The sequence below is a fragment of the Salvelinus fontinalis genome, chromosome 8 (genome assembly GCF_029448725.1).
Source record: "Salvelinus fontinalis isolate EN_2023a chromosome 8, ASM2944872v1, whole genome shotgun sequence".
NCBI lineage: Eukaryota > Metazoa > Chordata > Actinopteri > Salmoniformes > Salmonidae > Salvelinus > Salvelinus fontinalis.
In genome coordinates, this window is record NC_074672.1 from 5,832,358 (window position 1) to 5,889,439 (window position 57,082).

Sequence of the window (57,082 nt, forward strand, 5' to 3'; positions counted from 1 at the left end):
GGGGGGGGGGGTTGTATCATTTGATTCACACAACATGCCTACCACTTTGAATATGCAGAATATTTTTTATTGTGAAACCAGCAAGAAATAAGACAAAAACACAGAAAACTTGGGCATGCATAACTATTCACCCCCCAAAGTCAATACTTTGTAGAGCCACCTTTTGCAGCAATTACAGCTGCAAGTCTCTTGGGGTATGTCTATATAAGCTTGGAACATCTAGCCACTGGGATTTTTGTCCATTCTTCAAGGTGAAACTGCTCCAGCTCCTTCAAGTTGGATGGGTTCCGTTGGTGTAGAGCAATCTTTAAGTCATACCACAGATTCTCAATTGGATTGAGGTCTGGGCTTTGACTTGGTCATTCCAAGACATTTAAATGTTTCCCCTTAAACCACTCGAGTGTTGCTTTAGCAGTATGCTTAAGGTCATTGTCCTGCTGGAAGGTGAACCTCCGTCCCAGTCTCAAATCTCTGGAAGACTGAAACGGGTTTCCCTCAAGAATTTCCCTGTGTTTAGCGCCATCATTCCTTCAAATCTGGCCAGTTTCCCAGTCCATGCCAATGAAAAATATCCCCACAGCATGATGCTGCCTCCACCATGCTTCACTGTGGGGATGGGGTTCTCGGGGTGATGAGAGGTGTTGGGTTTACGCAAAACAGCGTTTTCCTTTATGGTAAAAAAGCTCAATTTTAGTCTCATCTGACCAGAGTACCTCCTTCCATATGTTTGGGGAGTCTCCCACATGCCTTTTGGTGAACACCAATCATGTTGTCTTATGTTTTTCTTTAGGCAATGGCTTTTTTTCTGGCAACTCTTCCGTAAAGCCCAGCTCTGTGGACTGTACGACTTAAAGTGGCCCTGTGGACAAACACTCCAATCTCCGCTGTGGAGCTCCTTCAGGGTTATCTTTGGTCTCTTTGTTGCCTCTCTGATTAATGCCTGGTCCGTGAGTTTTGGTGGGCGGCCCTCTCTTGGTAGGTTTGTTGTGGTGCCATATTCATTCCATATTTTAATAATAGATTTAATTGTTCTCTGTTCAAGTTTCAGATATTTTTTTATAACCCAACCCTGATCTGTACTTTTCCACAACTTTGTCGCTGACCTGTTTGGAGAGCTCCTTGGTTTTCATGGTGCCGCTTACTTGGTGGTTCCCCTTGCTGAGTGGTGTTGCAGACTCTGGGGCCTTTCAGAACAGTTGTGTGTATATATACTGAGATCATGTTGCACTTAGATTGCACACAGATTAACTTTATTTAACTAATTATGTGACTTCTGAAGGTAATTGGTTGCACCAGATCTTCTTTATTGGCTTCATAGCAAAGGGGTGAATACACCACTTTTCAGTTTTTATTTTTGAAGTTATTTTTTTCATTTCACTTCACCGATTTGGACTATGTTGTGTATGTCCATTACATGAAATCCAAATAAAAAATCTATTTAAATGACAGGTTGTAATGCAACAAAATAGGAAAAATGCCAAGGGGAATGAATACTTTTACAAGGCACTGTACCTCCATCACTCGAGTATCCCTGCACATTGTATTGGAACTGACACTGTATATACTGTAGTATGCTTACTTTTTCTCATGTGTTTTTTCTACTATTACATTGTTATTGATTATTGTACTGTTGGGTTTTGAGTTTGCAAGAAAGGCATTTCACTGTACTTGTGCATGTGACATTAAAACTTGAAACTTGAAGCCTGAAACTAGCTAGTAACGTTATAGCTATGGCTACCTCTCCAAACGGTAATGTCCAAAGAGGAGGAATGCCTCTGCTGTCTGGAAAGTGCACAGGGGCAGGGACTGCTCGAAGAGATCTGGGAGGGTGCATGCCCCCACCCCAGTGTTGGCCCCCACACAAACTGAAGGATACTTACCACCTTCTTCCACATCCCGAAGAATAACTGTCATAAGCAGCCCAGATCAGAGAGAGCGGGAAGACAGATGTCCATCAGGATAGTTAGTTATTTCATTGAATTCATAACTTTTTTCACATGCTCCTTTGCTGCATGTAAGTTAGCTAACGTTAGCTAGAACCAGTCTCGCTAACTAGCAATCGCAAATAGTAGGCCATGTATGCTTGGTCACGTCTACCCATGACTTATTTCTCTCTCATTTCCCGAGATGATTTAAACACCTCTGGTAAAAAAAAAGTAGGTCTTATACATTGTAACATATTCAAGTGTCCAACCAAAAATTTCATGACTTATATTTAGTGATATAAATGTAATATTTTTGTATTATTATTTATATTTTTTGGTATTTTATTTATTTTTGTATTTATTTTCCTTTATTTAACTAGGCAAGCCAGCTAATAACAAATTCTTGTTTACAATGACCACCTACACGGGCCAAACCTGGACGACACTGTGCCAATTGTGCGCCGCCCTATGGGACTCCCAATCATGGCCGGATGTGACACAGCCTGGATTCGAACCAGGGTGTCTGTAGTGACACCTCTAGCACTGAGATGCAGTGCCTTAGACCGCTGCGACGGCCTCAATTCTACGTGACCAAATGTACAGTTTAAGCTCTTAAATTATTAACTTGTGATTTCCCGGCTGCTGCCAGCTCCTCACTCGTCACCTCAAAAAACTCTTTCCATTTAGCTCATCACCCCTGGAGGTTATCACTGAGAACTCAACGAGCTAATTTTTGTTCCACAGCATTTTATAGAAAAGTCCATCCTCCTGGATGTTCAAGACAAATCACAGATGACAGAATTTATACAAATGCACATTGTGCTCTCATGCAACAGACATCAAGATTTACATGGCAACAAATATCTGTCTCTAGTTCATTTACTGCATGCTTGTACAAAAATACTAATGTAACCTAGAATACTAAATCCTTCCTTTAAAGAAACGGGAGAGTGGTTCTCCCTGTTTCCGACAGACAGGGACACAGACACTAATCATGGATTGGAATGTTGTCTTTACCACAAATTCATCGTAAATCCACTGTCAGTATTAAGTGTCCCAGAGGCCCACTTTCAGTCCACACACAAAGATGAGTGTTCTAAAAAAATAAGCTATTCGACAAATCACAGTATTATAACATAATCTTGTAATTTCTCCACCATAAGGTACATTTAAAAAAAAAAAAAAAAAAATCCCCATTAGCTGCAGTCAAGGCCTCAGCTACTCTTCCTGGGGTCCAAACACATTAAGGTTTACACATTACATATAAAACTAAATCTAAAAAAGCACATCATATAACATTAATACAACACTACATATATAAAATACAAAATGTATAATACCAGCATACAACAATATTACAATGTGCGTGTGTGTAGACTGTGCTAGCTCTTGTGCGTATGTCTGTACCTGCGTATGTGTGTCTGTACCTGTGTGTGTGTCTGTACCTGCGTATGTGTGTGTGTCTGTACCTGCGTATGTGTGTCTGTACCTTTGTGTGTGTCTCTTCACAGTCCTCGCTGTTCCATTAGGTATATTTGTATCTGTTTTTAAAATCTGATTCTACTGCTTGCTCCCGTTACCTAATGTGGAATAGAGTTCCATGTAGTCATGGCTCTATGTAGTACTCTGCACCTCCCATAGTCTGTTCTGGAGTTGGAGACTGTGAAGAGACCTCTGGTGGCATGTCTTGTGGGGTATGCATGGGTGTCCGAGCTTTGTGCTAGTATTTTAAACAGACAGCTCATTCCATTCAGCTTGTCAACACTTCTTAAAAAAACATGTAGTGATGTCAATCTCTCCTCCACTTTGAGCCATTAGAGATTGACATTCATATCATTAACATTAGCTCACCGTGAAATTTTAAGGGCTAGCAGTGCTGCCACTCCCCAATTGTAATTTTGTGCGACCTGACCACACTACTGAACAGTAGTGCAGGTGCAACAAAACTAAGGCCTGTTGGAGGCCTGTTGTTAAGAAGGCAGAGCAGCGCTTTATTATGGGCTGACTTCTCCCCATTTTAGCTACTGTTGTATCAATATTTTTGACCATGACAGTTTACAATCCAGGGATACTCCAAACAGTTTAGTCACCTCAACCTGATACATTTCCACATTATTCATGAGAAGATTTATGTTGAGGTTTAGTGAGTGTTTTGTTCCAAATACAATGCTTTGAATCAAATCAAATGTTATTTGTCATTTACACATGGTTAGCAGATGTTAATGTGAGAGTAGCGAAATGCTTGTGGTTCTAATTCCGACAGTGCAGTAATATCTCAGAAGTAATCTAACAATTCCCTAACAACTACATAATACAAACAAATCTAAAGGGGTGACTGAGAATATGTACATGTATATTGATATACAGTGGGGAGAACAAGTATTTGATACACTGCCGATTCTTCAGGTTTTCCTACTTACAAAGCATGTAGAGGTCTGTAATTTTTATCATAGGTACACTTCAACTGTGAGAGACGGAATCTAAAACAAAAATCCAGAAAATCACATTGTATGATTTTTAAGTAATTCATTTGCATTTTATTGCATGACATAAGTATTTGATACATTAGAAAAGCACAACTTAATATTTGGTACAGAAACCTTTGTTTGCAATTACAGAGATCATACGTTTCCTGTAGTTCTTGACCAGGCGTTGACCATGCTAGCGTTCCACCACGACAACAGCCAGTGAAATTGCAGGGCGCCAAATTCAAAACAACAGAGATCCCAAAATTAAAATTCCTCAAACATACAAGTATTATCCACCATTTTAAAGATACACTTCTTGTAAATCCAACCACAGTGTACGATTTCAAAAAGGCTTTACTGCAAAAGCACACTATGCGATTATGTTAGGTCAGCACCTAGTCACAGAAAACCATACAACCATTTTTCCAGCCAAAGAGAGGAGTCACAAAAAGCAAAAATAGAGATTAAATGAATCACTAACCTTTGATGATCTTCATCCGATGGCACTCATAAGACTTCATGTTACACAATACATGTATGTTTTGTTCGATAAAGTTCATATCCAAAAATCTCAGTTTACATTGGCGCGTTATGGTCAGAAATGCATTGTCTCAAACAAATATCCGGTGAAAGTGCAGAGAGCCACATCAAATTACAGAAATACTGATCATAAACATTGATAAACGATACAAGTGTTAAACATACGGATAAAGATAAACTTCTCCTTAATGCAACCGCTGTGTCAGATTTCAGAAAGGCTTTACGGAGAAAGCACACTTTGCGGTTATGTTAGGTCAGCACCTAGCCACAGAAACCCATACAGACATTTTCCAGCTAAGGAGAGTGTCACAAAAGTCAGAAATAGCATAAAAATGTATCACTTACCTTTGATGATCTTCATCTGGTGGCACTCCCAGGTCTCCATGTTAGACAATAAATGTTTATTTTGTTCGATAGCTATTGTCCGGTTGAAATATTATTGATTATTTATTTATGACAAAAACAACCGGAGGATTGATTTGAAACATTGTTTGGCATGTTTCTATTAACTTTTATTGTACTTTTTTTGACTTTTCGTCTGGACTTAGTGCAGGCGCCTTAAACATCAATGTTCAGTACATCTGCACTTCATGAATGAATACATGAAAAGTAAGTAGACTGGCACTTGTATTATGTTTGGTTTATTGTTTTCCACTGTTTTTAAATAATGGTATATGGTGTTGTCGCCCATTTTGGGTGCAGTTTAACAAATATACAACCTTCATTGTGCATTGTACCTTAATAGTCGTATCTTAGTATTTTCTATGTTCAGTTGCAGACATGGCCACCTGCTTGGAGGAACAGTGTGCTCCTGACCAACAGCCTGTAACCAGTGACAATGATGGGTAAGGGGTAAGGGAATTGTACTTCTAAGCAGTTCACATTCAGCACTGACATTATATTTACAGTGACACATTTTCTGTAACTTCAGTTGTCTGTCCCCTAAGAATGGGATGAATTACTAGACTTTTACATTGCACAAAAAAAAAGTTTTATTTTAATTATCACCAACTGAATTATCACCAACTGACCTGGTTGCTGGAATGCTGGATGACCTCAACAGGCTGAGTATCGACGACAACTTTAGTGAGGCACTGGTGGCAATTGCGAAGCAGTTAAAGGCAATCCATCAAGGCTTGTCAGCCATTTCTTTGGGAAGTCTCACATTAGCCCAGCGGCCAACAGAGCAGCAGCACTCTGAAGAGCTGCCAGATGACCAGGCCATATGATTCCCTGTCAGCTGTTGCCCATCGTTCCACCAAGGATGGTACAAAACGGCGCCTCACGACTGGACGACCAAAAGGCCAGAACAGTGGCTCTGAGCACCCATACTGTTCACATACTAAAAGGAAAAGGCCATCAGAAATTAGATATCAAGTTGTTTGACTCAGTGTATGCAAATAGTAATCACCCAAAGTGAATAAAGCACATTAAGTAAAATGATGTTCCTCGAAGTTCCTACTATCTCAAAAAAATACAAAATGCTGAAGGGGAGTGGTTAGCCACTGGCATAGAAAAAATATGTATGTATTAAGGATTTAGCAAATATGATGTAAAACATAACTAATCCGTCGAATACGCTATGCTACAGCCATTGAATCTGTCTTTGAGTATGATATTCACTTCCAGACATGGAGAGCGCTCAATCGTTGTAGAACGACCCTCTGAATTACGGGCGTGGTTTTGGCTTAACTGCGTTGGGGAAAAGAAAAATGCCTGAAAAACAGCTCGGTGTGGGGCGGTGCTTCCTTTATTGGCCCCATCATGCATTGTGCAACGGCCATGAATGCTGGCTGGTCATTGTGGTTCACTAGGAGCAGACAATTACACAGGATTGATTTCCTGATTCTATCATTGAAAAGAAAATCCACTCGTTCTTGCTTGTGGTGAGGAGATTTTTTAGGTTTATGCCAAAACATAATGTTTTTAATATGGTATTGACTATGTACACTGGCAGAGCCAAGATTAAATTTCCCTTTAACTGTTTCCCCCCACAGTTAGCCAAATTATTAAGGTAGCCACTGCTCCAACAATCAATCTAGCTAGATACCATAATGCTGTTTGGTCAAAAGCTTGCATCCATAAATTACGAGGTGTCTCCAGTTATGTTTACATTTTATTTATTTAACCTTTATTTAACCAGGTAGGAAGGTTGAGACAAGTTCTTATTTGCAACTGCGACATGGCCAAGATAAAGAAAAGCAGTGTGACACAAACAACAACACAGAGTTACACATGGAATAAACCAACATACAGTCAATAACACAATAGAAAACGTCTATATACAGTGTGTGCAAATGAGGTAGGATAAGTGAGGTAAGGCAATAAATAGGCCATAGTGGAGAAATAATTACAATTTAGCAATTAAACACTGGAGTGATAGATGTGCAGAAGATGAATGTGCAAGTAGAGATACTGGGGAGCAAAGGAGCAAAAAAAAAATATAAATAAATAACAGTATAGGGATGAGGTAGTTGGATGGGCTATTTACAGCTGGACAATTTACAGGTGCAGTGATCGATGAGCTGCTCTGACAGCTGGTGCTTAAAGTTAGTGAGGGAGATATGAGTGTCCAGCTTCAGTGATTTTTGCAATTCGTTCCAGTCATTGGCAGCAGAGAACTGGAAGGAACGGTGGCCAAAGGACGAATTGGCTTTGGGGGTGACCAGTGCAATATACCTGCTGGAGCGCGTGCTAGGTTTGGGTGCTGCTATGGTGACTAGTGAGCTGAGATAAGGCTATTTTACCGATTGTGACACAATTTACTTTGAAGTGTATGGTTTAATCAAATGTTTGTGTTAAAATATATCATATTACACATTTAGTAATGACATAATGCATTAAACTTCACGCAATGTAACACTTTTGTATGACTTAATAAAGTCCGAAAAAAGGTGCATTGATAAGCACACCAAAGCACACCAAAAACTGTATTAACGATAAGTAATAAAATTATGTCGGAACTTCTAAAAGCCTATTTCACACCAAACCCTGCTGAATTTGCAATAACTTTTCTTTCATTTTGATTTCGGTACAAATTAAAATGTGGCACTGACTCGCCCATGGATTGATGAGTTCGGCATTCAACTAGCCATGTGCAACATGCACGCAGTTACAAGCCTGCGAGAGTTAGCACCAGGCGGATGAGCTGGAATGTGAAGCTAGTTAAGCTTTAGAAAACCCCGAGTAGATCTAGCTTGCTTCATAGGATTCCCCTCAGAGCCTACACATACCTGAGCACCATTTGTTCTATACTGGACAAATAGTTGTTTTTGACTCTTGATTTGATGTTGATGAGAGTATTGTGCATGACACTTTTTTATTCTGCCAATGATTATCGTTACAAAACATCTATTAGCATCTGTTGAAATGGCAGAATTTCAAACTTACAAGAAATGCAGACACTGGTTTGTCAGATGACAGGAAAAAATGCAGGAATGCATCCTTTGATCCATATCACTTACGATTTAACTTTCTGTCAGAAATTAGCCAGAATTTTGTTTACATAATTACATTGGCAATTTAGTTACAACATTTCTTTCACAATGCATTACAAAGATCATTATGGATACTAATCTAAAGCAGCATTAAAAAGCATTTCCCAGAAGTCATCCAACAGCCACAGCTACGAATACAGATCGGCCAACTCACACCATTTCTCCTGCAGCCATGAAAATAATAATAATGATCTATAATATTTACAATTATTATTTCTTATCTCGTGGATGGATCCGTTCCCTGCTTCTCAATGCAGTGAAGTTTTAATTAGACACACACACTGGGGCGTGGGAAGGGCTATCGTTAATAACGCGGCATAAAAGTAATGCCAGACAGCCTCTGACACTTTTAGTAGTTGGGGAAACACGATGTAATCTGCATTTGGTGCCAGGAACAAGCCTGTACTGTGAGGAGAGGGAGTGTGGCTCAGTAACTCAGAACAGAGTAGTGAAAGTACATCACTGATGAAGACATTATCTGTGAGTTATACACAGGCAAGACAGAGGTTGGGAGAGCATATAGACCATAGGAGAGAAAGAAAGAGATGGTCTGCTACGGCGGCCGCTAATCCCTGATACACGTTCTCTGATTTCTCTTCCCCATCCCTGGGAATTAAAGGGATAGTTCACCCAAATTACAAAGGGCCTGATATAGAGTTGAGATAAGCACAGTTTTATGGTAATTTTTAAGATTAATTAAGATCATATTCAGTTAAGAACATTTAACTAAATGTTTCAGCATGTTATATATTTTCCCTTTCTGTAATACACATTGCAGTGTTCTGTTTGTGACATGGGTTGAGGGTCACTAGACTTGATATTGAATGTTATGGATTCTTGCAATATCTGTTTATAGTGATTGACGCCAGACATGGGGTCCAAGTACATGGACTGAGGACACACTAATTATTCAATGTGTTTTATTGATGACATTCTATGAACACTGTGTGATTCTGCAGCAGATAACAGTCACTGCTTTTTGTTTTGAGTTTCTAGAAACCTTTTGACTGGTGTTGTCTGATTAGTATGCAATGGGACATTTTCTCCGCTTCTGCACCGTAAGTGTCTCCCTGTTGCAACTTGTAATAAACCGGATAGATTTTTTATTGACGTTATCTGCAACTGCTCACCTTTTAGTTCACCCCTAAATTCCTATTATACACAGTCAACTTAAAAAGATAATTGATGCCAGTGGGAGACTTCTGAGATGTGCAACAAGAACACAAGTTAAAATGCCAGACCAAATGAAGTCGTCAAAGAGTGATTGTGGCCCATTTAATCTAGGTGAACTATTTCTTTAAAACTCCCTTTAGCGGGATGATTTTCATCAACAACCGCTAAATTGCAGAGCGCCAAATGATTTTTTTTTTGCTAAAAACATTTATATTCATGAAATCACAAGTGCAATATAGCAAAACACATTTTAGCTTGTTGTTAATCCACCTGACGTGTCAGATTTTGAAAATCTGCTTTACAGCAAAAGCAATCCAAGCGTTTGTGTGAGTTTATCGATCACTAGACAAAACATTAAGAACACCTAGCAGCAGTGTAGATTGGTCACGAAAGCCAGAAAAGCAATAAAATGAATCGCTTACCTTTGATGATCTTCAGATGTTTGCACTCACGAGACTCCCAGTTACACAATAAATGTTCCTTTTGTTCAATAAAGATTATTTTTATATCAAACCTCCATTTGTTTGGCGCGTTATGTTCAGTATTCCACAGCCTTAGGCAGGTCATCAAGGCTTGACGAAAATTCCGAAGATTATCCGTAAAGTTCGTAGAACATGTCAAACGTTTTTAATAATCAATCTTTAGGTTGTTTTTAACATCAATAAATGATAATATTTCAACCGAACTGTAAACTATTCAATACTGGAGAGAAAGAAAATGTCGAGCAAACCATGCGCGTAAAAATGTTGACAGTTTTGGAAACTTTAGAGTTTTCTATCCTACTCTGTCAATTATATGCATATTCTAGCATCTGGACCTGAGAAATATGCAGCTTACAATGGGAACGTTATTTTTCCAAACATAAAAATTCTGCCCCCTAGCTTCAATTAAGGTGCCTTTTGGCAAACTACAAGCGGCCTGTCATGTGCCTTTTACTGAGGAGTGGCTTCCGTCTGGCCACTCAAACATAAAGGCCAGATTGGTGGAGTGCTGGAGAGATTCTGGGGGGTGGGGGTGGAGCCTCTCTGGGGGGCAGAAGTGGATTGGGTGGTACGTTCTATATGAGCAGGGAGCTCAGGTGTGTCATCCTGAATACACACATCCTCCTCAGGCGAGGTCCTGGAGTCAGAAAGAGGTAGTATTCATTAGGGCACACCATAGCAAAATGATTTGCAAGCATTTCTTATTGGACAAGGTCAGGTAGTCCCTCTCTTTCAGTCAACTTCCACTACCCTCGTCAAACTAGTCAATACGTGTCCCTCATTAAAAATGTGTTAACTTTTATGGCTGCAGAGGCAGTATTGAGTAGCTTGGATGAAAGGTGCACAGAGGTGCCCAGAGTAAACGGCCTCCTCCTCAGTCATAGTTGCTAATATATGCATATTATTATTAGTATTGGATAGAAAACACTTTGAAGTTTCTAAAACTGTTTGAATTATATCTGTGAGTATAACAGAACTCATATGGCAGGCAAAAACATGAGAAGAAATCCAACCAGGAAATGAGAAATCTGAGGTTGGTCGATTTTCAACTCATCGTCTATTGAAAACACAGTAGGATATGGATCTGTTTGCACTTCCTATGGCTTCCACTAGATGTCAACAGTGTGTAGAACGTTGCATGAAGCTTCTACTGTGATGTTGAGCCGGATGGGAGCTGTTTGAGTCAGTGGTCTGGCAGAGAGTGTTAGGATTTATGTTTATGCACTATAGCCTGCTACCATATTGTATGAAGATGAATATTGTTTTGTTACACACACACACAAACAATACAGATGTGGGTGTATAAAGACTGACCAACATTGAGTGACAGGCCATAAAAGCTGTGGTCAATCTGGAGAGGGGAGGGGTGCAAATCTCTCTAGGCCAACCAGGGAGGTTAGATTACTGGACAATACCATATTAGGAACTGTTTCAGTGTAGAATCGACAGACACAAGACGGATCTAATCTACGCAACGACCAGATGCGGACATCTGAAAGAAGGGGACCAGTCTGAATAACGGTGATAGGCTGGGCAAACTCAGCCTCTACTGTGATAGGCCAACAGACGCGTTGGAACTACGTCATCACGGTATAAGAACAGCTGTTTACGTACTTCCTGCCAGTTCCCTGCGTGGTGATACAGTGAACCCGTATATACGAAAATTGCATTTGCCATTCATTGCTTGCGGTAATTAAACATAATTAAAGAAAGTTAGCAGACCTTGCTTTTTATTTATCCTGATACCGGATGTGTTACACGCAGCGTTCACAAGAGCCAGGTCCTGGTCGCACGCATTCCACATGATATCGACTTGCGTTCCATTACTTCTATAGACACGGAGGAATTCTCCGGTTGGAACGTTATTGAAAATGTATGATAACATCATCCTAAAGATTGATTCTATACTTAGTTTGACAAGTGTATTCGACCTGTAATATAACTTTTTGAAGTTTTCGTCCTACGTTTTCCTGGACCTGCACGAGCGTTTGGATATGTGTACTAAACGTGCTACCAAAAGTAGCTACTTGGACATAAATGATGGACATTACCGAACAAAACAAACATTTCTTGTGGAAGTGGGAGTCCTGGGAGTGCATTCCGACGAAGATCAGCAAAGGTAAGTGAAGATTTATAATGCTTTTTATGAGTTTTGTTGACTGCACAATTTGGGCGGGTAACTCTATGGCTTACTTTTGTGGCTGAACACTGTTCTCAGATTATTGAATATTGTGTTTTGCCGTAAAGCGTTTTGAAATCTGACACAGCGGTTGCATTAAGAACAAGTGTATCTTTAATTCTATGTAAAACATGTATCTTTCATCAAAGTTTATGATGAGTATTTCTGTTATTTGACGTGGCTCTCTGCAATTTCTCCGGATATTTTGGAGGCATTTCTGAACATGGCGCCAATGTAAACAGAGGTTTTTGGATATAAATATGAACTTTATCGAACAAAACATATATGTATTGTGTAACATGAAGTCCTATGAGTGTCATCTGATGAAGATCAAAGGTTAGTGATTCATTTTATCTCTATTTCTGCTTTTTGTGACTCCTGTCTTTGGAAAAATAGCTGTGTTTTTCTGTGATTTTGTGGTGACCTAACATAATTGTTTGTGGTGCTTTCGCTGTAAAGCCTATTTGAAATCGGACACTTTGGTGGGATTAACAACAAGATTACCTTTAAAAAGGTATAAGATACATGTATGTTTAAGGAATTTTAATTATGAGATTTCTGTTGTTTGAATTTGGCGCCCTGCACTTTCACTGGCTGTTGTCATATCATCACGTTAACCGGATTGCAGCCATAAGAAGTTAAGGACTTTCAAACCATTAGAAACAAGATTCTCTGGTCTGATGAAACCAAGATTTAACTATTTGGCCTGAATGCCAAGCGTCACGTCTGGAGTAAACCTGGCACCATTCCTACGGTGAAGCATGGTAGGGGCAGTATCATGCTGTGGGGATGTTTTTCAGGGACTGGGAGATTTAGTCAGGATCGAGGGGGAAAATGAACGGAGCAAAGTACAGAGATCCTTCATGAAAACCTGCTCCAGAGCACTCAGGACCTCAGACTGGGGCAAAGGTTCACCTTGTAACAGGACAATGACCCTAAGCACACAGTCAAGACAATGCAGGAGTGGCTTCCGGACAACTCGCAATGTTATTGAGCGGCGCAGCCAGAGCCCGGACTTGAACCCGATCTAAAATCTCTGGAGAGACCTGCAAATAGTTAGGTCTGGAAGGCGAGCATCCTGGACTCGCCTCTTCACTGTTGCCGTTGAGACTGGTGTTTTGCGGGTACTATTTAATGAAGCTGCCAGTTGAGGACTTGATTCATAAAGCCTCTCAGGGTAGGGGTGGTGATCTAGGATCAGGCCTCCGGGTAGGATTGGTGATCTAGGATCAGGCCTCCGGGTAGGGGTGGTGATCTAGGATCAGGCCTCCGGGTAGGGGTGGTGATCTGGGATCAGGCCAGGGATCCAGGATCAGGCCTCCGGGTAGGGGTGGTGATCTAGGATCAGGTCTCTAAGTGACCCCAAACTTTTGAACGGTAGTGTATATTTGCAAAAAATAAAAACAACTGTTTTGGCTTCGTTATTAATGGGGTATTGTGTGTAGATTTGAGGGGGGGGAAAACAATTTATTCAATTTTAGAATAAGGCTGTAATGTAACAAAATGTGGAAAAGTGAAGGGGTCTGAATACTTTCCGAATGTTATGTTGGTTTTTAAATGGTGACTTGGGCTGTTTCCCAGACACAGATAAAGCCTAGTCCTGGACTAAAAAGCAAGTTAAATGGAGAATCAGGACTAGGCTTAATCTGTGTCTGGGAAACCTCTACATAATGTATACTATATGTTAACCCTAAGTGTTCTGTTGTGGCCCTCCTGTAGATGTGGACAGCAGAGGAGACGGGTGAAGGAGGGAGTGAAGAGCTATGGAGTGGGAAAATGGGTCCGAGTGAAGGCCTCTGAACTGTTGGAGAGTCTCCACATCCTCCCTTGTCTGCTTAAAATGATCCTTCACTATGGAGTTAAACTTCATAGAAGACTGTGAATATGTGGTGACAAATGGGATAATACACCCATTACTAGTCTTCCCATATATAGGTTCAGTTACAAACATAGTATTCACCTCTGCTCTTATAGTACGGAGGAAATGTTTCGAGTAACCTCTGGGTCTGAGAGCCTTAACATGAAGAAATTAGCAACAAAGGTTTATTTCAAACCTATGGACACTCATTCCCTCTTACACAAATCCAGTTTTCATCCAAAACACACATACAGAGGGTTGATAAAGTCGCAGGGTCCCACTCTCAAGCCAAGCAGGAGCAGTTTCTGTTACACTCTGACAACAGGCTGCCATCGTACACCAGGGGACAGAGAAAATGGCTGGTAATAATGATGTTTAAATAATTGTTGCTGAACTATCATTGACATAGGCACAGTGACAAAACAGTCAGGAATCCTGGCTCAGTAACAACCATACTGTATATTCCCACAAGAGGGAGCCCCGGCACAAGCCCATGTGTGTTTTGGTCTAACTCTCCCTCATATTCCACTGATCAAAACATTAGTTTTTATCAACCCACCAACCAACCATTCAGATGTCATATTTACCCGTTGTAGGACACGGTCAGACCAGCCACCTGAACGTTGTCACACTTAGTGCCAGACTGCAGAGGGAGGAGGAGGTAGGCCATGAAGGAGGTGACAAAAGACAGCTAGGCTCCAGACACAATGCCAAGCTTATACATCTTCATCAGTAGACCTCCCAGGAATGTCCCCACCGCACCCACAGGCAGGTTCAACTCACCAAGAAAAGTTATACTCACACATCTTTAGTGCTACCAGTGTGCTGGAGTTTCATTTCCACTCATGTTCAACAAACCTACAGAGGATGAAAGAGAACAAAAAAAGTACTGACAGGATGGAACATTTCAGGTGGAGCATGTCCAGGTTTCTATGGCTTCGTTGAGACAGGCTGCCCAATTCAGTCATTTGTTTAAGTAATTGGTCTTTTGACCAATCAAATATACTCAGAAAAAGAGCTGATGCGAAAACATGTAATGTGATTGGTCAAAAGACCAATTAGTGGAAAAAATATCATAATTGGGCTGCCTGTCTAAATGCATCCCGTGTCTCTCTCTTTGACCCAAACCTCAGTCCTTGCATCAATTACAGAGGGCTGAAAAGGATTAGGATCAAGAATCGTTACCCCCTACCCGATGTCCGCCGCCTTGGAGTTGGCCCTAGGAGCCCAATTCTTCACCAAACTGGACCTCCGCAACGCTTAAAATCTGGTGAGAATCAGGGGGGGAAATTAGTGGAAAACTGCCTTTAACACCCCTAATGGTCACTGAGTATTTAGTCATGACCTTTGGAATATCGAACTCACCGGCAGTCTTTCAGGCATTGATCAATGACACTCTAAGGGATTTGTTGAACCGGTTCGTCTTTGTTTCCCTCGACGACATCCTGATCTTCTCCAAAAACCCTTCCGGAACACATACAGCCCTGTCCCACCTCACTCAAGCAGGTTTATGCTGGAATCCCGAGGCTGACAGGGCATTTATAGAGCTCAAGGGACGTTTCACCTTCGGACCCATCCTCGTTCATCCTGATCCTACACGCCCCTTTGTGATAGAGGTGGGTGCCTCGGACACCGGAGCTGGGGTGGTCCTTTCACAGCGGAAGGAGGAGGACAAGAAACTGCACCCACACACCTTTCTCTCCAAGCGATTCTCGCCAGCAGAAGGCAACTACGATGTAGGCAACTGGGACCTCTTGGCAGTTAAGTGGGCCCTTGAGGGGTGGAGACACTGGTTGGAACCACTGCTTCATCTTCTGGTCTTTTCTCTGCGCCAGGGTCCAACTTTACCACATCACAGTTAAAGCATCTCTCAATCTCTTCTCTTCACATGTTTGGCCCCAAAACATTATCAAGCAGCTGACCAATTACGCAAGACTTTAGTTCTAAGTTAACTGAGATTAATCAACAACTGGATACATTTCTTTATTTCTAAAGTGAAACTATCCTCCGCATTGGCGTATCTCTAGAAGCACAAGTTTAACCAGTATTTCAGTTGTTTTACCGTCCCATGAAGAAGTGTGGCAGGCCTGTGAGGAAGGATCCTACAGCCATGAGGAAACAGCCCATAGCAATGAGCCTGGGCCAGTGCAGCTTCGCCCCAAAATGGCTGACCACAGCCAGGAACAGCAGGTTATCTGCAAGAAACCACAACACTACAGTAGCCAGGAATCGCAAATTATAAATGCTGTTTTTTTTAAACTAAAAAGGGTATATCAGTTTGGATAATAGGCTGCAACAACATTTCGTTTTTGCAGGGTGGTGTTGTAAGGGGCTTATTGTATTCCAGCCACTAGGGGGTACTCCGGTGAAGCCCATGGGAAATAAAGAAATATAGTTTAAGTGAATTGGGAAGAGTAAGAATGAAAAACTAAAGAAAGACTGCAAACGGCTGTTACCTGTGCTAACATGATTAAAAGGGATGTAAACCGTACTTTTCGCGTTGTAGTTTATATGATAAGCTCATTGGAAGGGTAACATATACAGGATGTACATAAAAATGGGCATAAACACGTGACATAGAAAATAAAAATATTGACATTTAGGAATTCAAAATGCATCTAAATATATTTTGTCCTGTCTGTGGAATACATCATAATTTTTTTTAAATATATGTATAAAATATACTTGTCTGCACAGTAAGTAAATGTAGGAAATCCAAAATAAACAAAATATGTTTTTGTAATGTCTAAAATAAAATATGTGTATAATATATACTTGTCTGTAACGTAAAGCAATGCAGAAGCAATAAACATTGTAAATGATGATAGAACACATGAGGACACAAAGGAGAGATTTAATTAAAAGATAATCTTTTAATACATTTTTAATGCGGAACTTTTTTAATGCTGAAAAAATCAATGTATGGCAAATCCACTCTGGGCAAATGGCCTGTTGGACAAAAATTCAAAATAGTTAAGATCCTTGCTACTTCAGCCATTTGCTATGTTAAAGTAAAATCTCAGTTAATGATGAATGGATACAATTTGGAAGGATTTTCCAGAGTCATACCTCAGTAGGGTAGAGTGTCAGGTGGCACAACCATTGGTGCCATGAGGTCAAAGTGTGAAGGAGGGAGCAAGCCAGAGAGCTGTCTAGGAAGCAGTCCAGGCCCATGGCTTGTAGGCTTTGAGTTGGTCCCATCATTGTAATGCATTGTAGGGTATCTGCTGCCCCATAGACCTGCTGGTAGTGGGTAAGGTGTTAGCAGGAGACCACCAGGGACATCTATGATCGGCTGACACAGTCTTGGTTAAACCACATGTATTCTAAAGCAATATTCACCTGCTTTCATAGAGTAATGATTCACTCCTTTGGGGGACACTGCCAGTGTTCCCCTGATATCCATATGTCCCCATCGGTGGAGGTGGTGGTACACACTTGTTCTGTAAAACACATCAACACATTTTCAAAATTGTTAGTAATATTATCACAGTTAAAATACAATGGGTTTTCACTGTTTTAAATTTTATTGAATTTAAGTGTATACCTAAGCCTTGGGCTCAGTTTTGTTAACCCATCTGTGCAGAGTTGGATCCCAGACAATCTGAGGAAGAAGATATTAGCAATGTGAAGCAAGCCACAATTTTTTTTATATCATAGCAGGATGCTCAACATTTCGAAGTCGGACATCTGTAATAAGTGGGAAAAGTCAGGCCACTCTGCTCATGTCACCACACAGAACAATTACTAGATGACAGGTAGCAATGTCTCGCTCTGATACTCTTCTACAACCCAATCTTAACCTACACGCAGTCACAGGGATTACTGGGAGGTTACTCCAGGACTCTGCCATCGCATTGTTTTGGTTGCAAAATCAACAATTCCCTGCATATTATATGAGGGCTTGCAAATTTGACCAATCACCAAACAATTTCTGCATAAAATAGTCACATCATCACAATATTATCGCATAGAACTGACCCATTACCACAGTACAAAAAGAGGGCTCGCAATTTCAACCAATCACCGCACATTTACTGCATAATATGGTTCAATCAAGCCACACGTCAACACAGTTTTTTCCTTTGTCAGTGCATTTTTGCAACTAATTGGACAAAACAATTGCATATTGCTATGCAAAATGTCATATGTCGCTGCAAAATCTAGCATATTTATCTGCAAATATCAAAAAGATCCATGTGAAATCCTGGAGAGATTCACTGGAGTATGAAAATGTATACACGGGCTACTGTAAGTCGCTCTGGATAAGAGTGTCTGATAAATGACTAAAATGTAAAAGTAAAATGGAGCTAAACCTGTTTTATGTAGAAAATGCATGAAAGTATTACAGCTGTACACTGACATGAGCCATATATTTAATCTATCACAATTTATTCTCACAATGGTAATTTCTTTACTAATTGGGTAAATTTAAGTGACCTCTTCTCTTGGAATAGAAATCAACAGGTGGAGTGCACGCTCCACCATCTCATTTCCACAGTGGTGCCACCATGGGGATGATGGGACGTGGTTGTGGATGATTGTTTCCATCTTCACAGGGACACTGGCTGTGAGGAGGATCTCCTCCCTGTGCACAGGGACACTAGCCTTTTGGACGATCCACTCCCTGTGCGCAGATGACATTCATGACATCTGCGCTCTCTTTGATTTTAGCCGTGAGGATGCGGACGATGTTGTCCTGTAGCTGGCTCATTGATGGTTCACTTCTCAGCTTCTTTGGAAGTTGCTCCTTGGTTGGGGTATTCGGGAATGAATCGCATTCACCCCCCTTTTTTAAACTGCAAGCATATGATTGAGTTTCAACAATGCCTCTTTTCTCCTTGGAAGTTTCAACATCCATCATCTCAGCAACAGTTTGGTCATGTCCTGATTACATGCTACTATCTATGAAGACGTTAGCAGGCTAACTTAACTACACACGCTGAAACTTTTCGATAGCTAGCTTGTTCGTTGGAAATCGTAAAAAAATATATGTCAATGGTTTGATTAATTAGAAAAGTATTAATTGTATGGTTAATTATCATTTTTTGTGAAACAAACAAATTGCAACTGCAGCCTTAAACTATAAACTTTGTGAGAAAACCCTAAAATTGTTCCTCAGCTAGTAATGTTACACCCTCTCATGCCGCCATCTTGACCATGTCACTGATTTCATGGAGCTCTACTGCGCATCACTTCCTTCACAAAATCCCGCAAACGTGAAAGGCCCAGAAATAAACATCGCGAGATTGTAAATATGTGTGAGAGAGTCAGAGATTTGAAAGCAGACGCTTTCATCCAAAGCGATCTACAGTAATGCGTACATACATTTTACTTTTGGGTGGCCCAGGGAAAATAGACTTTTTCGAGTTTTTCGTATTATTTTTGTATCTCTTTCTTTATAATACTGTATGTATTCAATAATTTCGAATTGATCACTTCCCACTGGGCACATACATCAATTCAATGTTTGTTCCACGTTGGTTCAACGTAATTGAATTGGAATTTCATGGATATTGTGTCACAGTGAATTATATAATCTGCAGTCTATTTAATTATGTTTTCATGTGCCATGATTCTGACATTTCACATATGATCCTCATAGGATTAGGCTATATAATTACAGTGGTGCAGTAAATGTAATCTCAATTAAATACGATGTGCATATACTGTACATATAGCTATTAAACCCATGTTCAGTGACTGTAATCTGTGACGCAAGTGGCCTAATACGTTTGTGACGTTCCATGGAACCCACGTTATTGTTTAAAACTAGATTCTGATTGGCTTGCAGGTCATTCTACAGTGTAAATTATAAATGAAAAGTGCTTTTGTATCAGTGTTACAGATTCACATTACCGAGCGTGTCTCAACCCGTGCCCCGCTTCTATCTGCTTAAAGGTATCTTCACGCACGACTGGATAGGCCTTTTGGATATGCTTGTCCAAGGTAAGGATATGCGTCAAGCTATAGCCTACTTTTAATGTTTTATGTCCGAACTCAAGTTACTCAAGTCAGGTGATTAATCGTAAGAGTTAGTTGTTTTGTCTGTCAAAATAAATAGCTTTGATGGAATATTCCAAATTACAATGGCAATTATGCATCGCAAATTCACAATATTACTTGTATTTCAATGGTTCATCCAGGCCCAAGACATAAAGTCGCCTGAAAGCTGTGTAGCAACCATTCCATTGCTGACCCATAGGATGGTTCACATACATGATTGGCTTAGTCTAGAATCATGGATACCTTTCATGTGACCAGATTTTTTTTTACATACCTCAGAAGGAAGATACCTCAAAATCTGGAAGCACTGTGCAATTGTTAATGCAATTGTTCATGTACAATTGTTAATGCTATCTCTGAAATGTGTAACAAAATTTTGACTTGATCGTTTCATCAAGACCATCTCATCACAAGTTGGAACTAGTGGACAATGCAGCCATAAATAACATGGACCAATATTTTCATGGAGGTAAGCACTACACTTCTGATGGGTTTCAAGATTGTATTACATTATCTAAAAGTGAGAAAGTAAACCCCAGCTGTTATTCTTTTCACAGTGAAGAACAATCCCCATTATGCCATGAATGTTTCATTGCCGAACAACTATAGATATTTTTGCTCTAATTTGGCTCCCGTTCATCCAACAGTGAGCAAGACCTGCCAGCAGAGCTCACTGGAGCAGGGAGACATCCCGTCATCCTTTTGGCGCCTGACAAAGTACACTTTTTTTCTTCTAAATAACACTATAGTAACATCTTCTGCACAAAGTTACATTGCTAATAAGATTGGTGTTAAGTGAGAAAGAATCCTAAAGCTGGTCCAATCGGCAGGGTCTAAAGCCTCTCGTCATCTCACTATGTTGAACCACCTGATTTCTTGCAGGCTTGAGATTCAGATCCTGCTGAATGATGTTAAGCAGTCGATTAACCACATGCAGGGGACGCTGAACACCGTGCAGGGGCAATGTATTGAGTTGCAGACTGCCATGTCTAAGGTAGTGTCAGATGAGTCTCAGATACAGAAGAATAAGTCTATGATGGTATGGTGATAATGATTGAGATGGTGATTATAATAATGATGACTAGCGGTACGCCACCCTACGGGCGGTAAATCATTAATTCAATTCAATGCAATTCAATCTTTGAGGACTGCAACCATAGAAATACAATTTATTTACACTAATAATAAGCTATTGTCAACTTCCCGTCTATGTTTATCTTGCTCATTGCTCACTGTCAATTGCTGACTGTTACCCTATGTGTGCAACTATTATTGATTTCTCACAGAAAAATAATTTGATTGCAAATGTACCTGGGGCCATGTAAATAATTGTTAGGCTACTCATTTTGAATCCACCGGTGGCAACTTGTGTGACCATAAAAGTCTGTGTGCCCCTGGGCACAGTAAAATAATTTGGTTACTGACCTGCCCTACATCATAGAAGGCCCTTCAAGTCGAGGAAATTCTGACATTTCTGACTCGCTAACTCGTTATGGAATGATGATTTCAAGTTTCCCACTTGTGAAGTGTCAACCAGTAGGAAGCTTTACTCTAATTTCTTACATTCTTTTTAACTTTGAGGTTTCAAGTTTCCGATGGCATGTGAATGCGTCATTAATTGACATGGTAATTTTGAATGTTCAGTCAGTGAGCATTATTGGTAATTGCCCTACATGCTTACATCAAATGCTGTAGTAACAGGGCCATTCCAAACACAATAAATGTGAAATATAACAAAGATACAAAATATTGCTAAAGTGAAGAAAATCAGCTCAAAATTGTAGGAGGAAAAGCCCCTGCAGCAGGGAGGCTTACGGTATTATAATGTATTTTAATAATTTTAGATATTTACAGTATCAGTACACATACAAATGAAAGGATATGCTAGGGATTGATCTACACTGAGTGAATAAAACATGAAGAACACATTCCTATTGAGTTGCCCCCCCCCCCTCCCTTGGTGGTGGACCATTCTTGATACCCAACAGCATTGCAGTTCTTGACACAAACCGGTTCTTCTGGCACCTACTACCATACTCTGTTCAAAGGGACTTAAATCCTTGATCTTGCTCATTCACCCTCTGAATGACACACATACACAAGCCATGTCTTAATTGTCTAAAAATCAATCTTTAACCTGTCTCCTCCCCTTCATCTACACTGAGAAGAAGATTTAACAATTAACATCAATAAGAGTTTATAGCTTTCACCTGTTTAGTCTGTCACGGAAAGAGAATATATTCTTAATGTTTAATACACTCAGTGTATGTGTCAATGATGTTATAGATTCGAAGTGGTTGATTTTTTAGGGAATGACTATATGCTCTATATTATACCTGCAGATTATCACAGCAGCCAAAGTTGCTGTGCAGAGGGAGGAGATCCTCCGAGCATCTGGCCTCATCCCGTCACAGAGGGAGGGTATCCTCCAAACAGCCAGTGTCCCTGCACAGAGGGAGGGGATTCTCAAAACAGCCAGTGTCCCTGCACAGAGGGAGGGGATTCTCAAAACAGCCAGTGTCCCTGCACAGAGGGAGGGGATTCTCCAAACAGCCAGTGTCCCTGCACAGACGGAGGGAATCCTCCAAAGAGCCAGTGTCCCTGCACAGAGGGAGGGGATTCTCTCAGCAGCTAGCATCACTGCACAGAGGGAGGAGATCCTCCGAACATCAGGCCTCATCCCTGCACAGAGAGAGGGGATCCTCTGAGCATCAGGCCTCATCCCGTCACAAAGGGAGGGAAAACGGATGGACGGTTTCCCCAGGTTTAGTTACATTATGAGTAGTGGTGTCGTGGAAAATTGTCTCAGAAATATGACACTCTTACAAGAACTTGTGAATTCAATATAGACTTTAATACAAAGTAGCAAAGCCGAGTCCTTCCATGGAAGGACCCTATCACAAACGTAACAGAGCCGAGCCCCTCCATGGAAAGAGACAAAATTCTCATATTACAGAGTCCTGCCTTTATAGGATTCTGTCTTTGCATAACATATAGAGTCCCCTCCCTCTATATGAAAATAGCTTCCCTTGACATTTCTCCATTATTATCTTTCCATTCTCAGAGCTTGCTTGTTAACTCCCACATCTGACAGCTGTATAGGTTATATTGGTAGTGGGGCCCTGGTCCTATATGTTCCATTCCTTATATAGCCATTCTGTCTCAGCTCTTCAAAATGGAAAGCCTAAATTCTGCTAATAATGGAAATGTAATCATGGTCATGAGTTTTGCTCCCACACAGGCCGTTTACTCTGGGCACCTTATTCATCCAAGCTACTCAATACTGCCCCCAGCCATAAGAAGTTAATTAAAAGAGCCTTTGGTTGTGCATAGTGTAGTCTATGGTGTTGCCCGGGAACAGCACCCTTTTAAAAGAGCCTTTGGTTGTGCATAGTGTAGTGTATGGTGTTGCCAGGGAACAGCACCCTCTTTGAAGAAGCTAGTTGGCTAGCTATCTATCTATCTATACAGTATTGGAAGTTGTCTAGATAGCTAGTTAATATGAAGTTAGGTAGATGGTGATATTTAATTCACGTAGCTATCTATCCATACAGAACGTGAAATTGTCTAGCTAGCCAACTAGCTAGCTCATTTAGCAGCTCATTTGAGTTAGCCTGCACTGTAGCTAGTTAGCTAATAATACATCGTTGTTTTTTACATTTTCAAAATCTATTTACTTACTTACTTGAATAGGTTCCCCCAGCCATGTGGACAATTTGAAAAAGGGCAGCAAAGTTTGCCACCAGAGCGTTTTAGAGAATATTACTATTTAACTATGTACCCATTTAATAACCAGATCTTCATACAAACTTGCTAAGCTGAATTCTTGACAGAGTCACAATGGGCGGCCATCTAGTCCATCTGCTGACTGGACGCAGTTGAGAAAAAAGTATATTTTATTTTCAGACAAAAAGTTAAAGGGTAGGAAGCATAAGTTTTTACTCACCAGTGTAACAACACAGTGTGGTTAAAGACTTAGTAACTGAGTTGTAGCCACGATCTGGTTCCCTATAAGTACAAATAGTTATGTTTTTATTTTAAATTGACAAAATTAAAATGACATTTTAAATGTTTTCTTTACTCAAGTATGACAATTGGGTACTTTACCCACCACTGTAGTTTTATAACAATCACTTGCGTCATGCAGCCATTCCTCTGGGTAACCCCGCTGTCTGAAATGCTCATCCAGACAGTAGGCTTGTTTGTCATAGTCACACTGTGTACTACAAATCCTGTGTGTGCAACTGTATTGGGTGATGGGGAGGTTCTTTTTTAGGGGTGTAGGGTGGAAGCTGTCTCCGCATAAAAGGGAATTCCTGTCCGTCTGCTTCCTGTATAGGTCTGTGCTAAAGCCACACCCCTCCCTCTTTATCAAAATGCCCAGATAACTTGTTTCATGCACATCAAAGGTGGGGGTGAATTTCAGATCTTCACTGCTTGTATTGATGAAGGAGTGGAATTGATGAAGTTCCTCTGTTCCTCTTCCCCTGGAATAGAAGGAACACGTCATCAATGAAGCCATTTTCAGAGCCTGATGATTTGCTAGAATGGATTGTTAGGGCTGACAATCACATTCTTCTCTAACAACCCCACATACAGATTGGAATAATTAGATGCTATTTTTTAAACTACAATGACCATAATGCACTGTGTGTCTACTTGTCTTGTCTGTTTATTTTACACCTGCTATGTTAAAGAGACAGAAGAATGCATGATGGTCAACGCTATCTGGGATCCTTGGGACATCCCTACCCTAAACCCTAACCTTAACCTTAACCATTTTAAATGTCAACTTCAATGGGCTAGGGACGTCCCAAGGATGTATCTCTACCTGAAAATACATGATCTAAGTGATTGATTGTTGGTATTCAGCAGTCATAAAGCCTCATTTACTTTAATGAACTACTAAAATAGTGATTTTGTCAGACAGCATAGACAGCAACTCTACACTTTATTGACTGATTGATCCTTCCAACCCTCCTCAGCCTTCCTCTCCTCTGAAGACCCAGTGAGGGTGGAGCTCAGTCAGAGAGCTGTTGAGGGACTGGTTAGGAAGAACACTTCTACAGCCAGAGAGGTCACACATGGTTTAGATGGTAAATATGTATGTTCCCTTAGCAGTTCATCACGTAAGTAAAAGGGAATATGTTCCATCATCTATGTTTATTTACATTAGTGCAAGTTGCAATGATATTGGTATAATTTCTCACCCCCTTTTGGCTGTATGAAAGTTAATTTCCCCTCAGGCACATGCATTTGTTATTTGATATTATGAATGTAATTTGTGACAAATGTACTTTTCCCCACTCATTCAACCCATCTCTTCACATTGCTTACGCATATTCAGTGGCCTGACTGAAATTCCAAACACAGTGCCCATCCTGGCAGATCTAAACCTAATGCAGCACTTTGCAACTTTTGTGCATCCAGACCTAATGCAGTTTGGAGTGATCAGAAGTCACATTTAGGTGCCAGGCATAACTGAAGACATAGATTCTCCATATCCATTACTTTGAGTGTTTTATATGACTAAATGTGTTTATTTATGTGTTGCAGGGGCAGTCAAGAAATGGCAAGGCCACAGAACATGACATAAGCAGAGCTGTGGGAGACCTCAAGCCCCTGGTAGAGCCAGAGGTGGTGTTCACCATTCCAGTCATTGGGTTAATTTGTTGAAATCAACTCAAGCTTTATTTTTACAGCACATTTCAGACATGGTTGCAACACAATGGCTTCACAGGAAAAAACAAATAATAAAATGAAAATAAACAGAAATATTTAGTACAGAACAGAGGGCTAACAACTGAAAGACTAATGGGCACCCTAAGGAAATGCCATTGATTTAATATATTAATTCGATGCAATATCCAACCCAAAATACAAGCTTGTTTTTTAGAAGGGGTTCTGAAAGACACTATGAGAGTGTCCACTGAAAGTTGACTCGTAAAACAACTGGGGCATAAAAGACACCCACCATGAGACTTACTAAATCTGTCCAAGAAGAGGGAAACAAAACTTAAAGGACCAAAAAAGGTAGTTCAACTAAAGGTGTTAACTCTCCACATCTATCAAGACAACTGGAGCACTAGGCCAGACACTCTTAAATAGAACCTGGACCAGCTCAGGTGAACCACCTTCCCACTAACGAGATGGACAAGCCAGCCCAGGTGTAACACATACTGACTAAAGAGGTGACACCAATCAGTGCTTCCTACGTGCTAACGACCTATACGTGCTAAAGTCCAACCTAAAAACATAAATGGAAAACCAAAGACAACAAATATATCCAATTTTTCCCCCACTAGAATTCTCGTCTTCCTAAAACTCACTAGCTTCTAGGACTCTTGTCCCCTTGAAACGAGCCCAAACAAAACTAATCACCAATACAGACAAACGTGCAGTCAAAATAAATTGGGATCAATGGCAACGCACTGGCTAAACGCAAAACGTGTTGACTGCCCACCCTTGAGACAATCAGCAACCAACTCCTGCAATATCCATAGTAAAGTTCCACCTCACTGCGGAGCTTCTCTCCCTTTTCAGGGTTCACTCGATAGGCATGTTGTTGGATCGGGGCCCAGTCCCCAATGTCATGCTCTAGTACATTTGGGTTGGCACATTGAGAATGAACCCTGATGTTCTAAAAGCAGGGCAACAACATCAATATAATAGTACCCAAAAATTGTCAGTTGGTAGCATAAATAATTACGATTACTAAATGTTACATGACTTGTAAAGATGAAATATCAAAACCAAATGTACACCCCTTTGTTAATATGTGTTGGCAATAATTCACTTAATGGTGAGGCATGGAATAACAAAACATTTATCTTTTGTCATGCTGGATGTTTGAAATATGAGGTGATTTCAGTCCTGCTTCTTCAGTAATGGAATAAAGACAATTAGCACTTGGATGTTGTAAAGAAATACTGGACTGATGTAAGATTGTTAATAAAAATGATTATAGACCAATTTATTATACTGCGTCCATGTGTATAGGCTGCAAGTACGTTGAAATTAAGTGGTTTTCAAGTAATTGAAAAAAACGACCATAAAGACAAGTAGCAATAAATCACTGTTATCAATTAGGGGGGAAATCAGGTTGTACGTGCTGTTGAAAATAACACAACTAAAAAAACACATGGAAATGGGAGATATCTTTTACCTCACTGGTTAGAGGACAACCTGCAGAAGAAAGTCCGTTACATTTTGGAGTGGTGCATTGAAATGTAGGGGTCGCTAAACAAAGGAATGCAACACTTAGTGGGTCAAAAAAGTATTTAGTCAGCCACCAAATGTGCAAGTTCTCCCACTTAAAAAGATGAGAGAGGCCTGTAATTTTCATCATAGGTACACTTCAACTATGACAGACAAAATTAGAAAAAAAATCCAGAAAATCACATTGTAGGATTTTTAATGAATTTATTTGCAAATTATGGTGGAAAATAAGTATTTGGTCACCTACAAACAAGCCAGATTTCTGACTCTCACAGACCTGTAACTTCTTCTTTAAGAGGCTCCTCTGTCCTCCACTCGTTACCTGTATTGATGGCACCTGTTTGAACTTGTTATCAGTATAAAAGACACCTGTCCACAACCTCAAACAGTCACACTCCACTATGGCCAAGACCTAAGAGCTGTCAAAGGACACCAGAAACAAAATTGTAGACCTGCACCAGGCTGGGAAGACTGAATCTGCAATAGGTAAGCAGCTTGGTTTGAAGAAATCAACTGTGGGAGCAATTATTAGGAAATGGAAGACATACAAGACCACTGATAATCTCCCTCGATCTAGGGCTCCACGCAAGATCTCACCCCGTGGGATCAAATTGATCGCAAAAATCCCAGAACCACACGGGGGGACCTAGTGAATGACCTGCAGAGAGCTGGGACCAAAGTAACAAAGCCTACCATCAGTAACACACTACACCGCCAGGGACTCAAATCCTGCAGTGCCAGACGTGTCCCCCTGCTTAAGCCAGTACATGTCCAGGCCCGTTTGAAGTTTGCTAGAGAGCATTTGGATGATCCAGAAGAAGATTGGGAGAATGTCATATGGTCAGATGAAACCAAAATAGAACTTTGTGGTAAAAAAAATAAACTCGTTGTGTTTGGAGGACAAAGAATGCTGAGTTGCATCCAAAGAACACCATACCTACTGTTAAGCATGGGGGTGGAAACATCACGCTTTGGGGCTGTTTTTCTGCAAAGGGACCAGGATGACTGATCCGTGTAAAGGAAATAATTAATGGGGCCATGTATCGTGAGATTTTGAGTGAAAACCTCCTTCCATCAGCAAGGGCATTGAAGATGAAATGTGGCTGGTTCTTTCAGCATGACAATGATCCCAAACACACCACCCGGGCAACGAAGGAGTGGCTTCGTAAGAAGCATTTCAAGGTCCTGGAGTGGCCTAGCCAGTCTCCAGATCTCAACCCCATAGAAAATCTTTGGAGGGAGTTGAAAGTCTGTGTTGCCCAGCAACAGCCCCAAAACATCACTGCTCTAGAGGAGATCTGCATGGAGGAATGGGCCAAAATACCAGCAACAGTGTGTGAAAACCTTGTGAAGACTTACAGAAAACGTTTGACCTCTGTCATTGCCAACAAAGGGTATATAACAAAGTATTGAGAAACTTTTGTTATTGACCAAATACTTATTTTCCACCATAATATGCAAATAAATTCATTAAAAATCCTACAATGTGATTTTCTGGATTTTTTTTTCTAATTTTGTCTGTCATAGTTGAAGTGTACCTATGATGAAAATTACAGGCCTCTTTTTAAGTGGGAGAACTTGCACAATTGGTGGCTGACTAAATACTTTTTTGCCCCACTGTATTTGTCATGACTCATCGATATCATGTTGAAATAGATTGTGCGAAAAAGGGGGAGATGAGATTGCACGCCCTGTTAAACAGCTCAAAAACCACACGAAATCTGGGAATAATGTGTTAGAGGAACCTTTGTAGAAAACAGATCGCTACATTTTGAAGTGCTGCATTTTGATTCAAGTAGGTCACCAACGCGGTAAGTGTAACTCTTTTTTTGTTAGTCACTTTTTGTTAAATCACATAAATAGTACTCTTTCATTTCAGAGCATGGATTTTCCCCTGAGGCTAATTTCCATACCATGTTGAAATCAATAGAACAGGGGACAAATGTTTAGGGTTCTACATTGTGACATTATTAAAACATATCCTTCAGCTATGTATTTTCTGATGTTTGATCAGAGAACTTTTATCAAAGTCTCCTGTGTGTGTTCTCTGGTGTACAATTAGATGACTAGATGTAGTACAACTCTGCCCACATTGATCACAGCTATAAGATTTCTCTCCTGTGTCTATTCTCCGGTGCGATTTTAAATCACTTAAATTAAGCTAACAAAACTTTTTTGCAGTCAGAGCAGTGTTAAGATTTCTCTCCTGTGTGCGTTCTCAGGTGTACTTTCAGGCAGCTTGCCTGAATAAAACTCTTCCCACATTGAGTACAACTATATGGTTTCTCTCCTGTGTGTGTCCGCTGGTGTAATATCAGTCCATTTGGCTGAGTAAAACGCTTCCCACATTGATTACAGCTATATGGTTTCTCTCCTGTGTGTATTCTCTGGTGCATTACAAGGGAGCTTGACCGAGTAAAACTCTTCCCACATTGAGTACAGGTACATGGTTTCTCTCCTGTGTGTGTTCTCTCATGTACCTTCAAAGAGCTAGATGTAGTAAAACTCTTCCCACATTGAGTACAGCTAAATGGTTTCTCTCCTGTGTGTGTTCTCTGGTGTACTGTCAGAGAGCTAGATGTAACATAACTCCTCCCACATTGATCACAGCTATACGTTTTATCTCCTGTGTGTGTTCTCTGGTGTAAAGTCAGATAGCTAGATGTAACATAACTCTTCCCACATTGATCACAGCTATAAGGTTTCTCTGTTGTGTGTGTTTTCTGATGTTTAGTCAGATTGGAAGATGTAGTAAAACTCTTCCCACATTGAGTACAGCTATAAGATTTCTCTCCTGTGTGAATTAGCAGGTGTGTTTTCAATGAATATGATCTAGAGAAACTCATTCCACAATGAGAGCAATGGTACGGCTTTTCTCCTGTGTGGATTCTCCGGTGTATTTCAAGTTCTGATTTAGATTTGCAGGTCTTCTCACAGTCAGAGCAGCAGTAAGGATTATTCAATGTGTGTCTCTGCTGGTGTTTCTTGAGGTGTTCTGATCTGGAGAGACTCTTCTCTGCATCTTCAGCATCATGATGTTGTTGAGACTCCCCCGAGGACCCAGGATAGTCACATCTCTCTCCTGTGTGAACGACAAAGTCAGACAGATGGTTAAAGTCCCACAACAGCAGAAATCCACTGTTAATTGGAGGTAAAAGGTGATGCCCAAAGCAAACCCATGAAGTTGTACAATAATTGACATCTGTTAAATTATTTGACAATTGTCTTAATACAGTCAAGTGAGCAACAATACTCATATTCTGTCTTGTTTTCACATTACTAGTAACATCGATAACTACTGGAAGATCCTAACAGTAACACACACCTACTGTAGGACCCATAACTTCACCTAACAACAACATAGACCTACTGTAGGACCCATAACTTCACCTAACAACAACATAGACCTACTGTAGGACCCATAACTTCACCTAACAACAACATAGACCTACTGTAGGACCCATAACTTCACCTAACAACATAATAGACCTACTGTAGGACCCATAACTTCACCTAACAACATAATAGACCTACTGAAGGACCCATAACTTCACCTAACAACAACATAGACCTACTGTAGGACCCATAACTTCACCTAACAACAACATAGACCTACTGTAGGACCCATAACCTCACCTAACAACATAGACCTACTGTAGGACCCATAACTTCACCTAACAATAACATACACCTACTGTAGGACCCATAACTTCACCTAACAACAACATAGACCTAATAACATAGACTCTAAAGGAGAGTCTCACTCTTGAATCAAAATATTATGCAAAAAAACAATTTGACACAGGAGAGGGGGTACAAAAATCAAGAAATGATCTCTTTCAAGGACATTCTCGCAAAAACCAAGCATTCTTGCATTCTTACTAAACTCTGATTTACCACCCCCAAATACTCCTGCACAACGTCTATTTGCACCTCTCCCGGATGGAAACTACAAATGTAATGGCTGTGCTCAATGCAATGGCACTTGTAAATGTAGATCCTTCAAACACCCCCAAACAGGGAAACAGATCCCAATCAAAGGTGTTATCATGTGCACCACTAAGGCAGTTATTTATCTTATAACTTGTCCTTGTGGTAAAACGTATATATCCAGTTTCGACCCACTTTTTGGAAGCAAACCCGTTGATTTCGTCCCTACATTATATCGGCATCGAACACGTCACCCTCCCTAGGAGAGGGGATGACCTCGACAATTTATTGTTAAAAACAAGAGGTTGCCTGGATCTTTAATTTAAAGAGCCTTGCTCCCGTCGGTCTCAACGTAGCCATTATTGTAATATTGCTATTCATTGTAAAATGTTTGTAGGTCTATGGAGCCAAATTGTATCTACGACCGTATGCTATCCATTTATGTTTTTACACTATCTATTTATATCTGTAAATTAACCAATGATATCAGGCCACACTCAGACATGATTACAGACATTTGTGTGTGTCCTTTGACACAATATAAACCAGTTACCCGCAGTGTTTGTCATTATACCCTGATGAAGACAGCTTGTCTGTGAAAATGTTGATATCAGGTTATTAAATTATTGCATCTGAGCTCCTAGAGTGTGAGGTTGTCCTTTTCTTTTTCAGGCCACCGGGGTCTGACATCTTGGATGGAAAATGACTGAGGATAATAGCGCACAACATTGCCACTCCTATTTGCCATATCTTCAAAATAAGCCTACTAGAAAGTGAGAAAACCCTACCTTGTTACAACACAACTGATTGGCTCAAACGCATTAAGGAAAAAAATTACACTAATTAACTTTGAATGACTTATTTTTCTGTGACAAACATTGAGTTAGTTATTTATTTATACAATTTTAAATGGCTTTTGGCCAATGTCAGAATGTGTGAATATAAATCCAACTTTACTTCAGTCTGAACTTTCATTGTCTCGGTCTCATTTTTAGCCATCTTACTCATTGCTAAAGCCAGGACATTGTTTGTGATTAGGAAACTATGAGAACCACACAAAGTCCAGGGGGTGATCACGCTCTACCACTAAGGGTCAGTTTAGTTGGAGCAACGTAAGACAGTCTCGTGTTCCAATTGTCTGTTTTAGTAGCATGAATTGTTCCTGTTCACACCGAGGTGAAGAGCGGAATAATTGAAGGAATGAATCCGAGCCTAACGCTCATCACCTGTGGAAGGCGGGACTTCCATCCAGGCGCGGATTTCATTGGCCTTTTCAGGTGTGATTTTAGATCCTTCAACCGAAGTCGCGACTCCTCATTGTATGTTGTACCAAAGTTGAGTGACCCTTAAGGGAACTACACTGCCATAAATACAAGGAAAGTCAAGTAGTGTTTTATGATTAAAACATTTTCACAAATCCGTCAAGGCTCTATCTTTGAGAAGGGTTTAAGACAAAGGTTTCAAACAATTTATAAATGTTATTGAATGTAGGTAAGTTTCGCCTTTAATGTAACGGCATTGAAAATAAATGCTGATTAGAATATTATACAATAGCTGTGTTTGAATACCCATACTAACATACTGTATACTACATACTCATTAAGTATATACTACATACTATTAGTTAATTGTAGTATACTGTAACTACATACGTAATGAGTATATACTACATACTATTAGTTAATTGTAGTATACTGTAACTACATACTTAATGAGTATATACTACATACTATTAGTTAATTGTAGTGTACTGTAACCGAACCGTATCCTTTCAGTTGAGCGCTCTTCTCCTGTCTACCGGAAGTGTGTGCTCTTGCTAGCTAGTTAGCATAACACATTACTAGTTAGACATTTTACGACTTCAGGTTGTGTTTTTAAATTCAATCTTGAATATCAGAGTGCTTCATAAATTCAGAGTGTTGTCAGATTGTCCGTTTGTAAATTCATCCCGTTTCTCTCGGAGCCACTGGCCGCTCCGGCCGAGGAGTTGGGTTGATTTGACCGTTCTGACCTCAGCTTGCTAGCTACTTCCAGACACAAATGAGACTCTTACCACTTTACTCGCCCTAGCAGAGCTGGTTAGGCAGTTTTCATGTTATCCAGAGTGACTAACCGTACTGCTGTAAAACCATTTAAATGATGCTTCTTTTTTTGCCTCCGTTTACTGACACTTGGTCATATTCAACCGGTGTTGAGCGCTAGTAAATTCATTATTCTGCTCTGATGGTACACAGACGAGAGTGCTTTGAAATCGGAGTAGATGGCCAGAGAGGATTTATGAAAGCACCCGAATGTCCATTGAGAACGACTATACCATTTAGCTAAGATTGACGGGAATAATCAAGACAATAAACTTGGGTAGTTAGATAGAATATAGTTAATATACTGGCAAGTTTGATGTATACGTAGCCAACTAACGTTAGGTAGCTAGTTAACATACCGGTGCATACTGCTGTAATAACATGCTAACAAATTGTCAGCCAAAATAACGTGTAAGGTAACTTATTTGAAAAGTCATTACTTTATTATATTGCTTAACATTTGTCATAATTAGTTAAAACAATGAATTTGTATCGGCTCTCGGACTTCGGCTGAATATTTTCAGCCATTTCCTTCAAATCTGAAAACAATGTGAAGCCACGCCCATTTCCTGAACAATTGCATTATGGGCTCTAACGTACTGCGTGTTTACGTCATTCTGGCGAATTTAGTACGACATCCGGGATCTTCTGGCATACTAAATCATACTATGACCAATAAGCATACTATATACTCAATTAACATCACAAATAGTACGGTTAGTATGAGTATTCTAACACAGCTAATGACTTATCAACAGCTCTAACAATTTGACCCCCACAGGAAATCTACACTGGCAGTTATATAAAGACCCATTTACTATATAACCATTGATTCTTGAAGAATATAACTTATAAATGCCTCAAATGTTTCAACTGTATTACCCCACCGGAAACCAATCATAAGCTTGTATAACGCCACTGTTTGAGAAACAAGCACTGTATAGCCTCGACATATGGTTAAAACTATCATTTTGACCTTATGGATGGCTAGTCCTTGTATTCATAGTGTAGTCAATTCAGGGGGAGCCCCTGAGCTGTATGCAAACATGGGTCCAGCGACTGACAAGCCAACACCTTATAACTGTTACGCCAAGATGTCTTTACTTCTTGACAAGGTCGCTAGGTTTTGGGTTACGGTTGCTACAATAGCTTTCTCTATGAATTTGAGTGGTTACATTTCTCCAGCCCCCATCCCTCAGCTGTTAACCAAACCAAGTCTCTGGGCAGCCATTTTGTTGCTGTTTAAATCCTAGGTTGCCCCTTCAAAAAAGCCACAAAATCAAATCAAACAATCTGCAGTTCAAACAATAACAATAACAACAATAATAACCACTGTTTAGGTGGTGGAAGATGGATGGGATTGGAGAAATGTAACTACTTTCAAATGCATAGACAGACCTACGGATGCAAGGACTGACCATCCATGATATCAACATTATAGTTTTAACCATGTTGAGGATATACATTGTTGGTTTACATTGTTTCTAAACATTTGAGTAAAAAAAGCTTATTTGTGGTTCTGATGGGGTTGAACTAAGTTGAACTAAGCTCATGAGGAATGTGTTATATTCTTCAAGAATCAATGGCTATAAATAAATAATTTAAAAGTCCAAATATGGAATGTAGCAATTGCATATTTCCCCTTTAACACCAAACATCAGTTCAACAACTGCAGAGTTTGTACCTCTGTTTTTAAGACAGTACTTACTAGTGTTAATCAGGGCACGTTCATCATTAGAACCATTGGACGCCTTAACATGCCTTTGGGAAACCGAGCCCAGATATTCAGTTTCCTCCTCTTCATCCTCTTCTTCTTCCAATGTGACAGTCATCTCCCCCTCCTCCTCTTTCACTCCAAAAACTGCATCCTCCTCTTTCTCTGCCTCCTCTTCTTTTACTGTAACATCCTCCTCTTTCACTCTGAACGCGTCTTCCTCTTCTTTCACTGAAACGTCTTTCTCTTCTTCTTTCACTGTAACAGCCTCACCCTCTACTTGATTTTGTATTGTGACATCCTCCTCTTCCTCTTTCACGACAACGTTCAGCCACAGTCCCTCTTTCTCCGTCCAGCAGACCTCCTCTTCTTTAGCAGGAGGAGAGTAGCTTAGTGAGCTCATGGTCGGGAATGTTAGATAGCTAGGCTAATGCTAACTTAACCAGCCCACTAGCTGACTAATAACAACAACCGTAAATATGATATTAAAACGGATAACTAACTACGTTACACAACAGATCTGGGTTTAAAACACAGTGGCTAATATACACGAACGCGTCTAAAGGGCTTTATTGGTTCGTCTATTTTGTCTAGCAAGCTACGGAGGTGTCTGACTAACTGTTGCTGCTGTTGAAAGAAGCGTTCCGTCCACTAGAATATACGTCACACCAGCAGGATCGCCTTAAAATCGCATTTCGTCATCTGTTGACTGGAATGGGTAACGTAGTTGAGTAAAATGTATATTTAATTTTCAGACAAAAAGTTAAACTGTAGGGAGCATGAGTTTTTACTCACCAGTGTAACAACACAGTGTGGTTAAAAACGTACTAACCTAGTTGTTATCACGATATGGTTTCCTATAAGTACAAACAGTTATGTTTTTCCGTTATTACATATTTATTAACTAGGCAAGTCAGTTAAGAACAAATTATTATTTACATTGACGGACAAACCCTAACCCAGGCGATGCTGCGCTGCCCTATGGGACTCCCAATGACAGCCTGTTATGATACAGCCTGGATTTGAACCAGGGTCTGTAGTGACGCCTCTAGCACTGGGATGCAGTATCTTAGACCATTGCTCATGTTGTTTACATTACACCCAGTGTAATACACTCAGTGATAAAGGTGTGGGATTCTGGGTAATCCAAAACAGATTTTTGGAGAATTTGAAAATTGAGTGGCCCTGGGATAGAAATGTATAAAGTTGACATTACATCTTAAAATCCACCATTTAAATCATACATTAGCAATTTAAGTTTTAGTAATTACTGTTGTTGGTTTGGCGTCAAATAAGCCTCTCTTTGTATGTTATTTGCCAAATCTCAGTTTTCCATGTGGGTTTTATGCTAAAGTTCCCTCTTTCAAGATGGTAGCTAACTGGAAAATGCATCGTCTTTAGGAGTGCTATTTTTATCCTGTCGACTATTGATCCTTCATCCACACTGTGTCTCATCAATGCAGGTAATTTATGACAAATGTGTAAAGTATATGTTTTATAACTCATGAACACCAGCAAATTTATTAGCCCGGTTTTGTTAGTTTAGGTGTATTATACTTCTTCACCACCAGAGGGGGACATTGAGTCATTTTTCAGGTTAATTTGATATATTTTGATACTAAAACGGATGACAGTTTATTCTGATGTAGTGAATATGAGACACATGGAAACAATGTGTTAATTTTATTATAGTCAATTAGGAAGTAGCCCTGCAAAATGACCTCCAGCAGGCCACAAATGTGCATGTGTCTGCTCAAACGGTCAGAAACAGACTCCATGAGGATGGTATGAGGGCCCGACGTCCACAGGTGGGGGTTGTGCTTACAGCCCAACACCGTGCAGGACGTTTGGCATTTGCCAGAGAACACCAAGATTGGCAAATTCGCCACTGGCGCCCTGTGCTCTTCACAGATGAAAGCAGGTTCACACTGAGCACATGAGCACATGTGACAGACGTGACAGAGTCTGGAGACGCTGTGGAGAACGTTCTGCTGCCTGCAACATCCTCCAGCATGACCGGTTTGGCGATGGGTCAGTCATGGTGTGGGGTGGCATTTCTTTGTGGGGCCGCACAGCCCTCCATGTGCTCGCCAGAGGTAGCCTGACTGCCATTAGGTACCGAGATGAGATCCTCAGACCCCTTGTGAGACCACATGCTGACACATGCACATTTGTGGCCTGCTGGAGGTCATTTTGCAGGGCTCTGGCAGTGCACCTCCTTGCACAAAGGCAGAGGTAGCGGTCCTGCTGCTGGGTTGTTGCCCTCCTACGGCCTCCTCCACGTCTCCTGATGTACTGGCCTGTCTCCTGGTAGCGCCTCCATGCTCTGGACACTACGCTGACAGACACAGCAAACCTTTTTGCCACAGCTCGCATTGATGTGCCATCCTGGATGAACTGCACTACCTGAAGCCTTGTGTGGGTTGTAGACTCCGTCTCATGCTACCACTAGAGTGAGAGCACCGCCAGCATTCAAAAGTGACCAAAACATCAGCCAGGAAGCATAGGAACTGAGAAGTGGTCTGTGGTCACCACCTGCAGAATCACTCCTTTTTTGGGGCTGTCTTGCTAATTGCCTATAATTTCCACCTTTTGTCTATTCCATTTGCACAACAGCATGTGAAATTTATTGTCAATCAGTGTTGCTTCCTAAGTGGACAGTTTGATTTCACAGAAGTGTGATTGACTTTGAGTTACATTGTGTTGTTTAAGTGTTCCCTTTATTTTTTTGAGCAGTGTATTTTGGATGTCGGGGCTTTTCCCTGCCATCATTATGTATATTTCTGCTCTTTTGATCTGCAAACTCTTAGTTGGGTTCTAACTGGTCTCCGGTAGTTGGGCTCGCTAGTTGGCTAAATAGCTCATGTTAGCTGGCTGGCTAAGATAACTGCATATAGATAACATTGTTTGATTTTTGGTTTGATGGCATTATGTATTTTCAAAACTGTGGTTTACTTTAATAACTCAAGTCATGAGCGCAAACGATTGGTTTAATTTAAAGGTATACATTTGAAGTTATTTCTGTTGTAGTTTACATCATAGGTTACATGTTACATCACACCTGACTTTGGCATTCTTCTGAATTCTGATTGGTTTAATGTAATAACAACAAAAATCGAACTGTGGTGTGTTACTTTGCATTGGACATTTTTTTAAATTTGATTTGATATTTTATAAACAATACAAAACATACACATACAAACAACAATATCATACAAACATTAACTACATCACATCTGCCCAGGCCCACTAGAACACACCCCCATCTCCATTAACTACATCACACCTGCCCAGACCCACTAGAATACACCTCCATCTCCATTAACTACATCACACCTGCCCAGACCACTAGAACACACCTCCATCTCCATTAACTACATCACACCTGCCCAGACCCACTAGAACACACCCCATCTCCATTAACTACATCACACCTGTCCAGACGCACTAGACCACACCTCCATCTCCATTAACTACATCACACCTGCCCAGACCCACTAGAACACACCCCCATCTCCATTGCCCGCATCAGCACCATTTAATTTCTCTCCATTGCCCACTGACTTCCAACATTTAGATAATAAAGCATTTTACCTTTCTTTTGAATTAACAACAGAGGATTGGTTGATTTCCAGGTTTTAATTATGTATAATATTTAAGATGATTGACGAGAAAGGTACGTCCAGGGGTATCTCACTGCACCCTCAAATGCCATGTTTTGAAATATGCAGACAGACGGATTAAAAGTAATTTTACATTGTATAACTGTACTTCTGACTGCCAACTTTCTAACTCCCCCCATAACTTTTTGGACGTTATAACATTCCCAGAAGGCATTGATTATTGAGTCATTGTTAATTTTACACTTAAGACATGAATCTGGCATTGTGCTGTAGAATTGATGAATTTTGTCTCTTGTATAATAAGGGACTATCATTTGTCCCAACATCACAGGCCACAGACTTTGATGCAGTTAAAGACTTCCAAAAGTGTTTCCGCAGTTTGCAATGGACTGAGTTTTTTCAATGGGGTTCCCCCTTTGCACCTGCCAATGTAAATCCATTGAACGAGACAAGTTACCAGACAGGACATATTGTTAATGCTCTACCCATTGATAACCTGAATGACAATTAACTTGTGGGTGGTGGTGGTGATGACGGCCTATTGGATGACGTCATCCATCGGGATTCCCCAAAAAAGAAGACTCTCTGGATTGATCACTGGAGTCAGATGTGAAGGAGGAGGTTGATCATCAGGAGTCAGATGTGAAGGAGGAGGTTGATCATCAGGAGTCAGATGTGAAGGAGGAGGTTGATCATCAGGAGTCAGATGTGCAGGAGGAGGTTGATCATCAGGAGTCAGATGTGAAGGAGGAGGTTGATCATCAGGAGTCAGATGTGAAGGAGGAGGTTGATCATCAGGAGTCAGATGTGAAGGAGGAGGTTGATCGTCAGTGAACCTCTAGGATTGTGGCTGGGCTGGAGTTTCCACTTCCAGCTTGGTCATACAGTGGGGTGAACAAGTATTTGACACACTGCCAATTTTGCAGGTTTTCCTACTTACAAAGCATGTAGAGGTCTGTCATTTTTATCATAGGTACACTTCAACTGTGAGAGACGGAATCTAAAACAAAAATCCAGAAAATCACATTGTATGATTTTTGAGTAATTAATTTGCATTTTATTGCATGACATAAGTATTTGATCACGTACCATCCAGTAAGAATTCCGGCTCTCACAGACCTGTTAGTTTTTCTTTAAGAGGCCCTCCTGTTCTCCACTCATTACCTGTATTAACTGCACCTGTTTGAACTCGTTACCTGTATAAAAGACACCTGTCCACACACTCAATCAAACAGACTCCAACCTCTCCACAATGGCCAAGACCAGAGAGCTGTGTGAGGACATCAGGGATAAAATTGTAGACCTGCACAAGGCCGGGATGGGCTACAGGACAGAAGGCAAGCAGCTTGGTGAGAAGGCAACAACTGTTGGCGCAATTATTAGAAAATGGAAGAAGTTCAAGATGACGGTCAATCACCCTCGGTCTGGGGCTCCATGCAAGATCTCACCTCGTGGGGCATCAATGATCATGAGGAAGGTGAGGGATCAGCCCAGAACTACACGGCAGGACCTGGTCAATGACCTGAAGAGAGCTGGGACCACAGTCTCAAAGAAAACCATTAGTAACACACTACGCCGTCATGGATTAAAATCCTGCAGCGCACGCAAGGTCCCCCTGCTCAAGCCAACGCATGTCCAGGCCCGTCTGAAGTTTGCCAATGACCATCTGGATGATCCAGAGGAGGAATGGGAGAAGGTCATGTGGTCTGATGAGACAAAAATAGAGCTTTTTGGTTAGAGCTTTTTTAGATGCTTTTCTGCAAAGGGGACAGGACGACTGCACCGTATTGAGGGGAGGATGGATGGGGCCATTTATCGAGAGATCTTGGCCAACAACCTCCTTCCCTCAGTAAGAACATTGAAGATGGGTCGTGGCTGGGTCTTTCAGCATGACAACGACCCGAAACTTACAGCCAGGGCAACTAAGGAGTGGCTCCATAAGAAGCATCTCAAGGTCCTGTACATTATGCATATTCTACCGCGCACAGAAATCTGCTCCTTCTACTCTCTTTTCCGAACGTACTAGACGATCAGTTCTTATAGCCTTTAGCCGTACCCTTATCCTACTCCTCCTCTGCTCCTCTGATGATGTAGAGGTTAATCCAGGCCCTACATCCTCCAGCATCACTCCCATTCCCCAGGCGTTCTCATTTGTTGACTTCTGTAAAAGAAAAAGCCTTGGATTCATGCATGTTAACATTGGAAGCCTCCTCCCTAAGTTTGTTTTATTCACTGCTTTAGCACACTCTGCCAACCCAGAATCCTGGCTTAGGAAGGCCACCAAAATCCCTGAAATTTCCATCCCTAACTATAACATTTTTTGACAAGATAGAACTGCCAAAGGGGGCGGAGATGCAATCTACTGCAGAGATAGCCTGCAGAGTTCTGTCTTGCTATCCAGGTCTGTGCCCAAACAATTTGAGCTTCTACTTTTAAAAATCCACCTTTCCAGAAACAAGTCTCTCACCGTTGCCGCTTGCCATAGACCACCTTCTGCCCCCAGCTGTGCCCTGGACACCATATGTGAATTGATTGCCACCCATCTATCTTAAGACCTCGTGCTGTTAGGTGACCTAAACTGGGAAATCCTTAACACCCCGGCCATCCTACAATCTAAGCTTGATGCCCTCAATCTCACACAAATTATCAATGAACCTACCAGGTACAACCCCAAATCCGTAAACACAGGCACCCTTATATCATCCTAACCAACCTGCCCTCTAAATACACCTCTGCTGTCTTCAACCAGGATCTCAGCGATCACTGCCTCATTGCTTGCGTCCGTAATGGGTATGCGGTCAAACGACCACCCCTCATCACTGTCAAACGCTCCCTAAAACACTTCAGCGAGCAGGCCTTTCTAATGAACCTGGCACGGGTATCCTGGAAGGATGTTGACCTCATTCTGTCAGTATAAGATGCCTGGTTATTATTTAAAAGTGCTTTCCATACAATCTTAAATAAGCATGCCCCGTAAAAAAAAAAATTGAACTAGGAACAGATTTAGCCCGTGGTTCACTCCAGATCTGACTGCTCTTGGCCAGCGAAAAACATTCTGTGGCGTACTGCATTAGCATCGAATAGCCCCCGCGAAATGCAACTTTTCAGGGAAATTAGGAACAAATATACACAGGCAGTTAGGAAAGTAAAGGCTAGCTTTTTAAAACAGAAATTTGCATCCTGCAGCGCAAACTCCAAAAAGTTCTGGGACACTGTAAAGTCCATGGAGAATAAGAGCACCTCCTCCCAGCTACCCACTGCACTGAGGCTAGGAAACACTGTCACCACCGATAAATCCACAATAATTGAGAATTTCAATAAGCATTTTTCTACGGCTGGCCATGCTTTCCACCTGGCCACCCCTACCCTGGTCAACAGCCCTGCACCCCCCCACAGCAACTTGCCCAAGCCTCCCCATTTGTCCTTCACCCAAATCCAGATAGCTGATGTTCTGAAAGAGCTGCTAGACAATCTGGACCCTCTCTTTCTAAAATTATTAGCCGAAATTGTTGTAACCCCTATTACTTGCATGTTCAACCTCTCTTTCGTATCATCTGAGATCCCCAAAGATTGGAAAGCTGCGGTGGTCATCCCCTTCTTAAAAGGGGGAGACACTCTAGACCCAAACTGCTACAGACCCATAAATATCCTACCCTGCCTTTTTAAGGTCTTCGAAAGCCAAGTTAACAAACAGATCACCGACCATTTTGAATCTCACCGTACCTTCTCCGCTATGCAATCTGGTTTCCTGAGCTGGTCATGGGTGCACCTCAGCCACGTTCAACGTCCTAAACGATATCATAACCGCCATCGATAAGAAACAATACTGTGCAGCTGTATTCATCGACCTGGCCAAGGCTTTCGACTCTGTCAATCACCACATTCTTATCGGCAGACTCAACAGCCTTGTTTTTTTCAAATGACTGCCTCACCTGGTTCACCAACTACTTCTCTGATAGAGTTCAGTGTGTCAAATCGGAGGGCCTGTTGTCCGGACCTCTGGCAGTCTCTATGGGGATGCCACATTGTTCAATTCTCGGGCCGACTTTTTGCTCTGTATACATCAATGATGTTGCTCTTGCTGCTGGTGATTCTCTGATCCACCTCTACGCAGACGATACCATTCTGTATACATCTTGCCTTCTTTGGACACTGTGTTAACTAACCTCCAGACAAGCTCCAATGCCATACAACTCTCCTTCCGTGGCCTCTAACTAAATGCATGCTTTTCAACCTTTCCGCCCGTCCAGCATCACTACTCTGGACGGTTCTGACTTAGAATATGTGGACAACTACAAATACCTAGGTGTCTGGTTAGACTGTAAACTCTCCTTCCAGACTCACATTAAGCGTCTCCAATCCAAAATGAAATCTAGAATCGGCGTCCAATTTCGCAACAAAGAATCCTTCACTCATGCTGCCAAACATACCCTCGTAAAACTGACTATCATACTAATCCTTGACTTCGGCAATGTCATTTACAAAATAGCCTCCCACACTCTACTCAGGAAATTGGATGTAGTTTATCACAGGGCCATCCATTTTGTCACCAAAGCCCCATATACTACCCACCATTTCGACCTGTATGCTCTCGTTGGCTGGCCCTCACTTCATATTCGTCGTCAAACCCACTGGCTCCAGGTCATCTATAAGTCTCTGCTAGGTAAAGCCCCGCCTTATCTCAGCTGGTCACTGTAGCAGCACACACCCGTAGCACGCACTCCAGCAGGTATATTTCACTGGTCATCCCCAAAGCCAACTCCTCCTTTGGCTGCCTCTCCTACCAGTTCTCTGCTGCCAATGACTGGAACGAATTGCAAAATCACTGAAGCTGGAGACTTATAGCTCCTTCACTAACTTTAAGTATCAGCTATCAGAGCAGCTTACCGATCATTGCACCTGTACACAGCCCATCTGTAAATAGCCCACCCAACTACCTCATCCCCATATTGTTATTTATTTTTTTGCTCCTTTGCACCCCAGTATCTCTACTTGCACATCATCTTCTGCACATCTATCACCCCAGTGTTAATGCTAAATTGTAATTATTTCGCCACTATGGCCTATTTATTGCCTTACCTCCCTAATCTTACTACATTTGCACACACTGTATATAGATTTTTCTATTGTGTTATTGACTGTACTTTTGTTAATCCCATGTGTAACTATGTGTTGTTGTCGCACTGCTTTGCTTTATCTTGGCCAGGTCACAGTTGTAAGTGAGAACTTGTTCTCAACTTGCCTACCTGGTTAAATAAAGGTGAAATAAGAAAAACATTCTACATTGGGACATCATTAAAATACAAGGCTAATAGTTAAAATATTCTGCATTGTGACATCATTTAATTGAGAAAAATATAACATGTGTTTGGAGAATGAGACCCAGCCTGAACTGTGTGATGTAGTAGGGAGATGTAGTTTCTCTTGAGATAAATCAGATCCAGCCTGAACTGTGTGATGTAGTAGGGAGTTGTAGTTTCTCTAGAGATAAATCAGACACAGCCTGAACTGTGTGATGTAGTAGGGAGTTGTAGTTTCTCGAGAGATAAATCAGATCCAGCCTGAACTGTGATGTAATAGAGTTGTAGTTTACAATAGGCCAATAAACAACATAGTTTAGCGCTTAAAACGTAATGACCATAATCCATTGCGTGCCTACTTGTCTTGTCTGTGTTTCTTTTACACCTGCTATGTAAAAGAGAAAGAAGAAATCACGATGGTCAATGCTATCTGGAATCCTTGGGACATCCCTACCCTAAACCCTAACCTTAAACCCTAACCTTAACCATTTTACATGTCAACTTCAACCGGCTAGGGACGTCCCAAGGATGTATCTCTACCTGCAAATACATGATCTAAGTGATTGATAGTTGGTATTCAGCAGTCATAAAGCCTTATTTACTTTAATGAACTACTAAAATTGTGATTTTGTCAGACAGCATAGACAGCAGCTCTACAGTTTATTGAATGACTTATCTATTCATCCTTCCATCCCTCCTCAGCCTCCTCAGGTCACACACGGTTTAGATAGTAAATATTTATGTCCCCTTAGCGGTTCATTACGTCAGCAAACGGGAATATGTTCCATCGTCCATGTTTAGTGCAAATTGTCCACTGATATTGGTGTAATTTCTCACCCCATTAGGCTGTATGAAAGTGAATTTCCCCTCAGGCATACACATTTGTTCTTTGTTATTACCCAAGCCACTGCCTGTTCACCCCACTATCATCCAGAAGGCGAGGTCAGTACAAGTGCATCAAAGCTGGGACCGAGACAGAAGCTGTTTTTCAATCTCAAGGCCATCAGACTGTTAAATAGCCATCACTAACACAGAGAGGCTGCTGCCTACATACACAGACTTGAAATCATTGGCCACTTTAAGGAATGGAACACTAGTCACTTTAATAATGTTTACATATCTGGCATTACTCATCTCATATGTATATACTGTATTCTATCCTATTCTACTGTATCTTAGTCTATGTATTACTCATCTCATATGTATTTACTGTATTCTATCCTACTGTATCTTAGTCTACGCATTACTCATCTCATATGTATATACTGTATTCTATCCTATTCTACTGTATCTGTCTATGCTGCTCTGACATCGCTCGTCCATATATGTATATATTCTAATTCCATTACTTAGATTTGTGTGTATTAGCTATTTGTTGTGAAATTGTTAGATATTACTGCACTGTTGGAGCTAGGAACAGAAGCATTTCGCTACACCCGCAATAACATATGTATGTGACAAATAACATTTGATTTGATTTATTATGAAGGTCACTTGTGTCAAATATACTTTTCCCCACGCATTCACCCCACCTCTTTACATTGCTGATGCATATTCAGTGCCCCGACTGCATCCAGACTATGTCACACGCCCATCCTGGTAGATCAGAACCTAATGCAGCTTGGAGTGATGGGATGACAGAAGTCACATTTAGGTGCCAGGTGTAACTGAGGCCATAGATGCTCCATATCCATTACTTTGAGTGTTTTATATAATATGACTAAATGTTTTTCTTTCTGTGTTGCAGGGGCAGTCAAGAAATGGAATGGCAAGGCCACAGAACATGACATAAGCAGAGCTGTGGGAGACCACCACAAGCCCCTGGTAGAGCTGGGGGTGGTGTTAACCACTCCACCACGCCTTCAGCAGGCATGGTGTTTTAGGAGTTTTTTTTTAGAGGGGTTCTGAAAGACACTATGGGGGTGTCCACTGAAAATTGACTAGTAACAACAACTGGGACCTAAAAGACACCCACCATGAGACCCACTAAATCTACCCAAGAAGATGCAAACAAAAGAAATCCCACACCAAACTTAAAGACAGGAAGCAAACCAAAAAAGTGGAGCAACTAAAGGTGTTGACTCTCCACATCGATCAAGACAACTGGAGCACTGGGCCAGACACTGAAATAGAACCTGGACCAGCTCAGGTGAAACACCTTCCCACTAACAAGATGGACAAGGCAGCACAGGTGTAACACATACTGACTAACGAGGTGACACCAATCAGTGTCACCTACGTTCTAATGAGCTATACGTGCTAAAGTCCAACCTCAAAACATAATTGCAAAAACCAAAGACTGTAACACCTTCCCCCCTAAAGACAAATAATATATCCTATATTTTTGTTGGACAAGTTCGCTTACCGCCAACAGAAAACAACTTCCATTTCACATTAGAACCAACTACAATGCTTCACCAATATAAACATGGTGTCTACAATTAAAAATAAGAAAAAACATGCATTTCTAAGTATATATTTTCTGCAATCTTACTTTTTGAAAAACTCACTCAAATGTGCAGTCAAAATAAATTGTGATCCATGGCAATGCAATGGCTAAATGCAAATCACAAATCTTTTTGACTGCCCACCCTTGAGACAATCAGCAACCAAGTTGTCCTTACCACAGGCATGTCTGATTTCAAGAGGAAACTCCTGCAATATCCGTAGTAACTTTCCACCTCACAGACGAGCTTCTCTCCCTTTTCAGGGTTCACTCGATAGGCATGTTGTTGGATCGGGCCCAGTCGCCAATGTCATGCTCTAGTACATTTGGGTTGGCACATCTGAGAATGAACCCTGATATTCTAAAAGCAGGGCAATAATGTCAATATAATTGCACCCCGAAATTGTCAGTTGGTTACATAAATAATTATGATTACTAAATGTTACATGAATTGTAAATATGAAATATAAAAACCAAATGTACACCCCTTTGTTAATATGTATTGGCAATAATTCACTTAATGATGAGGCATGGAATAATAAACATGTATCTTTTGTCAGGCTGGATGTTTGAAATATGAGGTGATTTGAGACATGCTTCTTCAGTAGTGGAATAATGACCATTAGCACTTGGATGTTGTAAAGAAATACTGGAGTGATGTAGGATTGTTCATACAATTGATTATAGACAAATTTATTATTGGCCGTCGGGCAGTCTTCTTTTCAAAGATGCATTTAAATTTAGGGGTGGCTAAACAAAGGAACACAACACTTATTTGTCATAACTCATAGATATCATGTTGAAATCAATTGTGCCGAGAGGAGGGAGATGAGGTTGCACGCCCTGTTAAAACTAATAGCTCAAAAACCACACGGAACCTGGGAGTAATGTGTACATCACTGGTTAGAGAACAATTTGTAGAAAACAGCTAGCTACATTTTGAAGTGTTGCATTTTGATTCAAGTGGGTCACCAACGTGGTAAGTGTAACACAACTCTTTTTTTGTTACTCACTTTTTGTTAAATCACATAAATAGTACTCTTTCAATTCAGAGCCTGGATTTTTTCCCCTGAGGCTAAAATAAATAGAGCAGGGGACAAACATTTAGGGTTCTACATTCTGACATCATTAAAATACTCCTACTACAATGTTAAAACATTCTACATTGTGACATTAAAACAAATCCTTCATCTATGTATTTTCTGATGTTTGATCAAAGATCTTTTATCAAAGTAACTCTTGACACATTGATCACAGCTCCAACAGTTCTCTCCTGTGTGTATTCTCTGGTGCGATTTTAAATCACTTAAGCTAACAAAACTTTTTCGCATTCAGAGCAGTGTTAAGATTTCTCTCCTGTGTGCGTTCTCAGGTGTACTTTCAGGCAGCTTGCCTGAATAAAACTCTTCCCACATTGAGTACAACTATACGATTTCTCTCCTGTGTGTGTCCGCTGGTGTAATATCAGTCCATTTGGCTGAGTAAAACTCTTCCCACATCGATTACAGCTATATGGTTTCTCTTCAGTGTGTATTCTCTGGTGCATTACCAGGGAGCTAGATGTAGTTTTAAACTCTTCCCTTGCTCCCGTCGGTCTCAACGTAGCCATTATTGTAATATTGCTATTCATTGTAAATGTTTGGAGGTCTATTTAGCCAAATTGTATCTATGACTGTATGCTATCCATTTATGTTTTTACACTATCTATTTATATCTGATATCAGGCCACACTCAGACATGATTACATACATTTGTGTGTGTCCGGCTGAGTAAAACTCTTCCCACATTGATTACAGCTATATGGTTTCTCTTCAGTGTGTATTCTCTGGTGCATTACCAGGGAACTAGATGTAGTTAAACTCTTCCCACATTGAGTACAGCTAAATGGATTCTCCCCTGTGTGTGTTGTCTGGTGTAAAGTCAGATAGCTAGATGTAACATAACTCTTCCCACATTGATCACAGCTATAAGGTTTCTCTGTTGTGTGTGTTTTCTGGTGTTTAGTCAGATTGGAAGATGTAGTAAAACTTCCCACATTGAGTACAGCTATAAGATTTCTCTCCTGTGTAAATTAGCAGGTGTATTTTCAATGAATATGATCTAGAGAAACTCATTCCACAATGAGAGAAATGGTACGGCTTTTCTCCTGTGTGGATTCTCCGGTGTATATCAAGTTCTGATTTAGATTTGCAGGTCTTCTCACAGTCAGAGCAGCAGTAAGGATTATTCAATGTGGGTCTCTGCTGGTGTTTCTTGAGGTGTTCTGATGTGGAGAGACTCTTCTCTGCCTCTTCAGCATCATGATGTTGTTGAGACTCCCCAGAGGACCCAGGATAGTCACATCTCTCTCCTGTGTGAACAACAAAGTCAGACAGAAGGTTAAAGTCCCACAACAGCAGAAATCCACTGTTAGTTTGAGGTAAAAGGTGATGCCCAGAGCAAACCCATGAAGTTGTACAACAATTGACGTCTGTTAAATTATTTGATAATTGTCTTAATACAGTCAAGTGAGCAACAATAGTCATATTTGTCTTGTTTTCACATTAGTAGTAACATCGATAACTACTGGGAAATCCTAACAGTAACACACACCTACTGTAGGACCCATAACTTCACCTAACAACCAACCTACTGTAGGACCCATAAATTCACCTAACAACAACATAGACCTACTGTAGGACCCATAACTTCACCTGACAACAACATAGACCTACTGTAGGACCCATAACTTCACCTGACAACAACATAGACCTACTGTAGGACCCATAACTTCACCTAACAACAACATCAACCTACTGTAGGACCCATAAATTCACCTAACAACAACATAGACCTACTGTAGGACCCATAACTTCACCTAACAACAACATAGACCTACTGTAGGACCCATAACCTCACAACATAGACCTACTGTAGGACCCATAACTTCACCTAACAACAACATAGACCTACTGTAGGACCCATAACTTCACCTAACAAACAACATAGACCTAATAACATAGACTCTAAAGGAAAGTCTCACTCTTGAATCAAAATAATTTGCAAAAAACAATTTGACAGAGGAGAGGGGGTACAAAAATCCAGAAATTATCTCTTTCAAGGACATTCTCGCAAAAACCAAGCATTCTTGCATTCTTACTAAACTCTGATTTACCACCCCCAAATACTCCTGCACAACGTCTATTTGCACCTCTCCCGGATGGAAACTACAAATGTAATGGCTGTGCTCAATGCAATGGCACTTGTAAATGTAGATCCTTCAAACACCCCCAAACAGGGAAACAGATCCCAATCAAAGGTGTTATCATGTGCACCACTAAGGCAGTTATTTATCTTATAACTTGTCCTTGTGGTAAAATGTATATATTCAGTTTCGACCCACTTTTTGGAAGCGAACCCCTTGATTTCGTCCCTACATTATATCGGCATCGAACACGTCACCCTCCCTAGGGAGAGGGGGTGACTTCGACAATGTATTGTTAAAAACAAGAGGCTGTATCTTTAATTTAAAGAGCCATGCTCCCGTCGGTCTCAACTTAGCCATTATTGTAATATTGCTATTCATTGTAAATGTTTGGAGGTCTATGTAGCCAAATTGTATCTATGACTGTATGCTATCCATTTATGTTTTTACACTATCTATTTATATCTGATATCAGGCCACACTCAGACATGATTACAGACATTTGTGTGTGTCCTTTGACACAATATAAACCACTTACCCGCAGTGTTTGTCATTATACCCTGATGAAGACAACTTGTCTGTGAAAATGTTGATATCAGGTTATTAAATTATTGCATCTGAGCTCCTAGAGTGTGAGGTTGTCCTTTTCTTTTTCAGGCCACCGGGGTCTGACAACTTGGATGGAAAATGACTGAAGATAATAGCGCACAACATTGCCACTCCTATTTGCCATATCTTCAATATAAGCCTACTAGTACGTGAGAAAACCATTACCTTGTTACAACACAACTGATTGGCTCAAACACATAAAGGAAAGAAATTCCACAAATTAACTTTTAATTATACATTTCTCTGTGACAAACGGTGAATTAGTTATTGATTTTTATCGCTTTTAAATGGCATTTTATAGATTTTGTATTTCTATAAAATCAAAACTGTAATTTTTATTCAAAACAAAGGTTGTAAAAGTATGCTAGACATTTATATAATAAATAATATCTAGCTTGATGTTTCTGTGACAATCAATGAATTAGTTATTGATTTTTTACAATTTTTATTATTTTGGCCAATGTCTAAATGTGTGAATATAAATCGGTCTGAACTTTCATTGTCTCGGTCTCATTTTTAGCCATCTTACTCACTGTTAAAGCCAGGATTGTTTTTGATTAGGAAACTATGAGAACCACACAAAGTCCAGGGTGATCACGCTCTACCACTAAGAGTCAGTTTAGTTGGCGCAAAGTAAAACAGTCTCGTGTTCCAATTGTATGTTTTAGTAGCATGAATTGTTCCTGTTCACACCGAGGTGAAGAGCGGAATAATTGAAGGAATGAATCCGAGCCTAACGCTCATCCCCTGTGGAAGCCGGGGCTTCCAGCCAGGCGCGGATTTCATTGGCCTTTTCAGGTGTGATTTTAGATCCTTCAACCGAAGAGGCGACTCCTCATAGTATGTTGTACCAAAGTTGACTGACCCTTAATAAGGGAACTACACTGCCATAAATACAAGGAAGGTCAAGTAGTGTTTTATTTAAAAAAAAAATATATATATATATATATATACACAGAAATCCGGCAAGGCGCCAACTTTGAGAAGGGTTTAAAACAAAGGTTTCAAACAATTCATAAATATTATGGAATGTAGGTATGTTTCGCCTTTAATGTAATGACATTGAAAATAAATTGAAAAAAGGCGAATAGCTGTGTTTGAATACCCATACTAACATACTTTATACTACATACTTAATGAGTATATACTACATACTATTATTTCATTGTAGTACACTGTAACTACATACTTAATGAGTATATACTACATACTATTAGTTAATTGTAGTGTACTGTAACCGAACCGTATCCTTTCAGTTGAGCTCTCTTCTCCTGTCTACCGGAAGTTTGTGCTGTTGCTATGCAACCTCTTGCTAGCTAGTTAGCATAACACATTACTAGTTAGACATTTTACGACTTCAGGTTGTGTTTTTAAATTCAATCTTGAATACCAGAGTGCTTCATAAATTCAGAGCGTTGTCAGATGGTCCGTTTGTAAATTCAGCCCGTTTCGCTCTCTCAGCCACTGGCCGCTCCGGCCGAGGAGTTGGGTTGATTTGACCGTTCTGACCTCAGCTTGCTAGCTACTTCCAGACACAAATGAGACTCTTACCACTTTACTCGCCCTAGCAGAGCTGGTTAGGCAGTTTTCATGTTATCCAGAGTGACTAACTGTACTGCTGTAAAAACATTTAAATTACGCTTATTTGTTATTTTTGCCTCCATTTACTGACACCTGGACATATTCAACGGGTGTTGAGCGCTAGATAGTTAGTTAACATACCGGTACATACTGCTGTAATAACATGCTAACAAATGGTCAGCCAAAATAACGTGTAAGGTAACTTATTTGAAAAGTCATTACTTTATTACATTGCTCAACATTTTCTTAACATTTGTCATAATTAGTTAAAACAATGAATTTTTATCTGCTCTCGTCGGACTTCGGCTGAATATTTTCCGCCATTTTCTTCAAATCTGAAAACGATGTGAAGCCAAGTCCATTTCCTGAAGAATTGCATTATGGGCCCTAACGTACAGCGTGTTTACGTCATATTTTGGTGAATTTAATACGACATCTGGGAACTTTTGGCATACTAACTAAATCATACTATGACAAGTACTCTTCTTTATTCAATTAACATCACAAATAGTATGGTTAGTATGAGTATTCTAACACAGCTAATGACTTATCAACAGCTCTTACAATTTGACCCCCACAGGAAATCTACACTGGCAGTTATAGAAAGACCCATTTACTATATACCCATTGATTCTTGAAGAATTAACTTATAAATGCCTCAAATGTTTCAACTGTATTACCCCACCAGAAACCAAAACATAAGCTCTTATAACATCACTGTTTGTCAACAAGCACTGTATAGCCTTGAAATCTTTTTTAAAACTATAATTTTGACCTTATGGATGGCCAGTCCTTGTATTTATAGTGTAGTCAATTCAAAGGGTAGCCCTGAGCTGGACTCAAACCTGGGTCCAGCGACTGTCAAGCCAACACCTTATAACTGTTACGCCAAGATGTCTGAACTTCTTAACTTCACTAGGTTTTGGGTTACGGTTGATACAATTGCATTCTCAATGAATTTGAGTGGTTACATTTCTCCAGCCCCCATCCCTCAGCTGTTAACCAAACCAAGTCTCTGGGCAGCCATTTTGTTGCTGTTTAAATCCTAGGTTGTCCTTTTAAAAAAGCCACACAATTTACCAACCAATCTGCAGTTCAAACAATAACAAAGCTGTAATTCCACCACTGTTTTGGTAATTAGATGATGGGGCTGGAGAAATGTAACTACTCTCAAATTCATAGACAGACCTATGGATGCAAGGACTGACCACCCATGATATCAGCATTATAGTTAACCATGTTAAGGCTTAACAGTGTTGGTTTACAGTGTTGGTTTTAAGACAATACTTACTAGTGTTAATCAGCGCCCGTTCATCGTTAGAACCATTTGATGCCTTAAGATGTCTTTGGTAAACTGGGCCCAGATATCCAGTTTCCTCCTCTTCTTCCAATGTGACAGTCTTCTCCCCCTCCTCCTCTTCTTTCACAGTAATGTCCTCGTCCTCTTTCACTCTGAACGCGGCTTCCTCTTCTTTAACTATAACGTCTTTCTCTTCTTTCACTGTAACAGCCTCACCCTCTCCTTGTTTTTGTATTGTGACATCCTCCTCTTCCGCGACAATGTTCAGCCACAGACCCTCTTTCTCCGTCCAGCAGACCTCCTCTTCTTTAGCAGGATGAGAGTAGCTTAGTGAGCTCATGGTTGGGTAAGTTAGCTAGCTATGCTAATGCTAACTTAACCAGCCCGCTAGATGAATAATAACAACACCGTAAATATGAAATTAAAACGGATAACTAACTAGACGACAGAAGTGGGTTTAAAACACAGTGGCTAATTTACACGAACGCATCTAAAGAGCTTTATTGGTTCGGCTATTTTGTCTAGCAAGCTACGGAAGTGTCTGACTAACTGTTGCTGCTGTTGAAAGAAGCGTTCAATCCACTAGAATATACATCACACTAACAGCATCGCCTTAACATCGCACACCGCCATCTGCTGACTGGAGTGGGTAACTCAGTTGAAAAAAATGTATATTTAAATTATTTGACTAATAGTTAAAGGGTAGGGAACATGAGTTTTTACTCACCAGTGTAACAACACGGTGTGGTTAAAGACGTAGTAACTGAGTTGTTGTCACGATCTGGTTTCCTATAGTTACAAAGAGTTGTGATTTTGCGTCATTACATATTTCTTAACTTATTTCTGGATATCTTCTAAACTATCCACAATGCACTATTTCACAACGCCATATGGAGTATCTACTCTGTGCTACCAAGTTTGTATGCTAGCTCGGTATCTAGCTCAAGCTTGCTAATGTTAGCCACACCTCATGCTTTCATGCAATGTGTGGTTGTGTTATCTAGTGGGAACTTGCTGTGGGCTCCGAACAAAAGAGAAAATCATACCTGCTTGCTCCTTTTTGTTTTGTCAACTTTCGGGTGGGGTTATTACGTTTGATACCGGAGCTACATCACCAAAAACTATCATTGTCCAAACACACCAAGACAGTTGTGAAGAGGGCACGACAACACCTTTTCATCCCTCAGGAGACTGAAAAGATTTGGCATTGGTCCCCAGATCATCAAAAGGTTCTACAGCTGCACCACCGAGAGCATCTTGATCGGTTGCATCACCGCCTGATATGGCAACTGCTCGGCATCTGACCATAAGGCGCTACAGAGGGTAGTGCGAACGGCCCAGTACATCACTGGTGCCAAGCTTCCTGCAACCCAGGACAGGCGGTGTCAGAGAAAAGTCCATAAAATTGCCAGAGACTCCAGTCACCCAAGTTATAGACTGTTTTCTCTGCTACCGCACGGCAAGTAGTACCGGAGCGCCAAGTATAGGACCAAAAGGCTCCTCAACAGCTTCTATCCCCAAGCCATTAGACTGCAGAACAATTAATAAAATCGCCGCAGGACAATTGACACCCCCCCCTCCCTTTTGTACACCGCTGCTACATGCTGTTTATTATCTATGCATAGTCACTTCACACCCACCTACATGTACCAATTACCTCAACTAGCCTGTACCCCCGCACACTGACTTGGTACCAGTGCCCCCTGTACATAGCCTCGTTATTGTTATTCTGTTACTTTTTTATTTTACTTGGTAAATGTTTTCTTAACCAACAATGCAGTTCAAGGAGAGTTAAGGGCTTGTAAGTAAGCATTTCAAGGTAAGGTCTACACTTGTATTTGGGCGCATGTGACAAATAAAGTTTTATTTGATTTAGTTGACAGGTGAATTCATCCTTACTCGATTCCTCTCCTTGTGTCCTTCTTAAAACCATTGGAGAAGAAGGTCAGAGGAAAGGAGATGTGAATAATCAAGGAAAGACAAAGTGAGTAAGCCCTAGTCGCCATCGTGTGGTGATTTCACCGAGATCTACCCTACTGTTATCCTAGCCCCACCCACCCTGAGACCTACACTACTGTTATCCTAGCCCCACCCACTCAGACCTACACTACTGTTATCCTAGCCCCACCCACCCTGAGACCTACACTACTGTTATCCTAGCCCCACCCACCCTGAGACCTACACTACTGTTATCCTAGCCCCACCCACCCTGAGACCTACACTACTGTTATCCTAGCCCCACCCACCCTGAGACCTACACTACTGTTATCCTCACCCCACCCACCCTGAGACCTACACTACTGTTATCCTAGCCCCACCCACCCTGAGACCTACACTACTGTTATCCTAGCCCCACCAAGATCATGGTATTGGTAGGATAATGGTTGCTGCTTTGTGGGTATGAAGTGCTGTTGTGAACAGAGGCTGCATCACAGGTCAGTCAGACAGGGATTGTTACACCCACACCAATGATCAAGGACATCAGCTGTTCCACCCACACCAATGATCAAGGACATCAGCTGTTCCACCCACACCAATGACCAAGGACATCAGCTGTTCCACCCACACCAATGACAGCTGTTACACCCACACCAATGACCAAGGACATCAGCTGTTCCACCCACACCAATGACCAAGGACATCAGCTGTTCCCCCCACACCAATGACATCAGCTGTTCCCCCCACACCAATGACATCAGCTGTTCCCCCCACACCAATGACATCAGCTGTTCCCCCCACACCAATGACATCAGCTGTTCCCCTCCACACCAATGACATCAGCTGTTCCCCTCCACACCAATGACATCAGCTGTTCCCCTCCACACCAATGACATCAGCTGTTCCCCTCCACACCAATGACATCAGCTGTTCCCCTCCACACCAATGACATCAGCTGTTCCCCCCACACCAATGACATCAGCTGTTCCCCCCACACCAATGACATCAGCTGTTCCCCCCACACCAATGACATCAGCTGTTCCCCCCACACCAATGACATCAGCTGTTCCCCCCACACCAATGACATCAGCTGTTCCACCCACACCAATGACATCAGCTGTTCCACCCACACCAATGACATCAGCTGTTCCACCCACACCAATGACATCAGCTGTTCCACCCACACCAAGGACATCAGCTGTTCCACCCACACCAATGACCAAGGACATCAGCTGTTCCACCCACACCAATGACCAAGGACATCAGCTGTTACACCCACACCAATGACCAAGGACATCAGCTGTTCCACCCACACCAATGACCAAGGACATCAGCTGTTCCACCCACACCAATGACCAAGGACATCAGCTGTTACACCCACACCAATGACCAAGGACATCAGCTGTTCCACCCACACCAATGACCAAGGACATCAGCTGTTACACCCACACCAATGACCAAGGACATCAGCTGTTACACCCACACCAATGACCAAGGACATCAGCTGTTACACCCACACCAATGACCAAGGACATCAGCTGTTACACCCACACCAATGACCAAGGACATCAGCTGTTACACCCACACCAATGACCAAGGACATCAGCTGTTACACCCACACCAATGACCAAGGACATCAGCTGTTACACCCACACCAATGACCAAGGACATCAGCTGTTACACCCACACCAATGACCAAGGACATCAGCTGTTACACCCACACCAATGACATCAGCTGTTACACCCACACCAATGACCAATGACATCAGCTGTTACACCCACACCAATGACCAAGGACATCAGCTGTTACACCAATGACATCAGCTGTTACACCCACACCAATGACCAATGACATCAGCTGTTCCACCCACACCAATGACCAAGGACATCAGCTGTTACACCCACACCAATGATCAAGGACATCAGCTGTTACACCCACACCAATGACCAAGGACATCAGCTGTTACACCCACACCAATGACCAAGGACATCAGCTGTTACACCCACACCAATGACCAAGGACATCAGCT

At 41.1% G+C, this 57,082-nt stretch overlaps 2 protein-coding genes and 2 long non-coding RNA genes across 8 annotated transcripts; 1 reads left to right on the top strand and 3 right to left on the bottom strand.

Moving 5' to 3' along the window:
- Positions 1 to 2,674: 2,674 nt before the first annotated feature.
- Positions 2,675 to 19,308, bottom strand: LOC129860422 (uncharacterized). Of its 5 annotated transcripts, XR_008760372.1 has the most exons (5): positions 17,670 to 19,308; positions 17,465 to 17,565; positions 17,192 to 17,365; positions 15,315 to 16,317; positions 2,675 to 14,980 (listed from the first exon to the last, which is right to left on the bottom strand). It is a non-coding gene; the product is annotated as an uncharacterized LOC129860422 (long non-coding RNA). The 5 variants fall into 5 exon arrangements; XR_008760371.1 differs by having other exon boundaries at positions 2,675 to 16,317; positions 17,670 to 19,303; XR_008760370.1 differs by lacking the exons at positions 2,675 to 14,980; positions 15,315 to 16,317 and having other exon boundaries at positions 16,961 to 17,365; positions 17,670 to 17,726; positions 18,563 to 19,303.
- A 517-nt stretch (positions 19,309 to 19,825) lies between these two features.
- LOC129860425 (uncharacterized) lies at positions 19,826 to 25,772 on the top strand. Its single transcript, XR_008760373.1, has 4 exons — positions 19,826 to 20,071; positions 20,527 to 20,597; positions 20,776 to 25,224; positions 25,685 to 25,772. It is a non-coding gene; the product is annotated as an uncharacterized LOC129860425 (long non-coding RNA).
- A 20-nt stretch (positions 25,773 to 25,792) lies between these two features.
- On the bottom strand, positions 25,793 to 35,712 carry LOC129860423 (zinc finger protein 664-like). The gene is made up of 2 exons (XM_055930810.1): positions 35,066 to 35,712; positions 25,793 to 30,428 (listed from the first exon to the last, which is right to left on the bottom strand). The coding sequence occupies exons 1-2, from the start codon at positions 35,472 to 35,474 to the stop codon at positions 29,539 to 29,541; spliced, it is 1,299 nt and encodes a 432-aa protein (XP_055786785.1). The 5' UTR covers positions 35,475 to 35,712; the 3' UTR covers positions 25,793 to 29,538.
- Positions 35,713 to 45,456: 9,744 nt separating this feature from the next.
- On the bottom strand, positions 45,457 to 53,684 carry LOC129860426 (zinc finger protein 558-like). Its single transcript, XM_055930811.1, has 2 exons — positions 53,106 to 53,684; positions 45,457 to 48,790 (listed from the first exon to the last, which is right to left on the bottom strand). The coding sequence occupies exons 1-2, from the start codon at positions 53,452 to 53,454 to the stop codon at positions 48,441 to 48,443; spliced, it is 699 nt and encodes a 232-aa protein (XP_055786786.1). The 5' UTR covers positions 53,455 to 53,684; the 3' UTR covers positions 45,457 to 48,440.
- Positions 53,685 to 57,082: the final 3,398 nt, after the last annotated feature.

Excerpts from the sequence above, each read along its gene's own strand:
- LOC129860423 (XM_055930810.1), bottom strand. The coding sequence starts at position 35,474 with ATGAGCTCACTAAGCTACTCTCCTCCTGCTAAAGAAGAGGAGGTCTGC. Across the intron at positions 30,429-35,065 it reads ACGTGCCCTGATTAACACTA|GAGAGAGATGTGACTATCCT; the intron begins GTAAGTACTGTC and ends TCGTTCACACAG.
- LOC129860426 (XM_055930811.1), bottom strand. The coding sequence starts at position 53,454 with ATGAGCTCACTAAGCTACTCTCATCCTGCTAAAGAAGAGGAGGTCTGC. Across the intron at positions 48,791-53,105 it reads ACGGGCGCTGATTAACACTA|GAGAGAGATGTGACTATCCT; the intron begins GTAAGTATTGTC and ends TTGTTCACACAG.